Here is a 72,089-nt window from a genome sequence, read left to right on the forward strand (position 1 = left end):
TTGAAATCGATTCCTCACTTCCAAGCATATTCTGATGGAATTTGATCCAGATCATGCCTTAAAGGCCTTGTAGTTTTCTGCGTTTTCCTCAATCGAAGATTAAATTTGGTAACAAGAAGCTGATGATCGGTGCCACAATCGGCCCCAGGCCTTGTTTTTACTGCTTGTATAGGGCTTCTCCATCTCTGCCAGCAAAGAATATACTCAATCTGATTCCTGTACAGACCGTCCGGTGAAGTCCATGTGTACAGGGGGCTCTTGTGCTGTTGAAAATGAGTATTCGCTATGGTCAGGTTGTTTTTTTGACAAAACTCTACTAGCGTCTGCCCAGCTTCATTTGGCTCACCAAGACCAAACTTGCCTGTAATTCTGGATATTTCGTCACTCCCCACCATAGCATTCCAGTCTCCTATGAGAAAAGGGACGTCTGATGATGAAGTGCCGTCTAAAAGGCATTGAAGGTCAGCATAAAATCTCTCAACGTCAGCTTTTTCAGCAGTAGTGGTTGGTGCACATACTTGGATAACTGTTATGTTGAAAGGATGACCTTGGATCCGAAGTGAAATCACTAGGTCGTTTGTGGGGTTATACCCTAGCACTTCTTTGCCCATTCTTCTGTTTACTATGAGAGCGACCCCATTCCTTCTCCTGGATTCGTGCCCACAATAAAAGACATAATGGTCGCCGGAATTAAACTCTCCAACCCGGTTCACTTGAGCTCGCTGATACCCAAAATATCGATGCTCAATCTGTTCATTTCTCGCTTGACGACATCCAGTTTACCTTGCGTCATAGATCTTACATTCTATGGTGCTATGTGGCATATTTCCTTGGAATTGAAACATTTAACACTGTCTGCATTTCAGTCTTTCGTGCCTCGTACTTCACGCGAATGGAACAACCTTCCCGCTGAAATCACCGACATCACTGATAACCAACACTTCCGCAACGCTTTAGCTAACATTGTATGATTAGCAGAATAATTTTGTAACACTCACTGTTCTTGTTTTTGTATTTTTTCTATGTTATAGTTTGTAACCACTCCCCTCCTTAATGCCTCCGGCCCTGAGGGTTCAATAAATAAATAATAAAAGAAACATCGAACTTTCCTGTCGCTTACCGACACATCTACAGCTGAGCGTCCTTTTGGCTTTAGCCCAGCCGCTTCATTCGTCTTGGAGCTACTAGGAATCGGCCTTTGTTCATCCCCAGTAACATGTGGGACGCCTTCCAAACTGGGGGGTTCATATTCCGGCGCCCTATCATTAATGCTATTTTGACTGTCTATAGGGAGTTTCTTGGCAGGAAATACTGGAGTGGGTTGCCATTACCTTCTCCAGTGAATCACATTTTGTCAGAACTCTTTGCCCTGACCTGTCTATCTTGGGTGGCCCTACACAGCAGAGCTCACGACTTCATCGAGTTTCGCAAGCCCCTCCGCCGCGACAAGGCAGTGATCCATGAAGGGGACATACATAATTATTCACATGCAAAATAAAGTCACCATGTAGTATTTTTACTTTCACAATCGAGTATCGTTCAGTAGGAAATATTCAAATAGTTTTTTGTAGGAGGTATTTTCAAGTAGGCTATTATTGAAATGAAGGGAAATCAGGAGACGTGGAAGCATATTTTCCAGTGTTTGACAGCCTTATGTTGTTATCTATGTTTTAATATGCCACTTATCGATGTTTCGTGTTTCGTAGACTTTGTCGCTGAGTTCAGCGTTAGCCAGTTTATGAAAAAAGACGTGCAATTAGTAATCTCACGTATTAAAGCGCGGCATAAACGAAGGTTATACAGTTTAGTGATCGAAAGTATTTCATGCTTAATAAAACATTGTAGTGTGGGGTATGTTCTAGGGACATTTTAGAATACCCTTAAATTTTTTTTGTATGATATGTAACTTTTTAAAGTTTTCTTCTGATGTTTTACCCCAAACTAATTTGCAGTAGCTGAGGCGAGAATTAAATAATGAATGATAAACTGCGAGCATTGCTTTTGAAGGCAAGATGTGACGGTGGCGATATAGATGTTCAATTATCTGCAAGAGTTTGCTTACAATAAAATAGATTTGATCATTCCAGGTCATTTTTTCATTGAATACGATGCCCAGCGTTTTAAACGTTGGTGCTATATCTAAAGGAACACTATTAAAGTATATATTTTTGTTAGTTTAACTTTCTTATTTTTTACTTTAAAGATGACTACTTTAGTGTTTCAGGCATTAACTTGTAATCCGTTTTTTTTTTCTGTCCAATCGTATGAATAGAAGAGTGTAGAATTTACTATATCTATTAGGTCATCTACGTCCGTTCCTGAACAAAATATGCTCGTATCATCAGCATATACTATATATTTTAAAGGAGCAAAGTCCCTGCACAATATCATCGATAAAGATATTAAAAAAGAAAAAGAATCAATGTGCTACCTTGAGGAACACCACGACAAACAATTCTATTTCTGATACATATTCTATAATACTGACAGCTTGCCTTCGATTTCTTAAATAAGACTATACCTATGAAGCTTTCGGATTACTAGTTCATGATTCAACAAATGAAATGCTTTTGTAAAATATATGAATATGCCAACAACCATTTTATTTTGATCCAACTGTTTTAATATGTACGCTTTAATAGCGCATGGTCAGTTGAACAGAGTTTACAATATTCATATTGTGAATCTGTTAATATGTGTTGTGCCTTTTCAAACTTCGCAGAGCGTTCGAAAAAAACATTTTTCAAGGGGTTTCGAAAACACTAGTAGCACTGAAATAGGCCTGTAATTGCTTAGATCATTTTCGTCACCTTTCTTACATATCACGGATACACGAGCAATCTGCATTTGAGAAGGAATAACAACATCAGCAATACAGAGTATTAAATATGCATGAGGGCGGAAGGAGAATATCTAGGACAAACTTGACAGGTTTTATCGGCGTTCCATCAATGTCTACACGTGGTATTATTAAGCTCTTTAAACACGCTTTGTACCTCATGATCTTCGATGGGGTCCAGAAATATGGTTTTGAGTGCTCAGAGGGATTTCACTGAGGTCATTGTACCCGCAAGGGGGGGGGGGGGGGGGGGGGGGTAGGAATGTTAATGAATTAATGAATGATATTTTTATTAACTCTCACAAGGTTACATGAGTAACAAAGGAGAGAGGACCAAAGGCAAAAAGTTGCATTGTTGCAGCTTGAGAGCCATCCTGCACCCTCTGCCGGCGTATATGGTCCAGCAGCTGATCACAACAGCAGTGGAAGAGCGCACTCGCAAGCACAAAAGAAATTAATCCACAGAATATATACATTAACATTTGCATACTCATGTCTCTATTATCATTCGACATAATTTGACAAAAGAAACTACTCCACATTTTTATGTACAGGAAACGCATTTTTAATCCACCGAGATGCAAACCAAGTACAATGAAGATACACAAAGCTGTACATATATGTTTTAGTCACGATGTGAAAACTATGCACATTCAAACAAAGGTATAGGTGTTACTAATTTATGACGAGAAGTTTTTTCAAGTATGATGTTGTTCTTGTGCAGAATGTTGAGGTAATGGGGTAGATTGTATGTCAGTGAGTGCTTACCGTATGTAGTGCGACAGAAAGGTACAGACCATAACGTTTTGTTCCGTGTATTATATGATGGAATCGAACGAGTCAGGTTGAGACTTGATAGGAAGAACTTATTCTTAGTTAAAACAGCGTTTTTATACATAGGGATTAACTTGAATGGAAATAACTGAGATTTTCATGATATTGAACCTTGCAAAGTAGGAACCCGTATGAGTACACCACGGCACAAGCTATTAATCTAATTGCTCGGTTTTGCGCCACTAGAATTTTCGTTTGGTTTTGCTTGGTGGTTGTCCCCCAAACCATTAGACAATAAGTTATATGTGGCAATATAAATTCCCCATTGTAAATTATTATTTTCACTCTAGGCGGAAGTGCGTGCCTCTTGCGGCATAGGATGCCATTATTCCTGTTTATTTTAGCGCTGATATTCTCAGTATGTTTATCCCAATTAAGTGATTCGGTCCAAACAACACCAAGACATTTTACATCTGGCATGACATCAACTTTTTTGTTTGCTAATCAAAGGTCAAAATTTGCACCTACCATTCGTTTTTGGCTCGAAATATTGCTTTTGTCTTCGTGATGTAGATCTTAAAGGACCATTGACGCAGGAATTCTAAAAACTGATTGCCGTGTTCTAGTAGGTCTGTTTCTGTGTTACCTGAGGAAACCACTGCGAGGTCATCTGCACACGCTATTTTGTTTACAGGAAGGGGAGAAGAAAATATATCATTAATGTATATATTAAATAATAGGGGGCCCAGAATACTGCCTTGTGGTACACCAGAGAGGATAGCTTGCGGGGTTCATATGGTGTGATTAAGGAAGACCATTTGTTTACGATATTTTAGGTATGATTCAATTAAAGATAAGCTGTTACCTCTAATTCCATAGTTATTGAGTTTATGTACCAGTAAATCATGATTAAGCAGGTCAAATGCCTTTGAAAATTCAACAAATATTCGTACAAAGAGTGTTTACTCAAACGCATTTATTATTATTTCTTTTTGCCTAATTATGCCATTTCCGTGGGTCTTTGTTTTCTGAAACCGAACTGACTATCTGACAGAACTGAATGTTTCTCTAGACAATTATTGATTCTCACATAAATCATCTGTTACAGACCTTTGGATAATATGGGAAGAATGAAAATAGGCCTGTAGTTAGCCATATCTGAGGTAGCACCACCTTTGTGAATGACAGTCACTTTTGCTACCTGCATTTCTTTTGGAAACACGCCAGATTCAATAGATTGGTTATGAATATGCATTGGTATTGGAGCTAGTATGTCAACTACAAACTTGAAGGGTTTGAGCTGAAAGCCATCTTTATCTTCAGCTCTGCTGTTTCTTAGATTTTTAAACACTGTCACAATTTCACCTTCATCAGTGGGATACATGAACAGGCGATTCCGGGATGCATGGTGTATTATACGCATAACCCACAGGTGCGTCAGAAGGACAGCATGATGTTTTGGTTATGTTGACAAAGTAATTATTAAATTCATTACACAGTTTCTCCCCACTTATTGGTATACCATCTTTCATTATTGACGTAATAGTCGTTTTTGAGGTGCGATTTAGTAATTTGTTCAGTTGGTCCCACTGGTTGTGAACACTTCTATTGGACCCCTCTGAAAACGCATTACTAAAATAGCTTAGCTTAGCAGTTGGCAATTCTCTATTCAGCTGCTTTCGGTATTTCCTATATTTCTCAAGCTTGGAAGCCTCCCGTGATTTCATGAGTTGCGCAAACATTTTCTCTTTGGTCCTTATTTTGCGCAGCAGTTCTTGCGTAACCAACGGCTTCTTAGGATTGCGTTTGCGCGGACGGACTGGAGGAAATCATTTATCATAGACAGTTTTAACGTTGCACAGAAAAGCATTATACGCCTCATTCACGTATCTTAAAGACAGCACCTTGTCCCAAGTAGTTTCATATAACATTGTACGAAAACGGTCAAGTGTGGTGATATCAACGCGTCGAAAATGTGGAGAGGGCGCTGTAGGGATTCGATAAGGGCGTTCGGCTGGAACGAAGGCAAAAACAGGGAGATGGTCACTTAAATCGGACAGTACAGCGCCAGATTTCGTTTCGCATTTTTCGGCGATCGTGCCCAAGTAGCACAAGGTGGGCTATGACGTGGGGGCCCGCGTTGGGCCCGTGAGGGCAGCCCATACGGGCCCCATGCGGGATTTGCAACACGTACCCAGAGGGGCCCCGCGTGGGCTGCCCAATTTCGCCGCGATCGGTCCCAAGCTGTATCCGTGTGGGCAGCCCAAATGGGGCTGTCCGCATTCAGCCCAAATAAAGCTGCCCGCATTCAGCCCAGGTAGACGAATGTGGGCAGCACACCAGAACCATTAATGGGTCCCACGTTTGTGCAGGCAGTGGCATCCCATTGATCAAGGTTTTAATTTTGAAGCCGATTAATCCCTTTGTACAGGCGCGGAATTTGCGAAAGCCAGTCCGTTTCGGGCTGATCCACGTGCTGCCCTCATGGATTGAATCGGGCATTTTCGGGGCTGCCCAAATTCCAATAATCAAGTGTGAAACAATAAACACTATTTTTTTGTATGCTACACTCAGTAACATGAAAGAAATTTATTCCCAACGCTACAATAATGTGGGCTGGCCCACATCACCCCTACATGTTGGTCTGAATATTTATTTCGGTGCTGCGTGCAGAATAGTAATGCTGTAGGAAACATTTGGAGGTCGTTCAGTACATACTCGTAAAGCGGAACAGTTACTGTTGCATATTTTCTGTCGATACTGCATAATTAACGTAGTTTGTAGAGTAAACATAGATAGTCTTTATTCATTGCATAGATATGCTTAGCACGGTTATGTGAAACCGCCAGAAGAGGGAATTAGGGGCCGGTATAACATGATTTACATAAATAAAATGGTGCCTTAAAAATAAAGTGGAGACGTTTCAGAGCGGTATGCCCGCCTACGGCCAATTTGGGGCCCACTGCGGCCTTTCATGGGCCGTCCCAATTGGGCTGGCCTTATTTTTACTGCATGAACTACGAATATATGTTGCATTTTCCCGCAAGTACCCCAAGAAATACCCGTGTGGGCGGCGTGGTGGTGTGCTCGCTTTTCAGCCCGGCCGCAAACCATGTGGGACCTATTCGGTTTTTGCGTGGGCAGCCCCAATCGGACTAGCCCGTCATCTATTTGCTTTAGGCCCACATTTGCATCGCATCTGCCCTAAATTACCCCGCAAGATACCGATGCGGGCAGAAGCGGGAAGGAGTACTTGCCTGCCCCGCTAACGGCCATGCGGAAATTATCTAGGTTTTTGGTGAGCAGCCCTATTTGGGGCAGCCCAGGAATTTTCTGCATGAATTCCACATTTTCGTCTGACCTTCCCTCAAGTACCCCTCAAGGGTCCCATGTAGGCAAGTTGCGGGCGTACCCGTATTTAGCACCACCGCGGCCCATGCGGGACCTATTCGGCTTCTGATTGGGCAGCCCCGATTAGATTAGCCCAGGCTTTTCCTATACAGAGCCCAAATTTTATTTGCATCGGCCCTAAAACTTCCCAACCGGACCCTTGAGGGCCAGATGTGGGAATATGTAATCAGTTAGCCCTTTCGGCGCCTATATGATGCCCAGATGGAAAAAGCAGGGGCAAGCCCAATTTGGGCTTGCCCGCTTTATCCCTAAAAGGGGCCCTCATGGGTGTTATTGTGGTTACCCAAGCCCAACTTGCCCATACGGGCCCCAGGTGGGTCACGTAATGTGTGCTACTTGGGTGATTACAACATCGATAGAGGAAGTTGTGGAGCACATGATGCGTGTAGGTCCTTCGATAAGATTGAGAAAGCCATAGGCACTTAGTAGGCTCATGAATTCTCGCTGTTCTGCTGAATCACATCGCGTATCAATATTCAAATCACCCGATAAAAATAATACTTGCTGTTTTGTCGTTACGTGATCAAGCAGGCTTTCGAGAACGTGTAGGCACCCTCTCACATTTCCATCAGGAGGACAGTACAGAACAGCAAATACGTCATTCCCACTTTCAACTGTCAGGATTTCAATATCTACGATAGAAACTGTGAATCGTTTGTTTTCTTTTGCAGATTGTGTGTTCAATATCTCTAACGACACACCGCCACCCCAGCCTATTGAGAAGAAAGTGTCTATAGTTACTTAGAACTAATTAGTTTGCGTCATCTTGATACCACGTCTCGGTGAACATAATTACGTCAAAAGAAAATTTACAAGCAGGTAACAAGGCTTCTATTTCATCACCTTTGTTAGTTATCGAACGGCAATTCAAGTGAAAAAGTGTTAAGGAATTTGAGCTAACTAGCTTATTCAACTGTGCTGATAGGAATCCATGATGAAAGATAACTTCCTAGGTCATCTTGGCCACGTCATTGCTATTCATTAGCTTTAGCAGCGTGCTACTCTCAGATTTCCGTGCATAGATCTGGCCTCCGCGCACCCAAACAAACTTCCAATTTGATTCACGCTTCTTACTGACAGCAAGCCCCAGCAAGCGCTTGTGGTCTGGGCACAAGTGCTCGTTCACGTACACAGAGTCCGTTTCCTGGAAACCAAGGTCTGTACATGTCAGCCTCGTTTTTCATGCCTTTTCAAGAAAAGCGTCTCGCTTCCTTAGATGCACAAGTTGTGCGACTAGGTACTTTTCTGTTTTGCCTCCATGAACGGCTACCCTATGACATACGTCAATTTCAGAAAGCGCAACACTTTCGCCCACTTTTTCACCAAGTTTTTGCAGAATTTCAAGCAAATTTTCACCTGTGCTCACAGGTATCCCTTTGATTTCTACATTTGCATTCCGCGAATACTGTTCACAGTGTACCAGCCGCGCCTCACACAATTTGACCTGGTCAGCAAGAGAAACACAGCGATCTCTTAAAATTTCATTTTGTTCGCGCAATTCCTTATTCTCCTCGACTGTGCTCTTCAGGTCATCCTTCATCTCGTCATATTTCTCACTGACGAATGACATACTGGATTTTATTTCTGTGAGCTCATTGCGAACATCGCGTTCAAGGGATTCCCTGAAGGCCTTAAATTCAGCCGATTTCTTTCTTCATTTCATCTCGTGCTATCGCTAGCTGTTTGCTGATTTTGGACATGATAGTGCGAGGCACGCTGTAGCAAAATCACAACGGTAGCAGTTTACAAATGGCATCAGTGGCGTGGCAGCTTTCAACCTACTGAAATATGTAAAGCAAAATTACCAACCTACAGCAAAAGCAAATAGTCGGGTTAGCCTCTGTGCCGGTCGTGCCGCTCACGCCACTGCTTCCATGTGAAGAGCGGTCCACGTCGTCCCACCGAGCTTTTATTGCCGAAGCCCGCCGACGTCACAGTGCTTGGTCCAATCGGCGGCACGCAGATATCCTCTGGTACGATGCTCAGTTGTGGCTTCTCCCGGAAAGATATCGGCGTCTGTCTGCGCGTGGATGGTACCGGCGTGGCTGCAGCAAAAGCAAATATTCGGGTTAGCCTCTGTGTCGGTCGTGCCGCTCACGCCACTGATTCCATGTGCTTGTTGAATCTGTTTACTAACTGTTGATCTGATATTTTAACCCTATTTTGGTTGATAACGATAATTTCGTCATGACTATTGTAGGCAGAAAAAATAATAATTTTTTCCACATAACATCCGTCCAACCTGCAGTAGCTAGCTGGTTTGCACAGTACTCCTTTTTTACTCGATGAAGTTCTTTTTTTAAGTGATTACGGCATGTTCGAAATCTCTGCAAATCACTGCGTTCTTTCTTTTTGATAAATATATGATATAAGTTATGCTTTTCGGTAATTTTACTCATAAGTTCCGTGTAGAGCGGCTGCGCTTTGCTACTTTTATGGGAAAACTTTTTTATATATATAGGTTTAACGATGCCTAAAAATTCATGTGGTTTGTTAGGGTTCGTTTCGTGAAGAGTACTGGCCCAGTCAATATTTTCTAGAGTGCCTTTGTATTTTAGGAAAGTTTCATCTATAATTACCTGAAAGTAGTCTTTTCAACTATGAAGCTTAATTTTTGTGTTTTTAACACAGAGGAAAACAGGTAAGTGGTCACTGATATCATAAGTAATGATTCCAGATGTAAGAAAGTGAGCTTCAAACTTTGTTGAGAAAACATCTAGTATGGACAAACAAAAGCTGTGATGCGTTTTGGCGAATTACTTACATTCGAGAGACCATGCATCAGTAATAGAACGTGTAGATTTTTAGCATGCGTATCTGAGGCTAATAAATTATTGTTTATATCCCCACAGAACGCCAACATTAAACCGTTGTCATTAACATACAAAAACAATTATTCAAGAATATTGTTAAGGGGATGTATTAGGTAGGACTTGCGCTACGAGAGGCAGAACTCGGCGCATAGACTTCAAGAGCCATTGAGCATTCACACCTTCTGCGTCTTCTTCTGGAACAGCCTTTCATCTTTCACGCGCTCATCGGTGGTGGTGGTCATCGTCGTCTGCGATCACACCACTTCGTCGTCCACACGTTCCCCGGTGACATTATCCCCCTCGGCAAAAGGCACCGTCCCGGTGGGTGTTAGGCATGCTGTGTAGAGGGAGAATGATATGGGTTGACGCGGGCCACATGCACTATTTCGGAAGTGTGTGTAGCGGACGATGACTTTGGGCGGAGCGGCGTAATCACATATGTTACGTCAGTTACTGGCCGTAATACACGATACATACATGTGTAATGGCGCAGAAGTTTTTCGCACAACCCCACACGGCGGGACGGGAACCAGAGCAATACCAGAGATCGGGATGAAAATTCACATCACGGTGGTGAGCGTCGTAGTGGCGTATTTGTGCTTATTGGGAGGCCGAGAGCTTGTGACGAGCAATCTGCCCAGCGGCATCGGCTCGGACGAGAGTATCGCGGGCGTAAGTAGTGACGGGTCCAGCTGCAGAGAAGTGTCGAAGGGCAGTAAAGGGTCTCTTCCAAAGACTAGATAGAATGGCGAGTACCCAGCAGTGTCACGGCGCGACGAGCTGCATGCGAAGGTTACAAATGGCAATCTAATGTCCCAGTCGCGGTGACCCTCGGAGACACACGCGGTGAGCATGTCGGTGAGTGTGCGGTTAAGACGTTCTGTAAGGCCGTTCGTCTGAGGTTGATATGCGCTCGTGAATTTGTGAAGAACGGAGCACGAAGTATTACGTCAACACCTCGGTGAAGGAAGCAGCGGCCACGGTCGGTAAGTAGTTGACGGGGAGCGCCATGGTGAAGTATGACGTAATGCAGAAGGAATTCAGCAACGTCAGTGGCGCAGCTGGTTGGAATAGCGCGAGTGATAACGCACCGCGCGGCATAATTGGTGGCCACAGCGATCCATTTGTTTCCTGATGAGGACTCCGGCAAAGAGGAGGTCAAGGCCAACATGAGAAAACGGCTCAGTCGGGATGGAAATCGGCACAAGATGTCCAGGAGGCAGAACAGAGAGTTTCTTCCGGAGTTGACAGAGATCGCAAGCGGCTACATAACGTTGGACGGATCGATAGAGGCCAGGCCAGAAGAAACGCCGGCGCACGCGGTCGTATGTGCGTAAGAGGCCAAGATGACCAGCTGTAGGGGCGTCGTGCATTTGTTCTAGAACAGCAGAGCGTAGGTGTTGGGGAACGACCAGCAAGTGCAGAGGTCGCATCAGGTCGCATGTTGCGGTGGTACAGCGTATTCTCATGAAGCAAGAACATGGTGAGGGAAGAGTCACGGCTGTCTGTGCGGAGGCGGTCGATGATAGAGCGGAGCGGTCCAAGCGCTGTTCGTCGGCGATGTGGAAGACGTCGGATATAGAGAAGACACAGGGGTCCGACTCATGGTCTGTAGGGGAAGGGGGATCGACGGGATAACGTGACAGGCAGTCTGCCTCCTGGTGGAGCCGACCGGATTTGTGCACAACGGAAAAGGTGTACTCCTGCAAGCGTAGTGTCCAGCGGCCGAGGCGGCCAGCAGGATTTTTGAGGGAAGATAACCAACACAAGGCGTGGTGGTCGGTAATAACAGTGAAGTGTCGGCCAAACAAGTAGGGGCGGAATTTTGCAATGGCCCAAACGAGAGCCAGGCACTCCCGTTCCGTAATAGAAGGTTCAGCTGCGCTGAAGAAAGGAGGCGGCTAGCGTACGCAATCACGCAGTGTTGGCCGTGTTGTCGCTGTGCAAGAATGGCACCAATTCCATAGCCGCTGTCGTCGGCGCGCCGTCGGGGCAAACGGGTTGAAATGGGCGAACACCGGAGGGTTGCTGAGAACAGCGATGAGGCTGGAGAATGCGTTAGCCTGCTCTGGTCCCCAAGAAAAAGGAACGCCTTTCTTCAGCAGGTTTGTGAGAGGGCGAGCGATAGCTGCAAAGTTCGGGATGAACCGGCGAAAATATGAACACAGTCCTAAAAAACTGCGGACATAACGGGGTGAAAGGGAAGAAGGAAAAGAGCGAACAGCTCGAACTTTGTCGGGATCGGGTAGCACGCCGTTGGCATTCACCAAATGACCAAGTACTTTATATTCGCGGCGACCAGAACTATACTTTTTTGAGTTCACTTGAAGTCCGGCACGGCGGAAAAGTGCCAAGATGGATGAAAAGCGACGGAGGTGCCTTTCAAACGAGGGCGAGAAAACAATCACGTCATCCCAATAACATAAACAAGTCGTCCACTTGAAGCCGCGGAGTAAGGAATCCATCATCCGTTCAACGTTGCAGGGGCGTTGCAAAGTCCGAACGGCATGACCTTAAATTGATAAAGTCTATCTGGTGTGACGAACACTGTCTCCTCGTGGTCTTGTTCGTCTACAGAGATTTGCCAGTAGCCGCTATGCAGGTCGATGGAGGAAAAGTAGCGGGCTCCATGTAAACAATCCAAGGCGTCCTCTATTCGTGGAAGCGGGTAGACATCCTTCTTTGTGATCTTGTTCAGATGTCGGTAGTCGACGCGAAAGCGCCAACTGCCGTCTTTCTTTTTAGCGAGCACGGCAGGAGATGCCCAGGGGCTGTTCGAAAGTTCGATTATATCGTTGGCCAACATCGTGTCGACCTCCCGCTGGATGACTTGGCGCTCAGAAAGGGACACACGATAAGGAACTCCGATGTACAGGTGTCAATGCGTAGAATCACAACTGATGTTTGACCCAAAGGACCGGTGGCAAAGTCAAAAATGTCGGTGAAGGACAACAAAAGGTTCTGAAGGTCCTCAGAGTTCTCGGGGCTGAGGTCGGAAGCAATCATCGCGGTAACAGGGTCTGTAATGCTGGTGGACAATGTGGGTGTTTTGAGGAAGCTTGAAGGTGGGCCAGGCGTCAGAGCAGAGATGGTGCAGTCTGTGAGAGGGGACAAAGTAGCAAGGGATATCCCTTGGGGGAGAAGTTGGGGTGACCGACTGAGGTTCAGGACAAGAAGGTAGGCGTTATTCTGGCTAACGCGTACCATGAGGTGGGGAAGAACGAAATTGCGGTTGAGAAAGACCTCGGTGATGGGGCAAGCAACATAGTCACCGTCCGGAACAGGGGGAAAGGTGACAGAGGTAGGTAAACCGCAGTGTCGGGGGCAGGCGAGCGAACTCGGTGGAGCGAAGGCGGGGTGTAGATTGAGGATCTTCTAAGCAGACAGGAAGGGCCGAAAGAAGGCCACTGGAGCAGTCGACAAGGGCAAGGGCAGAGTGTGCCGTTATAAAGTCAAGACTGAGGATCACATTCCGGGAACACTGGTTGAGAACGGTGTTGACCGGCAAGCGTGACTCGGGCAGTGTACACGCCAGTGTCAGGAGCTGTACTGCCATCGGCAACACGAACGGTGTGCGAAGCGGTGAGGGTCTGCACTTTTTTCAGGCGGCGGCAAAATGATGAGCTCATGATCGATACTTGGGTGCCAGTGACAATGAGGGCAGATACAGGAACACCATCCACGAACAGGGAAAGGAGGTTACAGGGCGAAGAAATGGCCAGTAGAGGATTTCCAGGTCGCGGTATTAATGCAGCATCACCTCCGGGAGCTGCATTAGCTAGTTTCCCGTGAAGCGACCGGCGGAGGACGGTGAAGAACTTCGGCGAGAAAGAAGTGAACGGGATCGGCAGGCTGGCGGAGAAAGGGAGCGACTGGATACAGGAGGAGGTGAAGTAGTCTCGGTGCGGGGCGGCTCATAACGAGGCGAGAAACGGCGGTGCTCGTAGTCGGAGTAGCGGTCAACGTAAGTGAAGCGTCGAGGTGGGAAAGACCAGCGGCTGCGGCAGTGGCAAGAGATGTGGCCAATACGCGAGCACGCGAAACAGATCGGCCTATTGTCAGGAGTGAGCCACCCATCAGGATTCCGGTATCGGTAGCGTGGCGTGTAGGTGTTACAGGGCGTATCGGTTGTATATTACCTGTACTCACCTATGGAAAGGAAACGTGGAAGATAAAAAGGGTTTTACTTAAGATGAGGACAACGGAGAGGGCTAAGGAGTGAAAAATGGTAGGGGCAACGTTAAGATATAGGAAGCGTGCAGAATGGGTCAGAGAAATAACTCAAGTTACTGATTTTCAGTGGAAATCAAGAGGAAGAAATTGGCATGGGCAGGACATGTAGTGCGAAGAGAGGATAACCGATGGTCTCTTAGGGTAACAAACTGGATTCTAGGGGAAGGAAAGCGTAGAAAGGGGCGGCAGAAAGTTAGGAAGAGCACATGAGGTTAAGTTCGTAGTGGTCAAGTGGATGCAGCTAGCACAGAACCGGGTTAATTGGGGAAATATCGGAGAGGCCTTCGCCCTGCAGTGGGTATAGTCAGGCTGATGACAATGATGACAAAATCCACTGTGGCCGGGGAATTTCGCAAATTTGTATCATCCCGAAATTCGTATCACCGAGATTTTTGTGTACCTTGTGCAGGGTGTTGAGGGGCAGCTGCAGAGGCCTGCTCAGGTTACTGCGGCGCCACACATTGCATGGCTGCTTAGAGGGCAGGCCGAGGTTCCTTCGGCTAAAACGATGAATCGGTGTCTCAACAAGCACAGAGGTAGAGTCCAGGTCGAGAGGAGGACTGCGGGACATAGGTATTGCACCGCTACCCAGCTAACCAGCCTATCACCTGGTTGATGGTATGGAAATGATCGATAGTAGAGTACCGTTTCCGAAAACCTGCTTGATGCTTTGCTTGATTGCAGTCTAAGGTTGTCCTTTAAGGACATAGCTTTCAGCGCAAAGGCACGTGGCCAAAGGAAAGAAGAAGAAGGAAGACTATAGGGACGAACACAGCGCTGACTCACAACTGTTTATTTTTCGACGCACACAAGAGTTATATACAACCAGACGCGCAGGCGCATACCGTGCCAGGGAAAAAAGTAAATAAAACGAAACGCATCACAACTTTATCTCAAGAACTTAGACAGGAAACTTTTTTCTGCGTTGGACAAAACAACTGAGGTATCGCTAACACAACCTGACCAAGCCCTCTGAATATAATATGCTTCTATCCTTGCACGGGTGGTTTTTAATTTGCTTTTGCTTAAAATCCTGACTCCAGAAAACAGCGATGTACAATCCTTGCAAGTAGCGCAGTGCGCGACAAGGTTAGCACCTTCCTTATTCTTTAGATCTCTTGCGTGCTCCCTGAGCCGGTCTTTTATGCAACGCTTTGTTTGCCCGATGTACGATCTGCCATACGTCAGGGGAATTTCGTACACTACGCCAGTGGCACATTCCGCGAAGCGGTTCCCATGCCTCTTTTTGCACCCGGGCTTTTTATTATCCCCGGTGATGCGTCGGGCCAATTGGCCAAGCTTCCTAGGGGCTGAAAAGACCAACGGCATGTTGTGCCGGTTTGCCACCTTCTTGAGGCCATGGGATATTTTATGCACGTATGGCATCACTTCAGACCTTATTTAGCCTGCGGAGGGATTATTGCCTCCTTCTCAGCTCTGGGCTTCAACTTCTTCAAGAGCGTTTCTGCAACAGAGACAACCGACCCAGGGAATCCAGCAGCATCAAGCCTTTCCAATTGACACTTGAAGCAATCTTGCATATCATGTACACATGATTTTCGGAGCGCAGACTCTAAGCAGAGTTTAGTGATCCCTCTCTTGACAATTTTTGAATGGGATGGCCGTATATGGCGAAAGCTCTTTTTGTGCTCTAGGTGAGTACGCCCAGCAAACATGATTATCCAAGAACCTGATTCTTAAATCCAAGAATTGCAGGCAGGCATCAACTGGGAGTTCGTACGTGAAAGTGAGCCCCCTGCCATGCTTTCGAAAATTATTTAGAGGGATTATTACCTCCTTCTCAGCTCTGGGCTTCAACTTCTTCAAGAGCGTTTCTGCAACAGAGACAACAACCGTTGGTCTTTTCAGCCCCTAGGAAGCTTGGCCAATTGGCCCGACGCATCACCGGGAATAATAAAAAGCCCGGGTGCAAAAAGAGGCATGGGAACCGCTTCGCGGAATGTGCCACTGGCGTAGTGTACAAAATTCCCCTGACGTGTGGCAGATCGTACATCGGGCAAACAAAGCGTTGCATCAACGACCGTCTCAGGGAGCACGCAAGAGATCTAAAGAATAAGGGATGTGCTAACCTTGTTGTGCACTGCGCTACTTGCAAGGGTTGTACACCGCTGTTTTCTGGAGTCAGGATTTTAAGCAAAAGCAAATTAAAAACCACCCGTGAAACGATAGAAGCATATTATATTCAGAGGGCTGGGTCAGGTTGTGTTAGCGATACCTAAGTTGTTTTGTACAACGCTGAAAAAGTTTCCTTTCTAAGTTCTTGAGATAAAGTTGTGATGCGTTTCGTTTTGTTTACTTTTTTCCCTGGCACGGTATGCGCCTGCGCGTCTGGTTGTATATAACTCTTGTGTGCGTCGAAAAATAAACAGTTGTGAGTCAGCGCTGTGTTTGTCCCTATAGTCTTCCTTCTTCATCTTTCCTTTCGCCGCGTGCCTTTGCGCTGAAAACTATGTCCTTAAATCTAGAGTACCAACTAGCCCAACAACTAACTCTACTCAACTACACAGACATATGCCCTTTGTGCAACGACCAGCCCACCGCATACCACATCACATGGGGGTGCAAGGGCCCAAACCTGCAGACATAAACACACACCATTCGGAAGCGCAGTGGGAGGCAACTCTGCTATGCTCTGATCTAGAGACCCAGCGCAGGCTGGTACCTCAGGCAAGAGTGGCAGCCCAGGCCACTGGGGTCTTGAAATGAATACTTCACTCAATGCGCCCCCCCCCCCCCCACTTTCTTTTCTCTTTGTTTTTTGAAATAACGTTTTCTCTCTCTCAGCCTGTTTAAAGTGGATAGGAAACCGATTCCTTTGCGGAAACTGTTGGAGGCTGAGAAGGCAGAGATACACAGTACCAAGCGGCCTGTAAAATAGCTGGCAAGACAACAGCAACAGTGACTTTGCATGTATTTATTTATTTATTTATTTAAAGATGCTCCTAATCCCATTCGGGATTGTTGCAGGTAGGCATATGTTAGTACAAGAGAAGTGTATATAGAGCACATAAGGCACACACAGTAACATGATCATCTGTACGAAGCAAATCGAGAACATAAAATGCATAGGGTACGAAATTGGTGAAAAATATTATAGAAATAAAAACAAATATGAAGCAAATATAAACGAGAATTATACATGTATTACGACACTACTTTAAAATATCAAAAAAAAAATTTTGGAGGACGCTTAAGCTTCGCCTTTAAGAATGGAATGCGATAGCGTTATCGCGCCCCGTTCGCACAGTCTACTCATTTGCTTGTCCCGTTTTTGAGGGAAACAAAGACGTAGTTCACATGATACGTTAACTTGTCCAAAGCATGACTGTTTGGTAATTGTTCTAAAACGTGATTCTGGGACGTGGAAGCGCTGCCAGCCACCTTGCCGAAACGCGCGGGCCTCAAGTTGCAGTCGCAGTTCGTAGGCAACATCGTTGCCGATCCGAGCCGGCGCGATGAAGATCTCGGAGGCCATGCCCTGTCTATCTTATTCCGTAATTTACATGCTCATAATTATTAATATACGCCACAATACACTTCTTTAAGGGACATTTCTGAGACAACACCGTAATCAATAGACGCGCCTTTGTCCATTTCAAACTATCTAGCTGGCGTGGCCGAGTGGTTAGCGTGCTCGTCTCGCACCCCGGAGGCCCACGTTCGACAAAGAAAGATTTACCTATTAATCCTTACGGAATACGGTACTTACCCATGCAAAATGAGGAGGGCGTTCCATATGATTCAATCATGCTAATGGGCCTCCAAAGTATATGGCGTTCACGAATGGCAGGATATCACTGTGGTCCTGATGCGCGTCCTGCACGAATTTTGTTCCGCGAGGCTCTCCATTGATTTATCGAGATTGTGAAATTTGTCGACGATAATCCTGAGTGGTTGCCAAAGGTCGAACCTTTGATGGATCTAAATGAATTTTAGAACGACGAAGCTAGCCCCTGGCAGGCTTCAATGTCTTGTGTGTGTTTGTGTTGTCTTGCAAAATCAGGCAATAAAGAAGAAAAAAGCCCACGTTCGATTCCTCAGGTCGGCTATTTTTCCTACTCGTTTTTATATATTAATGCTTCTGGGATTTTTCGCTCACTGCCAACGCCGGACGACATCGACTTTTCTGCGACACGGGGCCCTTAACGCTACCGCGTTAAAACATAAACGTACTGGTTTCATATGTGAAGGCGTAAGTCACAAGGAACCGAACAAGAACAGAATCTGACGGGCGGCAAACCGAGAATATGAGCATTAACTGCTTTAAATACTCGTCCCTTCCGCGAACTATTTCCGATTGGAGTAACCTAACTAACAATGAAGTGCTGCAGCCATCACTGACGTTGTTCTCGCAAAATATAACCTAGTTTCTTTTTATTGCTTTTGTTATTTCACTGCTGTGTTGTATATGTTTGGTTTTATTAATTGTTCAGAAGAGCTTCAACTTGCACTGTAATTATTGTTTATTTTTGCCTGTTTTGTTAAACTACATAGTTTGTATTCCCACCCTGCTAAAATCCCAACACTGGGATTGCAGTATCAATAAATAAATAAATAAAAGAACCCTTCGCGAATAATTTCAATATCTTTCCATTGAGATTGTAAACTTGTAAGCGCGCAGCTCTTTCGTGTGGAGTGAACAGTGCAACACTGCCTAAAGCACGCCCTCACATTAGATCCCATTCTTGGCCACTTCAGCGACAGCGCTCCTTCCATCCTGTACACTGATTCCAGTGGTCACGGTCTTGGCGCTGTCCTGCAGCGCGATGCAACTTCGCGTGAGAAAGTCATTGCCTTCGCCAGTCGGACCTTGACTCCAGCTGAGAAAAACTACACCATTACCGAGCAGGAATGTCTCGCCGTCGTCTGGGCTGTTCAAAAGTTGCGCCCTTACCTATATGGTCGGCATTTCACAGTTGTGACCGATCACCATGTTCTTTGCTGGTTGTCTCCACTGAAAAATTTGACAGGTACGACTTAGCCGCTGGATTTTACGCTTGCAATAATAAAATTTCGACGTCGTTTATAAATCGGGTCGCCAACACCAAGACGCGGAGGCTCTTTCTCGCTGTCCACTTACGAAATCAGCCTGCTGTTTTTCTTCACAACTCATTTCCACCTCTGACCACAGCCGACCATCTCTTCCTCCGACGCATATCACAACAGTTTCTTTTGACGATTATGAGGACAAACACGCACTCCGCTCGCAGCAATTAGATGATGCCTACTGTCGGCCCATCATCGACCGCCTTATCGGCGCTTCGAACCCGCCCAATGCCAGGCTTCGCCGACAGCTTCGCAATTTCAAGCTGATGCAACTCGTTGGCTCCCAGTCGTGCCGCGTGCGCTTCGCCCACCTATACTGGCGGCTTTCCACGATGACGCTACTGCAGGTAACCTTGGTTTTGACAAAACATATGAGCGCGTGAAAAGACGATTCTTTTGGCCTGGCCTATCTTCTATCGTAGCTAAATACGTCGCTTCCTGCCATCTTCTTCGCCCGCTGGCCTCCTACAGCCCCTTCCATGTCCCGCCATGCCATTCGACGTAGTCGGCATCGACGTATATGATCCCCTACCTCTCTCCTATGGGGGTAACCATTGGATTATAACAGCTGTCGACCAGCTTACACGCTACGCTGAGACAGCCCCTGTACCGACTGGTTCCGCCGAAGAGGTAGCTAATTTTTTTTTTTGTGATCAATTGTCCTGAGTCATGGCGCTCCTCGGGTGCTTCTAGGTGACCGCGGTACAGCCTTTTTATCGACAGTCGTTGCCGAAGTTCTTCATTCGTCATCCACTCTTCATAAGACAACCTCAAGCTACCATCCCCAGAGTAACGGTCTGACTGAGCGATTTCATCGCACTCTATCCGATATGATATCCATGTACAGTCGTGAGCAAAAATGGTATACAACACAGAGCCGGTGGTGGAGCTTAGGAAAACTGCATTGCGACTTCATCTAGCAACAGCCATCTGGGATCTAAATAATCGTGGCGGTGCCCCATTTTATCCAGATCTACGTGTCACTGTCGCTGTCCCTGTCGCTAACGCTATATGGCATTTCTATGCAGATTTCCCGAGCTCGGTCACCGGCTGAGTGTTGTATACCACTTTTTCTCACGACTGTACATCACATCGGATTACCAAAATTGGGACACTCTTCTACCATTCGTCACGTTCGCCTATAATACAGCAGTACAGCGGACTATCGGTTACTCTCCATTTTTCTTCGTTTTGGGCCGTCCTCCCACTTCAATGCTCGACACTTCCTTCTCTACGCCCGACTACTCATCATCAGTACCAGCCCAGTTCTTATCCTGTGTAGCCAGATGCCGTCATCTTGCCCGCCTCAACACAGAAGCGTGCCAGGAATACCGCAAGAGTCGCTACGATTCTACGCATCATGCGGTCTCTTTTCTTCCTGGTGACGAAGTCCTGCTTTACACACCACTGCGCGTCCCTTGCTTTAATGATAAATTTCAGCGCCGCTATCTTGGTCCCTACAAGGTCATCAACCATGGATGGAAAAACTTTATTTTCGTCAGAGAGCATGTGTGGACGATTCCGTGTTAGATGGCCATCAACCCATGGCTGACGGCGACCTGGGTTGCCCATTCCACGGCCTTGGTTTGGACGACCGGGTCTGAGCTGGCCAACACGGCCTCGCACTGCTCGAGGGAAGGATCACGCATAATATCCGCCGGTGGCGGTGCTATGCTGCAGATTCATAATATGTGGTCATGGGTTGCCAATTCCGAACACCATTTACACTCGGGCTGAATGCCCGGTTAGATTTACAAACTTCCCCTGTGAACTACCAAGTAACACCTGTTAATCCCCCAGCCGATCGACGCCAACGTGTAACTAAAATTGTTCATGTCTCTCGCTTGAAGCCGTTTCTGCGCCGCGGTACATCGGTTGGTTAGGAGCGGCCAGGCTGGCCGCTTCCGACTCCCCGGGAAGATTGTGTGAGCCTTCTACAGATCTTCTTTCATTTGTACATGCCATAATCTTCCTATTTCTTTTGTACATACCATCGTCATCGTCCCGCGGCGCCGGCTCCAGCATGCGCCTGGGTTCACCATCAGATTAAAACGCTGACACGGCTACCTTACCTTGCCGTCACGACTTTGGCGTCTCGACCTGGCCTTCTTTCACAATATATACAAAAAGATGTTTGCCAGCCCCGTTATCTGCTATCTGATATCTGAAGAACCTGAACTACGGCGGTGGAAATAAAAGGATAGAGAAGAAGGGTTAGAGGAAATCAAAGAGGTGAGCTATAGGGTGAAAGGACAGGGCAGGAAATAATAAAAAGAAATATAACTAAAATAAAAAAAATAAAATAAAATATAAAATAAAAATAAATAAAAAGAATATACAGTAGTTTACTAGAGGTTCATTTTGGTTTTCGCTTGTGCCGAACATTTCCGCAGCCGTCCCTGACTACAACGCTGCTTGTTGGTGTTGCGACTGAAGGAAGAAGGAAAAGAAAATGCCCGAGCCTGCCCTAGTGAAAGATCCCGTATCGCGGCAATGGGTTTTTATCGGTCCTGTGTTATTCTGTATAAATTTCATACCGGTGTGACCAGTCCTATATGGAGCTTAAATCGGTTTATATCGGGCTGCTCATGTCCGATATGAATCTCAGTCCGAACAGTCCGGTCCGGTATGTAGCTAATATATACAGTACAATATAGATCTCCGACAGGAGGTCCCATTACGGTGTGGATATGAAACAGGGCGGACCACACCTTAATGGAGCTCATATACAGGACAGGTCATGGCCAGTTTAACTGGAACTGGACAAGCCCGTCATGATTGGAACTGATACGGGACTGAGTATTTCCGATTCTCAACACATGCCGGGCGTATCGTGAATTCAACCAGAATGACCACATCGAAACATGCCTGAGCGCTAAAAAAACATGAAACCAATATATTATACCTTACAACTTTTCTTCATATGTGGAGTACCCGATGTTTCACAAATACCTAGAAGATATGAAGCCGTGGATTTGTGCGCTAGCAATTACCAAGTACATACGCGCATCGCGTTGCTTTTCCTGCATGCAACAGTCGCTGCAGCTTGTAGAATCTTGCAGTGCATCTTGATATCTGCGACTTAAGATCTGCCACCTTCAATGCGAAAATGCAAGCAAGAACGTAGCGTTTCGTTAGCGAGGATAAAAATTCGCTCGATATTAAATTAAACATATCGCTGACCATCGAAATATGCACAGATCAGCCGGATATCGGGCGTTGCTTCGTCGAGTATTTATGTATGCAAACCACTTGATCGGAAGTGACTTCATTGACGTCGCTTCTCCGCTGGCAGCAGGTGGAGCTAAAACAAGCAGTATTACAAGTTTTGGTGCACTGCATATCTCTGTATGTAGCAGAAATTGCATGCCTTCGAAGACGAGAACAAAACACATAAACACTAGTAAATTACGCCATTCTGAAGTTTGAATGAAACAAAGCAATGCATTGTAAAAATGCAGGACACGGATAACTCTTCATGATAGCCAGGAAAAGGATTCAGCGTGTAAAGGGCGATCGGTGAATTACAATCACAAATGCTACATCCCACAAAAATACGCAAAGCACGAAAGAGCAATTTCGACTACATAAAAAGAATTATAACCTTCATAACCATAATCCCGTCGTTGCTGCAAATGCCTGATATGTAATGGATCACGCAGCCCAAATGGAGTGGTTTTGATCAATGCGGTTCTTTATGTGCAAAATCTGCTAATAAATTTGGCAGTAAAGAAAAAAAAGGTGTCGAGTGGTTAGGTTGTGTGCTTGTTGATCGTGAAGACCGCAACTCGAATCACGACTTGTGAATTTTTCGCTTTTGCTTCGTTTTGTTTTCAAATGTATCGTTTTATTTTATAGCTCTGCATTCTTTATCCAGCCTTGCGCCGAGTTTTCTTTTTTTTTTTCAGAACAACGGCCCCGGACCATACAGCTTCACGCGGTTTCATGGCGGTTCAGCCTCTATCACATAACAAGAAATCGGACGAACCCGTCATTTCTGGAACTGATACCGGGCAGAGTATTTCCGCTTTTAAACAAATGCCGAGCCGATTGATGAAGCTCAACCCGATTGACCATGCCTGAGCACGCCAGCGCGCTACATTAGCATGAAGCTAAACCTCAACAGTATCTCTTGCTGGGCTAGTTGGTCTGAAATTGCGTTTAACCAAAGGAAAAAACAGCGCTAAATATTCGCTAAATAGTCTGTCCCGTTAGTCTTTTTGTGTGTTCTGTCTAATATTTAGCGCTGTTTTTTCCTCTGGTTAAACACAAAGCTAAACCTATAAAACTATTTTGTATCTAAAGAGCACACGTCGTTTCACAAACACCTCGAAAATATGAAGCCGTTGAAGTGTGCGCTAGCAAGTATATACGCGCATCATGTCGCTTTTGCGCGTGTAACAGTCGCTGCAGCTCGTATGATCTTTCGGTGCATCTTCATATCTGCGACTGAAGATCTGCCGTCCTCAACGCAAAAGTGCAAGCACGAACGTACCATTTCGCTAGCGAGGACAAAACTATCATCATCATCATCATCGGCCTGGCTATACCCACTGCAGGGCGAAGGCCTCTCCCATATTTCTCCACTTAACCCGGTTCTGTGCTAGCTGCATCCACTTGACCCCTGCGAACTTCTTAACCTCATCCGCCCACCTAACTTTCTACCGCCTCCTGCTACGCTTTCCTTCCCTTGGAATCCAGTTTGTTACCCTAAGCGATCACCGATTATCCTCTCTTCGTACTACATGTCCTGCCCACGCCCATTTCTCCTTCTTAATTTCCACTAGAATGCTATGCTAGAGAAAAAATGAACGTCTCTGATCATTGAAAGATGCACAGATAGCCGCATACCGGGTGACGCTTTCTCTAATGTTGACATATAGACACCACTTAGCCTGAAGTGTATTTATTGACGTCGGTGCTCAGATGGCAGCACGTGAAGCTAAAACGCACAGTATACAAGTATTAGTGCACCGGATATCTCTGTGTGTAGGAAAACTTACAAGTGTTCGAAGACGATGACTAAACACGTAGCACTTGTAAATATGATATCTTGAGGTTTGCCTGCAACAATTAAAGAGCATTGCAGAATCTGCGTTGGAGTAATGCGAAAGCACGGATGCTGTTGTTGGTTGCTTCTAGTTGCTTAATTCACTTTTTATTTACCCATTTTAGTCTTGGTACTTTCAAATTGCGCGCCAATCCCTTCCTACGTCCTTTTTCGTCTCTACTTCCGTTTACGTGATTTCACATCCTCTACATCACATTATTTCACTCCTTGTTTATTCATTTTAGTCTTTCGTACTTTCATATTGCGCGCCAATTCCTTCCTATGCCCTTTTTCGGCTCTGCTTTCGGTTGCGGGACGTCACGTCCTCTACGTCACATTAATTCATTTCTTGTTTAATCTTTTTAGTCTTTGGTACTTTCAAATTGCAAGCCGATCCCTTCCTATGCCCTTTTTCGGCTCTACTTCCGGTTGCGTGACGTCACATTCTTGACGTCACATTAATTCACTTCTTGTTTACCCATTTTAGTCTGGTACTTTCGAATTGCGCGACAGTCCTTTCCTGTGCCCTTTTTCCGCTCTACTTCCAGTTGCGGGACATCACGTCCTTGACGTCAAACATTATTGACTGCCTTGATTAACTACTTTAGTCCTTGGCACTTTCAAATTACGCGGACGTCACATCTTTGATGCCACCCTATTTGACTAATTAAATAGTTTGGTATTCGATACATTCAAATATGTCGCCAAGCCATTCGCTAATGAAACCATTTCCGCCTTTACTTTTTCATTTTCCCTCTAAAAATTACCTAATTAACCTAATGGCTCAACTGTTTTTTGCACACATTACACAACCCTCCATCGATTGACACCGCTCATTACCCTCTACGACTTCTCAATTACTCACAACTGCTGCAGACACGATTTTGCGTGTTTTGCCTGTAATTAATAAACTAATTAACCGATTGGCCTAATTATCTTTTTGAACAAAACAATACATAGCCCTCTATCAATTGACATTGTTCATCAACCTCTACGACTTCTCAATTACAACTGCTGCAAACACGATGTTATGTGTTTTGCCTCTAAATAATGACGTAATTAACCTATTGGCCTAATTATTTTTCTGCACATAAGATTACCTAACCCTCTATCGATTGACACCGCTCAATAACCTCTACGACTTCTCAATTACTCACAACTGCTGCAGACACAATTTTGCATGTTTTGTCTCTAAATAATTTCATAATTACGTTATTGGCCTAATTGTTATTTCGGACACAACGTTACGTCACCTTCTATCGGTTGACACCACTTCTCAATTACTCACAACTGCTGCGGACAACTTTTAAATTTTTTTCGTGTAAAGTATTATCTAATTAACTTATTGGCCTAATTATTTTTTTTCTGCACCAACATTACGTCAGCCTCTATCAATTGACACCACTCAACTTTTATCACTTCTCAATTACCCGCAACTGCTGCGGACACAATTTTTCGGACGAGGTCCGCGGACACGGTCTGCGGACAGAAATCTGTGAACATAGCGAAGTAACGCTTTCGCGTTAATAAAGGGACGCATTATAAAGATACGGGACATTGGTGAACCCTCGTGATAGGCTGACAAAAGATTCAGCGTGTTTGAAGTGTGATTGGCGAATTACGGCCACAAATTCTGCAGCCAAGAAAAATATGCAAAGTACGAAAGAGCAAAATTAGCTGCATATATAAAAATATAACCACTAAAACCATAAGCCGCCGTGGAATAGACTCGGGGAGTGGCGTTCGTTCGGGACGGCCACGTTTCACAATGCTCTTTGCTGGAAACAGCGCATCGGCCGTTGGCCGAGGTTTTGCGTCTTCTGAAGACATCATGGACACCTACAAGATTGTCCTGCCTCGTCTGTCGTCCGGTAATGTAGTGCTCAATACTGTATTTTTGCATGGTGACCTTAATTGCCGTCCGTACAGAGCGCCTGACTTCAGGGACGCCTTTGCCCGTGTCATGGACCTTCGAAATATCGTCTATATTGGACAATATCAAATGAGCCATGTTTAGATGGTGACTTGTGAGAATAGCGTTTCAAAACAAACTTGTGGACTTGGCGGAGCTACGCGTAAAAGGGCTGAAATGCATGATATTTGACCCGGAAACAATAAATAATAAGTTGAAGCCGCTTTGGCTCCCACGCCACGTGTAACATCGGCGGATTGTGGAAGCTTTGAAGCCGTATGGCACTGTTCAGACCGTGCAGCGAGAAAAGTGGTGCTGTCCAGGGATGAAACACATGAAGACAGCAAACCGGGAAGTGTCTATCACGCTGAAAGATGGTGTTAAATCTTCCAGTATTTCTCATAACCTGAGTGTGTTTGGGATTCAGGCGTCGGTAATCATTCCGGGCAGGCCTCCACTGTGTCTTCGGTGCATCAGATTTGGACATGTCCGGCGGCAGGACCGGACGCCTCGATGCACCCAGCTTTGTCGTTTCGGTCACACAGTGGATGTCTGTGTCTTGACCTATGCGGATTTCATCTATGGCACTACCACACGGTGATGAGGTTCTATTGCTGTTGTGTAGGATGGCTGTTGTTCCGATTTCTGTGTAATTCATTTTTGTTTTGTTTGTGCGTGCATTCAGAGAAAATTTTTGATTGACTATTGATTTTCATCGTGTTCTATATTGCTCATTTTTCGTTTTGTATTTTCCACTCCTGTTACAGCCCCTTATGGTGGCTGACAGTATTAATAAATGAAATGAAATAGGTTGCGTCAGGGCTCCTTGTCTAAAGAAGATGATGGAGTGTCAGAGCGCATCATGGACATATCGGATGTTGTGGATGCTTCTGGAGAGCTCAACACCGCGGTTCAGCATGAAGCAGCGGCCATTAATAATCCACAAGGCATCAAGCCTCAACCTAGTAAACCTCCCGACCCCAAGCTTCCGGACTCTGCCCAGTTTGAGCAAGGTGCATCTAATATTGAGCTGTTTAAAAAGTTGCGTTCTGCTGCAGATGCATCTCGATACTGCCACTATGGTTTGTCGAGAACCCAGCGGATGTGCGTCCACACTGCTCCGTCGGTGGTGTGTCGCTGGAGTGGAGTGCGCCGCGTCTGGAGTCAACTACCGGCGTCTGCAAGGAGCTGCCGACTGATCTTCGAGCTGTTTCGATGCTTCCGACAACATGGGCGGAAGCCTCAGCAACATCAGAGGTCTTCATGAACTGCAGCGCGCCTTTGAACCGTCCCGCGGAGAAGGAGCTTGGTGTCAACGGAGATCCAAGAAAGGTATCAGGATGAAGCAAGAGGACGATTGGCTTTAAAAAAAAAAGGCAGTTACAGCTCAAAACGTCGCCTATTTGCCGGCGACTCTCCCCACATCAGCGGATGGAGTTGAATAATGCACGCAGAAAAAATGGCGGGGACCACAGCTTTTCAGATCGCTACCCTTAAAGGGCGACTGTCTAGGGAAGGCCCTTTTAAGCAAAGGAGCCCAGTGTTTCGATCAGGTACCGGAGATAGTCTGTGCAAAATGCTACAGTGACACGCGCGCCGCAAAGCATCGAAAAAACAATTCAAAGCTCTCTCATGCTCTCCTTTGGGAAGCTAGCTTCCCCGTTTCCTGCGCTGGCCCGACGGGCCACAGTAATGACGTACGTACGGCGAACGACGTCCATTGGTCCGTCTCGCTGACTGAAGGGAGAATGATGGGTGTCTACCGCTTTCTGCGCGCTTTCCCCTCGCCACAGCCAGACTGAATCCAGCGGCGCGCGCTCACTCGGCCGTTTTTTTTTTTTTCGCGCTCGCGGAGTGCCACGCCCCACCTCCCGCCAAACGCGGAGGAGGAAGGGGAATTTGTGTTGCGGAGGCTGGACGACCTCGGGCAGGAGAGTGAAAAACCTTTGCGAGGGAACGGAAGGAGAGAAGCATGACAGAATCGGGTGATTGCGGTGGCTGTAACTGCGCTATTAGTTACTCTTTTCAAAAACATTTTGCGGCCTTGCACTCTAGGGGCGAAGTCTCACAGTCACCTGGGAAGAAAATATTTTAGACTGGAGGGTGGACAGTGGGCCCTTAATGTTAGAGGCTTGCGGAATCGACGGCGCCAGCGCCAGTTAAAGGAACTGTTTGAAAACAGTCGTGTGAGTGTGGCTGCAATTCAGAGAACTAAATTGCCTACGGATGAGGATATTGAAACTGCTCTTGAGATGTTTTTATCTCATTATAATATGATTCTCAGCCATTCGAAAGGATTGTTCGGAGGGTATATGCCGCTTTTGAGCAATACACTAGACATGACCGACTTCTCATATTGACACATGCCATTCAAAGAAGACGACAGAGAATTGAACGGGCGATTGGGAAACGACGACGAAGTGGGACTGTTCCGTCTTGTGCTGACCTAACTGGTTGTCGGTGTTCCTCGGTGCCAGAGTGCCTTCTGTTTAACGTTACGTTGCCAGTCTGGTGGAGGTGCGGGGTGTCGATCCAGTTCAGCATAAGCAACCCGTCACTACGGAGCTTACCCCGGTACATCAGCGCCTCGGCCGCCGCCTACATGGAGAGCCCCCTGAATTCAGACCCCTTCCGGCCGCTACCATGACGACGCAGCATAACACTGCCGTAGAACCTGCTGCAATGACATCTGAGAGCAGGCTTCCCACGCACATCCTCTATCATCAGCCGCGAACACCTCCGTCTTTTCATGGCGACGTGCTCGAGGACACCGAGGATTGGCTTGAGACCTATAGAGCGAGTCGCTCGTTAATACGGGTGGACCGATAAGCGTTAGCTCCACAATGTGCACTTCGCTCTTGAAGTCTGCACGGACGTGGTTCAAAAACCATGAAGCTTCTTTTCCATCCTGGGAAGCCTTCGGTCGTGACCTGAAAGCCACTTTTCCTTGTGCCGACCGCCAGAAGCGAGTAGAAGCTGCGCTGCACTCGCGAAGTCAGCGCCAAAACGAGAGTGTGCGTATGTTCTTTGAGGACATGACACACCTCCAGCGCATAGACCCGCACATGCCGGAAGAGAAGAAGCTGCGCCACCTGATGCGGGGCGTTAAGCAAGAACTCTTGCGGGAATATTGCTCAGCCCACTATGCACTGTGGTGTTTTTTCCCAGTGAGGCTGCAACCATGGAGACAACGCTGCAACACTTGGCCCATCAATACAACCGTGGCGTGAACACCACTGGGTCCGACGCACTCCCTCTGCATGTCAGCAGCGACATGGATGCATTACGCAACCTCATCCGTTCGTGTTGAAAGGCATCCCTTCGGATGCCTTTCAACACATCTTTTTTTTCACTGGCTGAAATTGTTTCTGAACGAGGTGCGTATGGCAGCTGAGCAAGTGCTTGACGTTTCCCACCAGTTTGACGCAAGACCCACCTATGCGTCCGTCCTAACCAAGGACCATGGCATCAACGCCGGACTGGTCCTACGCCGGACCATGGCATCAACGCCGCAGCTCTAGCAATGGAGCCACCGCAGGGTCCTCGCATGGAGCCGCATGGAGCCTCGCTACTCCCCTCCGCTAACCTACCAGCGACCACGTAGAGGTCAGGCATGGTGGACCCGGGACCGTCGACCCCTCTGCTCTTATTGCGGTGAAGCCAGTCACCTACCGGGCGTGCCCGTACCGCCGCGTCAACATGCGGGGTTTTGTCCCAGGCGACCCCTGCCCTCGGAATGACGAATGGCCTATTGAGGTCGCAAGCAACGTTGCTCCGTGACAGTATCCCAACACGTCCGTTTACCAAGAGCGTGGGTCTGCGTCTACGACAAGCTACCGCTCGCGAAGTCCCAACAATTCCGACGCTGCTCTCCCAGCCCTCGCCGGGAAACTAATACCAGCGGCCTTCGGAAGCAGGGTCGCTGATGTCGCGAAATGTGAAGATCCTTCGTCATCGTCAGGCCGACTCGACGAGATTTCGCTTGTGACAGGTAGCGACAGTATCCGATTCGTGCGTAACGATTGATGGAGTGGATGTCACCGCATTACTCGACCCCGGTGCTGATTATTCTTGTAATGAGCCATGGTCTCGCTCGAGAATTGAAAAGCGTATTGGCGCATTGGTCCGGCCCGAAAATTCGCACTGCGGGAGTTCACTTGATTCCCCTTGCAAGCAAGTGCACAGCGCGAGTCGGCATCTGTGGTTTTGTGTATGCCGGAGAATTAGTCGTACTTCCTGAGTGTTCGAAAGACTTGATTCTTAGCTTAGACTTGCTGCAGACCAACGGCGCTGTCATTGACCTGAAGGAAGCGCGTGTGACCTTTTCGGCAAAATGGGCCGTGGCACGCATTGAAAACGAGGATCCGGGACTGAAAGTTCTGCGTATAGTTGACGATGACGTGAGGGTGCCAGCGCGGTCTAGTGAGCTGGGTCTTGTGAGGCATGACTTGTTTCACGATTACGAGGGCGTCGCAGACGGGCACCTCCCGGTACTACTCGAGAAGGATATATCCGTTACTCGAGAACTCGTGCAACTCCAGAACGGTTGTGCTACTGTCCTCCTGACAAATTCTGCTAAGGAGACGCGGCATCTCACCAAGGACACGGCTGTTGCCTTCCTTCACGATGTTACTGCCATGCATCATTTATGCACTACCAGGGCAAACCCTGAAGAAGAGGCCGCACCTTGTCGCGCTCTTCAAACAGTTAAATTTAGCCCGGACTTGATGCCCGATCAGAAGGGTCTTCTCTCCGCTCTTCTGACCGATTTCGAAAACTGCTCCGTCATGGGCTCCAAGGTCGGTCGTACTCCTGTCGCTAAGCACCGCATCATCACCGATGAGACCATGTTACCTGTATGCCAGCGCCCGTACCGGGTTTCTCCTAAGGAATGGGAAGCTATTAAAACGCAAGTACATGAATTGCTTGCGGACGACATGATCCAGCCTTCGACGAGCCCATGGGCGTCGCCAGTGGTCCTTGTCAAAACGAAAGATGGCACCTTGAGATTCTGTGTCGATTACCGAAAGTTAAATAACGTGACTAAAAAGGACGTCTATCCTTTGCCAAGGATTGATGATGCCCTCGACCGACTACGCGACGCCAGGTACTGCTCCTCATTAGACCTCAAAAGCGGATACTGGCAAATCGAGGTGGATCAGAGAGATCGAGAGAAGACTGCATTTGTGACGCCCGACGGCCTATACGAGTTTAAGGTGCTTCTGTTTGGTCTTTGCTCTGCACCGGCCACGTTCCAACGTATGATGGACACGGTTTTGTCAGGTCTGAAGTGGAAGTCGTGCTCGGTGTGCTTAGATGATGATATTTTCTCGCCTATTTTCGAGCAACATCTGGACCGGTTGCGCATCATGCTTCAAGCACTCAAAGGCGCGCAACTAACGATCAAGCCTGAGGAATGCCACTTGGCATTCAAGGCTCTATGCTTTCTCGGCCATGTTGTTAGTACGCAGGGCGTCCTCCCTGATACCGACAAGACTACGGCAGTGTCAAGTCTTCCATGCCCCAACGACAAAAAGGCACTTCGGCGATTTCTGGGTCTTTCTTCTTACTACCAACCCTTCGTCCAAGATTTTTCCAAGATAGGTGAACAGCACACAGCCGTAACCACAGAAGGCATACCCTTCCTGTGGGGAGGCGACCAGGAATAAGCCTTCCAAGAGCTCCGAAGTCGCCTACACAGACACCTAATACTGGCATTTCGATGAAGACGTCGCAACCGCCGTACATACTGATGCCAGCAATGTTGGCCTCGGGGCGGTACTCATCCAGTGGCAAGACGGAGTAGAACAGGTTATCGCTTATGCGAGCCGAACACTGCCACAATCGGAGGTAAACTATTAGACCACAGAGTTGGAGTGCATTGCGGTAATCTGCGCCATCAGCAAGTTTCGACCATATTTGTATGGACGATCCTTCCGTATTGTCAGCGACCATCATTCGTTGTGCTGGCTAGCAAGTCCGTTTGGACGCTTGGCTCGATGAAGCCTCCGTCTTCAAGAGTATGGCATTACTGTTGTTTATAGGTCGGCACATAAACCCAAAGATGCGGATTGCTTGTCACGCGCTCCCTTGGACTCCACAGCAGTGGAAAACGCCGATTATATTTTCCCTTTATTGGGGCCATTACCCAATCCCATATGGCTGACCTTGAACGCAAGGACCCGGAACTGGCGCCGCTCATCGAGTATCTTGAAGGATGCGGTGGTAGGGTACCACTTGTTTTTCGTCGTGGCTTGCAGTCATAAGCTTCACGAAGTGAAGTTCTCTACAAGCGCAATTTTTGAAAGATCACCACAGATTTATATTCGTAGTACCTACCACCTACGGCCTGACATCTTGAGTGCTTGCCACGACGAACCGTCCGCCGGCTACTTGGGAGTTAGTTGTACGCTTGCAAGAATTTGAGGGAAGTACTATTGGCCGAAATTATAACCTTCAGTACGATCTTACGTCAAAACCTGCCGTGACTGTCAACGCGTAACACTGCACCCGTGAAACCAGCCTGATTTATTCAACTCATCGCTCCACCGAAAACTCATTTCTAAACAAGTGGGGATGGATCTTCTTGGTCCTTTATCGAAGTCAACTAATGGAGAACGTTGGATTGCTGTCGCGACAGACTGCTTGACCCGATATGCTAAGACCGCGTCGCTTACAAATAGAACTGCCACGAAGGTAACAGAGTTTTTTGTCCACGACATCGCATTGCGCCATGGCGCTCCGGCTATTATCATCACCGACCATGGGGTATCTTTTACGGCCCGCCTGACTAAGGCTGTACTGAACCTTACACACACTAGCCATAGACGGGCCACGGCATACCACCCGCAAACTAATGGCTTGGTGGAACGGCTAAACAGAACTCTGGCCGACATGCTGTCTATGTACGTGGATATAGAGCATAAGACCTGAGATCAAGTCCTCCCATATGCCACGTTCGCATATAATATGGCAGTTCAGGAGACGACGCGGCTCACACCCTTCGAGCTTGTCTTCGGCCGTCAAGTGACCACTCCACTGGATACAATGCTGCCCGTATACACCGACGACGAAGATGAGCTTGACCTGGACATCGCTAGTTTTACCCAGCGTGCGGAAGAAGCGCGGCAGCTGGCAAGGCAGCGCATATACCTACAACAGCAACTAGACGATGACCATTACAACAGAGGACGGCGCTTCGCTGCCTACGAGCCTGGAGATTATGTCTTGATTTGGACGCCCGTTCGTCATCGTGGGCTCTCTGAAAAATTGCTGCGCCGGTACTTCGGCCCATATCGTGTCCTCCGCCGCCTCAGCGACGTTACTTACGAAGTTGAATCCGCGACCCAAGATCCCTCAAGCCGCAGACGACGCAAGTTCACTGATGTTGTACACGTCGTCCGGATGAAACCCTATCACGATCGCCCCGCTGACTATTCTTGAGACTGATGGTGCCCCGTTTTGTGTTGTGGTCTTCTCATATCAACCTGGCACACCATCTGTCAGCTCATCGCATTTGCAGCATCGAGGCTATGCTGCCAAGAAGGGGGACAAGACACATGCCATTCAAAGAAGACGACAAAGAATTGAACGGGCGATTAGGAAACGACGACGTAGTGGGACTGTTCCGTCTTGCGCTGACCTAACTGGTTGTCGGTGTCCCTCGGCGCCAGAGTGCCTTCTGTTTAACGTTACGTTACAATATTGCGTTGATGATGAGGGGCGGCTCATATGTTGCGACCTCGCCATTTCGTGTCAGCAGTGGCGAATTAAAAGTTTTTGTCTATACACCTGTTTAGCAGCAAGCAACAAAAGTGTTTTTCTTGTCATTGCAAAATTTGCCAAATTTGCAGCGCACAGATCGGAATATTTTATTGCTGGAAGATTTCAATTTAGTATGACAATCAGGATCGATTAGTATATCGCGGACGTTGTGACCCCAGTGCTGCTGTTCTCACTGACTTAGTTTGTGAGCATAACCTTGTGGACATTGGCCAACTAAAAGCGATAGTATGCGTTTCACGCACTTCCAATCGTCTTCGAATGCCCGACTTGACATGATCTACGTTTCGGCTGGCACATTACCTACTGTGCATTGGTATTGGGTGAGACAAATATTTTTTAGGGACCACTGCATGATATCTATTCAGATAGGAAAGAATACTAGACGTCTACTCCAACCGCCATGGGAGCTCTGGAAGCTAAATAATTCCCTTCTTCCGGATGAAATTTTTCAGCGGTCTGTACTTGCGTGCTTCAGAAACGTGGGCTCGTACCGATCTATTAGACTTTCAAAAGTGGAATTTTTTTAAGCAGGAGGTTAACAGTCTTACAATTGAAGCATCATCAAGGATTACATTCTTGAAGCGCCTTCACATTCGTAAATTGTAGCACACCTTGAACTATATGAGTTCGAAAGAATTTTTCCGGGGTCGTATCTTGATGACATCAACAATATTAAAGCACAGTTACAACAGTTTAGTGCAGGAAAATATCAGGGTGTCTTGATTACGTCACGAACGCGGAGGTTCGCTAATGAACAACCATCTCGCCGTGCTTTTAGTGATGAAAGGTAAGCTGCTCTTTCTTAGCCGGTTTTAGAAATTCGTTGCGGAAATGATACGTACACTGACACGCCTGGTATTCTCAGTGCCTTCTTTAAATATTATGCGTGTATCTTTAGTGGTGGTAATAACTCGAGCAGTGGGTCTGACTTCAGTCATTTAAAAGATTTTGCTCGTCTTGAGAATGCTCAGCGAACAACCATTGAGGGATCCATTACTTTAGAGGAGGTCACGTCGGCCATTTGTTCACTATAGGGCCAGGATTCTTTTGGCCTGGATGGTCTAAATAGCAAATTCTATACAACGTTTATGCCTACCTTAGCACCTGCCTTATTGGAAGTTTTCAGTGCAGCTTATGACAAAGGCTTTTTGCCTCCCAAGTTCTATACTGGTCGCACCATACTAATCCCGAAAACCACAGACGCACGTCGGTTGAAAAGTGTTGAAGGGTACCGTCCGATACCCTTATGCAACGTGGATTATAGATAATTGCGAAGGTTCTTTCTCCACGTCTGCAGCTTGTGGCATTAAATTTATAAGGGCCACACCAAGTATGTGGAATCAAAGGCTGCAGCATTCAAAACCACATCCATATTGCATGTTCTGTGATAGAAACAGTGTCAGATAAGGTCAGTCAAGTGGCCCTAATCCAGATTGATATGGCAAAAGTTTTTGATAATGTGTGTCATGAATTTTTGTTTGCTGTATTGGAGAATGGAAACATTGGTGATGTCTTGCTTAAAGGCACAGAACTATGTTATAAAGCGGTCACTGCAAGACTGATTGTTAATCAAAACTTAACCAAACAGATTCCCCTCAAATCATATGTTCGACAGGGCTGTCCTCTATCGCCTTTGTTATTCACATTATATCCTGAGCCTTTGTGTCGTAGTATCATCAAAAAGAAAGCAGTTCATGGCTTCTCCCTATCGCATTGTGAAATTAGTTTTTGGCTAATGCTGATGACATTGCCCTTTTCTGTACTGATAAAAGGAGAGTGACCGAGGTTTTGCGCGTAATTGAGCGTTTTTCTGATAGTTCGAGGGCATCTCTTAACCTTGACAAATCAAAGGGGTTCTGGTTAGGCGACTGGGGTACAAAGCCTACATTTTTTGCCGGCATCAGATGGGATTCCGAAAACGTACGATATCTGGGGGTTCCTTTGCATCAATATCACACTAGTGGGCCTCACTGGGATTCTCAGATCTCATCAGTTAGGCGACAAATCCAGGCATGAATGGGTAAGGAGCTGTCTCTATTTGCACGAGCAGAAGTCTGCAATGTATTCCTATTTCTAAGCTTATCTATGTATTGCAGGCGCGAGAAACAAAGTACACTCCCTGCATAGAATTTTTGCTACTTTTGTGTGGCGCGCTCAAAGGCTTATACAAGCGTTCGTGGTGAGTCGAGTGGTGTGCTCTCTTCCATATTTGTTTCTTTCCACGGTGGAGGAAGAAAAAGTAAATTCACTAATCAGGCAAGCCTACAAAACGGCCCTAAATCTACCCAGACACACGTCGAATGCCCGTCTGCTTCTTATGGGGTTTCACAATACCCTAGATGAGCTTAGCGAAGCCGCTCGCACAGCACAAGTTGAACGCCTATCGTCCACCACAACAGGGAGGCATATTCTCTCGTCCTTAGGCCTCAACCTTATAAGCTCCCTCAGACCCATGCACTCAACCCCGAGAGAAATTCTATCTCTTTTAACAATCCATCCACTCCCGAAAAACGCCCACCCGGTCCATCACCTAGCTCGGCGAAGACGCTAGAGCCGCGGCGCTGCACAAACAATACCACGCTGATACCAGTGCAGTCTATGTGGACGCTGCAGAATATGCTACTCATCAAGCCTATGCCTTGAGCGTGGTTTCCAACACACTTCACCCTACAGTTTCTAGTTCGGTTAAAGCTGCATCCTCGTTGGAGGCAGAAGAAGCTGCAATTCCAGTGGCAATCTCCTCAACCACTGCCACACTAATATTTAGTGACTCAAAAACAGCAATCCGCAATTTCGCACGAGGCAGGATTCACACGCCTGCTTTCGAAATTCTCAATTCTATTCGACCTCTGATCAGATCAGTTGAACTCCTATGGGTACCTGCTCATGCGGGCAACCCTGAGAATGAAGCTGCCTACAACACAGCTCGAGCGCACGTCAACCGAGCACGGACAGCTACAGACCCAGACAGTGCACGCGAACGCCCTGTTACCTATAACGAAATTACTCTCCACTACAGGGAGCAACGACTCCAGTATCCACCCCCACACCAATCACTATCTAAACTCGAGCAGGTGAACTGGCGCTAGCTCCAGGCCCGTACCTTCCTATCTCCAGCACACCTTGCCCATATCCACCCCGGCCTTTTCTCCCCTGTATGCCCCCTCTGCGGGGCACCCAAGCCAGACTTTCATCACATCCTCTACATGCGCTCTGAGCTCCAGCCACCCCGCAGTTTGCAACTAACACACATAGAGCGATGGGAGATCGCGGTGTCCAGCTCGGACCCGGCTACACAAAAAGCTGGTGGGCTGGGCTCTAAGAGTCGCTGAGAGCCACAAGCGCCCGGCCACCCTATAAGATATCGAGCCGACCTACCAAAACGATCAATAAGGTTCAAGATTCAATAAACGTTTTCACCACCACCACCTCAATGGGAGTCTATGCGTCGAGATAATTTGGTTCTCCCTTTTGAGGCTGGTAGAGCTGGTCTTCAGCACTTGTTTGTACATCAGCTTGCTTCAAGGTTTTTCTTTTTTTAAACAAAAAGCCACACCTTCCCTCTAGCTATGTTTAATAGACTATTAAGTGCCCATTTGCATAAATTGTTTTCGCCCACTGGTGATAGAAGTTAGGGTCCTTCCTGGGGTTTTCTTAAGGAAGTTGCCGAAACATTCAATTTCCTCACTGTACGGTTTTCCTTGGAATACCTACACAGTATATTCAAGGTCAATGTACAACTGGTCGCGCAACTCGGAAGAAAACGCGTGCAGCTGCCTACTGCCAGCGGCATCAACTCGATGATGAGGGCTCCTGCGAACTGTGAGGCGAATTACTAGCTTACAGAAAATAAGATCTGCCAGAACTCGAAAGAACTAGAAAGTAAACATAATATTCGCGCTCAAGAATGAATGCAGTTTTTGTTTCTTGCGTAAGAAAAAACGTGTCACATTTTTAATAATATTTTAACTTGTTTCTAACGGCCTCTCTCGGCCACTTATTATCCGCTGCGTAGTTGCCCAAAGCTCAGATATGGCTCAGACCAAAGCGTTTTCAATCCGCGGAATGGGTGCGTCGTCGGCCCCGGTTCAACGTTCATCGTTGCGTGCTGCGTACAGAGTGGGTTATCTGTAACAAACAGTCAGTATTTCATTCTGCTGGTTGTAATAGAGCTTTACAGCAAGGCGAAGACTGTGTGTGCTCGATGAGAAACTGATTGCCGCTGCATGTGCGCATTTCCGGACGATGGGACAATGCTGCGTCACAGCTCGGCGGCTCGGCTCGGCCTCCCAGGCACGTCGCAAAAGTGGTGGCTTGTTTTACGGATACACGTCTGAATGAGCGGCGTATCGCTGCATGTTTTAATTGAACGGTGAAGGTGAGATTTTATTGCCCCCAAGACGCGTGCCGCATTGATCTAAGCCTTCCGTTCCGCTCCCTTTGCTGCGTGTTTTGCTTACTGTGTCGTATTACCGCACCAACGTTCGCTGAACGTGCTTTAGCTGTTATTACAGTGATGTTCCTATTGTCAATGGGATGCTTAGCATGTTAAATGCTTAAGTTGTAAATTTGTAACCTCACATTGACTCCTTTTAGTGGCAAATGAAGCGCGAGTAAAATATGGGAATCATGAACAGGGCGAGATTTATTGGAGCGAAGCTATATCTAGATATTTTCACTTCTGAGACGCATTAACTTGTTAACACTAGCAATCCCAATTTGAATTGCTTACCTAAGCTCTTACAGGTTGGCGTTCTAGCGCTAGCGTTAGTTATTCCGTTCGTTAGTTTTTGTTGTTCTTTGACGCTGATATGTACTTTGTTAGCAAGATCTTTCACCCTTTTATAATCTCACCGCGTCTCGTTTGGAGACCTACGCTCAGGAAATTTTATCACGACGATTTCATGAAGACCGTGACGAATGAGCGGTGGTCGCTCTCCTACACTTAAAGATTTCATTGTCGTGAAGCGTCTATGTAAGTAATCGTGAATTAATAAAGCCTGGCTTTCTATGCAGCACAGCTTCACTCATTTATGCCCTTAGTGAAATGCCTCAAGCCATGTGGTTCTATCCATGTGCTTGCCGAATTCACTTGAAGGCCCTTGTTCACAAACGTGCCCGAAGAAATAAGCCTCAGAATGCGTTTACATGACGCGCGACGAAAGACTAGGCTAACGACGACGGAGGCAGAACGATGCTATGACAAGGTGGTTAAAGATGCCGTAACATTTCAGTTAACGTAAAACTTGACAGTAGAAATCCATGTCAAGTAAAGTTGGCTGAACAGTTACGGTGTCCATTTTTCTGCCTTATCCGAGCATCGTTCTGCCTCCGTCGTTGTTGGCCTTGTTTTTCGTTCATAAGTAGAAAGACAATCAAATTCCCCGCCAAAAGTATGTTACTGTGACGTCACAAGCAACGTCACGTGTTTGTTGTGCCTCACAGTTCGCAGGGGGCACTGGGAAACTAAAGCCTCGCTCAGAGTCGACACGCAGGCTTCTATGGGAGTTACGCTACCATTTGTTCTTCTACCATGATATATTGTCTATACAGAAGACAGATGACAAACGTTCTTATTGAGTAATATTTTCTGTACCGATGTATTGGCAGCCTTACCTCCACTTTCTCGACAATAGTGTATTAAAGCGGGTTCAACGATTGTATATACAATCAGCCGCAAAGACTTTCTTTTTTAAACTTTACGCATCAACCTTACCTGTCAAAACGTGCCTTCGTGCAAAATGGACTTCTGTGCCATGCTGAGTAGACTGGCGCCTGTGTCAGCAGCCAGAAACTATAGATCATTGCTTTGTGTATTGCCGTGATGCAGTGTTTTATTGCGAAAGCAATACTACTTTCACTTTTCAGCCCTTCGCGTAGCGAGGCGGTAGCTACCATTGACCTTTAGCGTGACATTTGCACGCCGCCAAGCACAGCTGAGCAAAAACAGGGGTCCCAACTCGCGCCGTCAACTCGCGAGGCGGTAGCTACCAACCGCGGCCTAACTCCCGCTCCCTCCGTGAGGGAGCGCTACAGCCGGAGTGACGTCATCCCATCTGCCGCAAAAACAGGGGCCCCAACTCGCGCCGTCAACTTGCGAGGCGGTAGCTGCCAACCGCGGCCTAACTGCCGCTCCTACCGCAGCTACCGGCGGGGGTGCAACGTTGGATGCTATAGGAGGTGGCCTAGCTACAGGTGGAACCAACGCAGTCTCCAGGGATGCTTTCATTTCTGCTGGCGTAAAGAATACCGTTGCGGCCGGTGCCGGAGCGGCAGTTGTACATTCTGCCTTAACCTCACCCACAACCAAGTACAGTCGTGCCCCGTTAATATTGGACGACCCGAATTATGGACAGTTTTTCTGAGGACGAAACTTTTTCAATGTATTTATGCCTCGTTAATATGGAAACTCGCTGTCTGGACAATCGACAGGGAAGAATGCACGCTGCCCCCTTGCGCCATGTGTTTTTTTCTTCAGTTAATATGGACAGTGCTTGAAAAAAGCAGAGGATTCCGAACGCAAGTTAAAGACGGACGCACCGCCCGCGAACCTACGCGATAGCCGATACGGCCAGATGCCTGAACGAGTAGTGTGGGGTTGGAAAGAACCAAAGCGGGGGTGTCGCCGTTTTAGAGGAAGGGGGGGGGGGGGGGGAGGAGCAGGAGCGCAAGAGCGCAGAGGAACGTCCACAGCAAATTGAAGGGCAGCTATGTAAGAAAGACCCCGAAAGGGGGGAACCAGGGAGATTACTGGGCGCAGCGGAAATGCCGCAACCAGAGGGAGCAGTCGGGAAAACAGCAACATGTGGTTGCAATAAATTCTGCTGAACGTGAACAGAGAGGCTGGTAAACGCGTAAAAAGAAATGACAGGAAGAAAGACAAGTGCCTAAAGTGGCGGCAGGAACAGATCTTTTCTTTCCCAAAGCACACGAAACCGTTACCGCGTTTCGGTAAGAGTTAAGGCACACTCTAAAAGTAGAGCGACAAAAGAAAGGCGACGAGCACGCAACCAGAACCGGGCGTCCCGTCCTGGACGCCCTTCCTTCTCATGCTCCTAGGTTCCGTCCCTGTTGCGCCACCGAACTGCCACAGTTTGCGCCCCAGGCGGTCCGCATGTTGGCTTCGCTTTGAGTCGGCGATGCGGCCTTGACAAGGTCTGAGCTCTTCGTAGTCGGCTAGCTGTCGTTCCAAACTGTACTTCAGCTTGCCGTGTTTGTTTCATAGGAACACATAGAAACGGCACCAGGAAAATGGGATTTCGATAGCCTTCTATATAGCAGCTTGCCAACTCGACTCTCTCGCTTCCTTATGGAAACAGTACAAGGCAAAAAAGAGAGATTTTGAAGAACGGAAAGGCAGAAAGGCTAACTAAGCAAAAAAGTGGAAAGGATAAGGAGCCTGTAACCCTCAACTTGAGTCTGGCTTTTTGCATGGCGAGAGCTAAAACGCAAAAGAACAGAGCTGAACGTAGGCGAAGCAAGCAATTTGTGAATACAAGCGACAAAAGCCAAAGCATCGATACTACAGGACTCCGATAACTGACTCAACGCCGGCATCATAGTGTCAGCCACAGTCTGACAGCGCCCAGCGCAGTTCGAAAAAAAGAAGTCAACCTTTTAATGTGGTTTGGGAATGTGCGCGCGAATGATGCGGTCGTGAGCGACGAAATGCTTCAAGAGAAGGCTCGTTGTTTCGGCGACGTTAATGGGTATGTACCGTTCCTTATTCTCCGTCTTGATAGCTTTCAGCTATGATTACTTACGGAATGTTTTGATCAGTAAAACAGAGTGATGTTTACTGAGAAAAATTATTCTACGCTCTGCCTAGGCGTGACTACTCAAGAGGATGGCTGACAAGTTTTAAGAACAGACATGACATCTCGAGTCGACGGATTCATAGAGAAGGGGGTAGTATCGAATGCTCGGCTGTTTCCTCGTCTCAGGATAATTTCAAGCAGCTACTTGACGGCTACTTTACTCAGTGACGAGGCCATTTTAGAAGTAGCGATGAGTAGAGAATCGGACGCTGATTTATCGGCCAGTGAGGAGTTCGTGCTGGAAAGTTTGACGAACACAAAGCTCACCATCACGCGTGTGATGGTGCACAATTTTCGAATACAGCAATGACATGGATAATGCACTCAAAATTGCCGGTGTTCCGCCAAATTTTGAGTCCAGTGCACACCGTTATGTGCAAAAGCAGTGATTAATTACAAGTTTTTTTTCTGAATAAAATCCTTTTCGTTTTTATTCATGGCTCGTTATTATGGATGACTCGTTTTATGGACAGTTTTGGTCAGAAACTAAAGTGTCCATAATAAAGAGGCACGACTGTATATCGTTGCAGCCACGGCACTCCTTGCCCCGCTACTAGTTATACACAGAATAACCAGGTAACACCCCGCAATAAACAATAGTTGAACCATATGCCGTGGCCAGAGTGAATCACTGCATAACCATAAGCATAACCACAAGCACCACACCCAGCTATACCACCAGCTGAACCTAGGCGTAGCCATAGCTATTGCTTTCGCAATTACCGGGCTTAACCAAGCTAAGCCACTGCTAATTTTGTTTGGAGATTCTTCAACGGACACTCAAAAAGGACATTGATATTGCGCCCTATACTGTAAGATTTTTGCCCACAATGGAAACTTCTGAGGCGCCATGTGAACTTTTTTGTGCTCATGGGACTTTTTAGCGTGTGCGAGAGCCGCATAACAGATCGCCACGCAGAGCCACCGCGTTCATCGAAGTCTCTGTTCAGAGAACAATGTGCTATGGTGCGGGAGGTATATGCTGCGCAGAATCGACCTCCTGCCTGGGTACCTTTACTTGATGCATGTATGTCTCCCGGAATTTTGATGTGTGGTCAAAGTGAGAGCTCGATGCTGGTGTAAAGTGTATTGACAGGTTGCGGAATGCGACCTGCTTAAATGGCTCGAAATACTTCCATGCAATAAAGAAAAAAAAAGCCGTCGTGGAGTTTTGGTTAATGCATCCTTCTCAAGAGCGTTAAGACCGAAGTTCGAATCCAGATTGTCGTCGTTATTTTTGTTTGTTTATTTTTTAAATGTTGTCGTGTTATTTTATATTGTTGCATGCTTTTCCAGCCTGGCGACGCGTTTTTTTTTCGGAAACGAGGGCCATTAACCATGCAGAACATTTCGGTATCAGAGCTCAGCGTGGTTTCATTCCGGACTTTCTTCTGCAGTACAGTAATTCCCTTTAATAGCCCACAATCCTGTATCCCAGATCCTGTACAATAGACCTGTATACGATTTCATGTATAGATTTTATACAGGATTTTTCAGTAGGGCTACTGGCTCTGTAACTGAGCCACCTCCACTGCCTCGTGCGGACGGAAGAAAAAATAGAGAAGAAATAATAAGAAAAGGAGGAGAAAGACGCGCGTCACAACACTCGTCGTCCACAACCGAAACGGTAGCGGGTGCAATGATGGCCTACATCAGATATAAATATGGAAGTAGGCTAGCCTCCGCCGCAAGCGGCAGTGACCTACCATATCCCAACCCCCTAAGGCCAGGAGCAACCACCAACCATCTACCCTGCTCAAGTATCAGGATGCTATTCCAGTAATATGCGTTGTGGGGCTAGTTGGTTCATACTCCGATTGGTTTTATGCGCACAAAAAGACGACACAAAAAGACAAGGGAGACGGGACGGAGCGGACGCTCCGTCCTGTTTCCCTCGTCTTTTTGTGTCGTCTTTTTGTGCGCATAAAACCAATCTGAGTACCAGAATGCTCCAGCGCTGCTATGTTATTGCTACTGCAGGAAGAATGTACAGATAATCACGGGCCTGCAACTGGCTCTGTAGTTGAGCCACCTCCGCAGCTTAATAACAGTAAAGAGCAATGCAGAATCTGCATTGGGGTAATGCGAAAGCACGGATGCTGATGTTGGTTGCTTCTGGTTGCTTCTAGTTGCTTAATTCCCTTCTTGATTACCTATTTTAGTCTTTGCTAATTTCAAATTACGCGTCAATTCCTTCGTATAACGTTCTTCGGCTCTACTTCCAGTTGCGTGACGTCATATTGCCTCGAAACCTTCAAAACTCTATTTGTTGTTGTTTTTTTAACCGCCGCCGGCATGCGGGCTTATCACTGTGATCCTGTCACGCGTATCAATTCTGTATCCCGTGTTTGTCCATGCTCGTTGTCGCGATACGATGCGTTATCATTTTCTTTGTCGCGAAAGATGCGCGGAGATCTGTCTCGAAGATTCCAATCACTTGCGTATGTTTCTAAAATGTTCCAGGTTGTGCTAGTAGCAGTTTGCGACGTTATCTAGATTCTTCTGAGCAGCATTTAAATTGAGCTTTGACGAGTGTGACGGGCATTCTTTTTTCGACGATCGATGAGCACGTTTGTTGCCATCGCCGGCGCCGAGTTCCTTAGTTCTTTTGCGGGCGCAAGTCAGCCCAATAAAGTTTCTTCAGTGCAATTACCGACTCTTCATTTGTGTCATTGACATTGTCACCACCACGTGACAATATCATCTACCTCACATTATTTCACTCCTTGTTTACGCATCTTAGTCTTTGGTACTTTCAAATTGCGCGGCCCTCGCTATGCCTTTTTTTCGGCTCTACTTCCGGTCATATCCACTACCAAAACACCCCTTTCCACTTTTACTCCCAACTTCCTTCCTTCCCTTACGCGCGACTCAGCTGTCCACAGAACAAGTGTGCCAGATACTGCGCCTTCCCTTTCCTGTGAACCAGCTATTGTAGTTAATTAGCTGATTAATTTTATTTTAATAATTAATACGATATTTATTTTTTTCGCAATAACAGTACGTCACCCTCTATCGAGTGACACTACTCATTAACCTCTACCACTTTTTAATCACAACTGCTGCGGACACGACGTCGTTGTTGTTGTGGCCGTAGGAAGAAGGAAAAGAAAATGCACGGGCCTGCTACTGGCTCTGTAGCTGAGCCACCTCCGCTGCCTCGTGCAGACAGAAGAGAATATAGAGAAGAAAGAAAAGCAAGAGGGAAAGAAAGACACGCGCCGCAACAACAGCCGTCGTCCACCACCAGCGGTGGCGTGTGCAATGACGGCCTACAACAGATAAAAATTCTGTGCCAGGCCAGCCCCCGCCGCAAGCAGCGGTGACCCACTCAGGGCAGAGCACCCCAACGTTACGATTATGCGGACACGTTCTGCGGACATGGTCTGCGGACAGAAATCTGTGAACATTGCGAAGTAATGCTTTCGCACTAATGAATTAAAATAATAAATTGGTTCGTAGAAAGGGAAAGGCGACGTATCTGTCAAACTTTTTTCCTGTGGACACCGTACCGCACCGTAAGAAAAGAGAGGAAGGTGTTAGTGAATGTGGAAAGAGAGAATAAGGAGCCGTAGTGGAGAGCTACGGAGTAATTTCGACCACCCGGGGGTCTTTACGGTGCGCTGACATCCCACAGTACACGGACGCCTCTTCGTTTCATCTCCACTGCCTAGCGCGGACAGAAGAGAAATTTGAGAAGAAAAAAAAGAGGGAGAGAAAGACGCGTGTGGCAACAGCCATCGCCCACCACCAAAGCGGTGGCGGATGCAATGACGGCCTACAACCGATAAAAGTTCAGTGTCAATCTAGACCTCGCCGCAAGCGGCGTTGACCAACCCATCCTAGCCTGGTAGGGTCAGGAACAGCCACCCTTCACCACCCCCCAACGCTGCTGATTGTTGTGGTGTGGCTGTAAGAACAAGCAAAACGAAATACACGGGCCTGCTGCTGGCTCTGTAGCTGAGCCACCTCCGCTGCCTCGTGCGGCCAAAAGAGAAAATAAGAAGAAAGAAAAAGTGATGGTTGTTGTTGTTGCGGCTGTAGGAAGGAAAAGAAAATGCACGGGCCTGCTGCTGGCTCTGTGGCTGACGGGTAGATCGCCGCCGCTTGCGGTGGGGGTTAGCCTGTCACATGTTGTAGGCCGTCATTGCACCCGCCACCACTTCGGTGGTGGACGACGGCTGTTGTTGCGGCACGCGTCTTTCTCTCCCTCTTCCTTTTCTTTCTTCTCTATTTTCTCTTCTGTCTGCCCCGCCCGGGTGGTGCAGTGGTAAGACGCCCGACTACTCTGCCGGAGTACCCGGGTTCGAACCCGACCTCGGCGGCTACGTTTCGATGGAGGCGAAACGAAGAGGCGTCCGTGTGCTGTGCGATGTCAGCGCACGTTAAAGATCCCCAGGTGGTCGAATTTACTCCGTAGCCCTCCATTACGGCTCCTCTTTCTCTCTTTCCACTTTCACTCCCACCTTCCTCCCTTCCCTTACGACGCGGTTGCGGTGTCCACAGAAAACAAGTGAGACAGTTACCGCGCCTTCCCCTTCCTATAAATCAATCAATCAGGCAGCGGAGGTGGCTCAGCTACAGTGCCAGTAGCAGGCCCGCGCATTTTCTTTTCCTTTTTTCTACAGCCACAACAACACAATAGTCGTCATCCACCACCGAAACAGTGGCGGGTTCAATGACGGCCAACAACAAATAAAATTCGGTGGATGTCTAGCCCCGCCGCAAGCTGCGTTGATCTACCGTCGCAGCCCCATAGGGACAGGAACTTCCACCCTTCACCACCTCCCCCGAAAAAAAAGCGATAACTTTAGTGCAGTTGTGCCTAACTGAAACACGCTACTTAGCCGGTGTGGCCATGTATGCTTTTGAACGTTATACCTGCGCCATGTTTAATACAGTCAAGTTATTATAATTTGAGGATACGTTTTTTGGAATTATTAAAAAATTCTAGAGGGCACTTCGCACCACTAAAGTACGAGGAGACGAAAGCCATTATGGCGCTGGGGATCGTAGCCCTCCACTACGGCAACTCTATCTCCCTCTCTTCTTTCATTCCTCCCTTCCTTTACGGCATGGTAGATGTGTCCGCGGAGAATCGTGACAGATACTACGCCTTTTCTATCCTGCAAATCAATTTCAGACGCCGCTGATGCCTGCTGTACTAACGCCTCCTAGACATCTGGGTCTGCTTCTGTTTGCTGTGTGCTGCGGAGTTCGAGGAAGCGGCAAATGAAAGGCACCGCACGGACGCCTGGATCGGACGTCCGGTGGGGTCAGCTTCAAATATGCAGGAATCGCCTGGTGACGACAACCAGCATTTCATTGAACGCATCAAAGTTCACCGCCGTTCTATAATTGGTTTACAGGAGAAGGAAAGGCTCAGTATCTGCAACTCCATGAATGCCGTTATCATCCTCAAGGTAGAAAAGGGGAATTATGAAGAGCGTTTCATAATCCTGGGTGTGTGGCACAGTTGGTAAAGCACTCGGCTGAAGATTCAAGGGTTGAAGGTTTGATTCCCGGAGGAGAGAAGGTTTATTAATTTATTAAGGCGAAAGCCTTTAATGGCTCATGCTTTCGTGAACAAAATGTGTCCCGCTTTTGCGCCGGCTCTGATTGGCCGAGACGGGATGACGTCATAGAGGCCTCGACCAGTGACAGAGCACCACCACAATATGCGCGAATGCGTGCTTTATATGGCCGTTTGTCAATCAATGACCAATTACTAATTTTAACTACCTAATTACTAATTGATGACGAATTAAGTAATCCACAAATTAACTAAATAATAATAAATATTACCTGCTTAATGAATAATCAATTATAAACTAATGACTTAATAAATAATTACTAATTAGTGCGCGTACAAGAAGAGAGTGAGAAGTTTGGGCTTAAACTGAACATTAAAAAGACGAAGATCATGGCGTCTTGCCCTATCAAGACCTGGAGCATCAATGGACAAGAAGTGGAAGCTGTGACAGATTTTCTGTTCTTGGGCGCCAAGATTACCTCGGAAGGAGACTGCAGCCATGAAATTAGGAGACGCCTGCTTCTGGGAAAGAGAGCAATGGTTAGTCTTGACCGCCTAGTAAAGAGCAGAGACATTAGTCTGCCAACCAAGATCCGTATAACCCGTGCAATGGTCTTTCCAGTTGTAATGTATGGATGCGAGAGTTGGACTGTGAAAAAGGCTGACCGCCGAAGAATTGACGCGTTTGAATTGTGGTGCTGGCGAAGACTCTTAAGAGTTCCTTGGACTGCCAGAAGATCAAATCAGTCGATATTGTCGACCATAAACCCTGACTGCTCATTGGAGGGTCAAATTCTAAAGTTAAAGCTCAGCTACTTTGGTCATCTGATGAGAAGAGAGGAGTCGCTGGAGAAAGATTTGATGTTGGGAAAGGTTGAGGGTCGCCGGAGAAGGGGTAGGCAGCGAACGCGATGGTTAGATGGCATTCTCGAGGCATTGCAGATGAAGCTATGTGATGTTAAGAAGATAGTGAGAGACCGGAAAGCGTGGCGTGACATGTTGCATAGGGTCACGAAGAGTCGGACACGACTGAACGCCTGAACTGAACTGAATTAGTGCCAGTTGCGCAGCAGAATGGGGCACTCAGGCTTTCGCCTTTCACTACTTCAGTCGCTAAAGTCCCTCGTAATTTTTTTTACTCTCGCTGACAGCCTCTGCCGACAGCTCCTGCTAACAACGATAAGAGCTTAAAGGCTTTCGACTTAAATTTCTATTACTACAGATATTTATGTTGCCACACAGGCACGCGGAAAAGATAGTCAGATATGGATAGATAGATAGATAGATAGATATGGAAAAGATAGTCAAAGTAGCCGAGGAGTTCTATACAGATCTCTACAGTAGCCAAAGTAGTCAGGACCGTAATGAGATTGGCGGTAGGGAAAAACAGTCAGACGTTCCACCAGTGACGAAGGACGAGGTCAAGAAAGCACTAGAAACTATGAAAAGGGGGAAATCAGCTAGAGAGGATCAGATAACTACAGATTTGCTGAACGACGGGGGGGATATCGTGCTAGAAAACCTGGCCACCCTGTATACGCAGTGCCTGGTGTCATCGACATTACCGGAACCATGGAAGAATGCAAACATTATCCTCATTCACAAGAAAGGGGACTCTAAGGACCTTAAAAATTACAGACCAATCAGCTTACTGTCTGTTACGTATAAGGTATTTACTAAGGTAATCGCTAATAGAATCAGGACAACCTTAGACTGCAATCAAGCAAAGGATCAAGCAGGGTTTCGGAAACTACTCTACTATCGATCATATCCATACCATCAATCAGGTGATAGAAAAATGCTCGGAATATAACCAGCCCTTATACATAGCATTCATTGATTACGAAAAAGCATTTGACTCAGTTGAAACCTCGGCGGTGATGCAGGCATTGCGAAATCAGGGGGTAGACGAGCCATACGTGAAAGTGCTGGAAGATATATATAGCGGCTGCACAGCAACCATAGTTCTGCATAAAGAAAGTAACAAAATTCCCATAAAGAGAGGTGTTAGGCAAGGAGACACAATCTCCCCAGTACTATTCACAGCTTGTTTAGAGGAAGTATTCAGAGACTTGGAATGGGAGCAGTTAGGGATAAGCGTAGATGGAGAATACCTCAGTAATCTGCGATTTGCTGATGACATTGCCTTGCTAAGCAACTCGGGGGATGAACTGCAAATAATGATTGATGACCTAGACAGGAAAAGTAGAAAGGTAGGCTTGAAAATCAATATGCAGAAGACTAAGATAATGTTGAACAGCCTCGGGAAGGAACAGCAGTTTACATTAGGTAGCGAAATACTGGAAGTAGTAGGCGAATATGTCTACTTAGGACAGGTAGTAACCGCAGACCCGGACCACGAAAAGGAAATAACAAGAAGAATACGATTGGGATGGAGCGCATTTGGCAAGCACTCGCAGATTATGACTAGCAGCTTACCGGTATCGCTCAAGAGGAAAGTATACAACAGTTCCATCTTGCCTGTACTCACCTATGGGGCTGAAACGTGGAGGCTAACCAAGAGAGTTCTACTTAAGTTGAGGACAACCCAGAGGGCTATGGAACGAAAAATGGTAGGGGTAACATTAAGAGATAGAAAGCGTGCAGAGTGGGTCAGAGAAATAACTCAAGTTACCGACATTCTAGTAGAAATTAAGAAGAAGAAATGGACATGGGCAGGACATGTAGTGCGAAGAGAGGATAACCAATGGTCGCTGAGGGTAACAAACTGGATTCCAAGGGAAGGAAAGCGTAGCAGGGGGCGGCAGAAAGTTAGGTGGGCGGATGAGATTAAGAAGTTCGCAGGGGTCAAGTGGATGCAGCTAGCACAGAACCGGGTTAACTGGAGAAATATGGGAGAGGCCTTCGCCCTGCAGTAGGTATAATCAGGCTGATGATGATGATGATGATGATGATGATGACAGGCACGCGGTCAAAAACAACCAAATGTACGTAGTCAGAAAAGGGAATTTTCTGTAGTTTTTTTTCGAGCTGGTGGGATTTACTTATCGAATGTAAAGGGGAATGTTTAGAGAAAGGCTTCCTTCACATTAGTGCGTAACTTCTACTTGCTAGTACTTCATGATCTGGTGCCATTTCTTCTGTGGTGACTTGCTGATTGTTCTGTTGTTTGTGGGGAAGCGTAGAAAATTGAAAATGTTCGCTTGAACCTTGATTCGGATATTCCCAGTTAGTGAAGGGATCTTGTTTTGCTGGCATGTCTCAGGTCTGTCAAGTGTCGCCACAGGAAATTAATTAGACGAGACAACTGTACAGACAATTTGATTCAAGACACATTGCCACAAACATGTTTACATATGGCTGTGAAGGTGAGAGCTGCAAAAGGATGGTGACATGGCTCAAACTCAGAAGCTACTTTCCTGGTTCGTCTTAGACGACATGACATCATACCTCAAGTAAGTAGTGAATCTTCGCTAGCCTGGTGATATATTAGGCTTCCAGGAAACCCCATAAATCCGAGTTGTTTGCTTGAACCTTGTTTTTGATGTTCCCATTTAGTGCTATGACCTTAATTTGGCTGTCATCGTTCACATGTTTCAGTTCTGTCAACAGTGCTGCCCAACTGGCTGCCTCAGGCAAAGAAAATATGAAAGAGTGTGCATAAAATTTGGTTACATTTGTGTTGTGTGAAATCACATCTCAGGAGACAGTGAAGTTGAGCTGACCTGATAATATATTTAGCTTTAATCGAACACGTCCCCCCCTCCCCACGTTACCAAACCAGATTATTGCGGCTCTTTTACATTGCATGTTCAGCTCAATTCCTTCTCTTCAAGTACATAAGCTGAAATATGATTTTGAAAAGAAAGAAATGAGAATAAACTGCTTGAACAGGACGATTGTGCAGTGTTTTACTATAGAGAGCATGTTAGTCTAATCCGCGGTGGAAAAATATTACCGTTCTTCCACCGTGGTCATAAGGCTCGAATGAATAATGTGCAGGGGTGCAGCGGTGGCGTAGCGGTAGAACATACGCCTCGCATGCAAGAGGACCGGGGTTCAAATCCCGGTGCCACGCAATTCTCCACCGGATGAAAAAAAAAACTCCGCATGTCGATGGAATTGCATAAACAGGCTTTGGGGTGTGACCTGATGCCGGTGAACACCTCCGGCAACGCACTCCATCACCAGAACAGGAGTTGGCCACCCTGGTGCAGTAATTGGCAGCAACCTCCTATGATAAGCTCCATAAAACCCCGGCCCTCAGTCACCAGCGGCTGCGGAACAACTGACCACGGCGGCGGTCAGACCTGTGACGCAGCAGGGGGTGCTAAGAAAGGCTGGCTCCGCTGGACAGGCCGGCATTGGAAACTGACCCTGGCTACGTTTAATGCTAGACCCCTAGCTAGTGAAGCTAGTTTAGCAGTGCTGTTAGAGGAACTAGAGGGCATGAAATGGGATGTCATAGGGCTTAGTGAGGTTAGGAGGCCGAATGAGGCATATACTGTACTGAAGGATGGGCATATGTACTGTGTTATCGAGGTTTACCAGAGAGGCGACAACTAGGAACAGGTTTCCTTGTCAATAAGTATACAGCGGGTAATATAGATGAACTCTATAGTATTAATGAGAGGGTGGCAGGCATCGCAATTAGGCCTAATAAGCGGTATAAACCAAAGGTTGTACAGGCCTATGCACCTACATGTAGTTATGATGACCAGGCAGTTGAAAGCTTCTATGAAGATGTAGAATCGGCAATGCGAAAAATAAAGACGCAGTATACTGTACTAATGGGCGACTTCAATGCCAAGGTAGGGAAAAAACAGGCAGGAGACAAGGCAGTAGGTGACTATGGCATTGGTTCTAGGAATAGCAGCGGGGAGTTACTAGTTGAGTTTGCAGAGCGCAATAACTTACTAATCATGAATACCTTCTTCAGCAAACAGAAGAACCAGAAATGGACATGGAAAAGTCCTAACGGAGAGACTAAAAATGAAATCGACTTCATAATGTGTTCAACCCCCGCCATTATGCAAGATGTAGAGGTAATCGGGAAAGTGCGATGCAGTGACCACAGGATGGTGAGGTCCCGAATTAGTCTAAATCTCAAGAAGGAGCGCAACAGATTAGTAAGAAAGAAACCCATCAACGAATTAGCGGTGAGGGGGAGGGCAGAAGAGTTCAGGATCTCGCTACAGAATAGGTATTCAGCTCTAACTGGGAATGGCAACATTACCCTAGAGGCAAGGAACAATAATTTCAGAGATATCATTACTGAGTGCGCGGTAGAAATAGGCGGTAGGATAGTTAGAGAGGATACCGGTAAGCTGTCTAAGGAGACGAAAGATTTGATTAAGAAACGCCAGAGTATGAAAGCTTCCAATCCAACAGACCTAATCGAATTGGCCCAGATATCAAAGCTAATCAATAAGCGCAAGGTGGCCGATATAAGGAAGTATAACATGGAGAAAATTGAGCATGGTGTAAGAGCATCACTAATATGGAAAAGATAGTCGAAGTAGCCGAGGAGTTCTATACAGATCTCTACAGTAGCCAAAGTAGTCAGGACCGTAATGAGATTGGCGGTAGGGAAAAACAGTCAGACGTTCCACCAGTGACGAAGGACGAGGTCAAGAAAGCACTAGACACTATGAAAAGTGGGAAATCAGCTGTAAAGGATCAGATAACTACAGATTTGCTGAAGGACGGGGGGGATATCGTGCTAGAAAAACTGGCCACCCTGTATACGCAGTGGCTGGTGTCATCGACGGTACCGGAACCATGGAAGAATGCAAACATTATCCTCATTCAGAAGAAAGGGGACTCTAAGGACATTAAAAATTACAGACCGATCAGCTTACTGTCCAGCTGTTACGTATAAGGTATTTACTAAGGTAATCGCTAATAAAATCAGGACAACCTTAGACTGCAATCAAGCAAAGGATCAAGCAGGGTTTCGGAAACGGTACTCTACTATCGATCATATCCATACCATCAATGAGGTGATAGAAAAATACTCGGAATATAACCAGCCCTTATACATAGCATTCATTGATTACGAAAAAGCATTTGACTCAGTTGAAACCTCGGCGGTGATGCAGGCATTACGAAGTCAGGGGGTAGACGAGCCGTACGTGAAGGTGCTGGAAGATATATATAGTGGCTGCACAGCAACCATAGTTCTGCATAAAGAAAGTTACAAAGTTCCCATAAAGAAAGGTGTTAGGCAAGGAGACACAATCTTCCCAGTACTATTCACAGCTTGCTTAGAGGAAGTATTCAGAGACTTTGAATGGGAGCAGTTAGGGATGAGAGTAGATGGAGAATACCTCAGTAATCTGTGATTTGCTGATGACATTGCCTTGCTAAGCAACTCGGGGGATGAACTGCAAATAATGATTGATGACCTAGACAGGAAAAGTAGAAAGGTAGGCTTGAAAATCAATATGCAGAAGACTAAGCTATTGTTCAACAGCCTCAGGAAGGAACAGCAGTTTACATTAGGTAGCGAAATACTGGAAGTAGTAGGCGAATATATCTACTTATTACAGGTAGTAGCCGCAGATCCGGACCATGAAAAGGAAATAACAAGAAGAATAAGATCGGGATGGAGCTCATTTGGCAAGCACTCGCAGATTATGACTAGCAGTTTACCGGTATCGCTCAAGAGGAAAGTATACAACAGTTGCATCTTGCCTGTACACACCTATGGGGCTGAAACGTGGAGGCTAACCAAGAGAGTTCTACTTAAGTTGAGGACAACCCAGAGGGCTATGGAAAGAAAAATGATAGGGGTAACATTAAGAGATAGAAAGCGTGCAGAGTGGGTCAGAGAAATAACTCAAGTTAGCGACATTCTACAGGTTTTCCCTCTGAATTTAATCCTAGCGCCAGCTGAAATAATATGAGCGCCGACTGATATAATCTGAGTGCCATGCAATATAATTCGAGTGCCAAGCATTTAATCATAGCGCCAGCATAATTAATCCAAGCGCCACCTCGAATAATGTCCGCACCAACTAATTTAATCCGAGTGCCAACGCAATTAATACAAGCGGCAGCGAATTTAATCCGGGTGCCAACCAATTTAATCCACATGTGAAAAATGAATGTGGTACGTGGAGGGCTCCAAAGCACGAAACATGAATTCCAGAAATAAATAGTAATTGAGATCACATTCCAGACCATGCGACGAGTAAGCGTCGCATGCACTATTTCGCTTTGTTCTTATATCTTTGCAACAACCAAGAACCATAGGTGCAGCTGAAAAAAAAATGCCGTTTGTGACACGTGTCTTGTAGCTTTTAGCTTAGACGCATGGCAAGTGAATAAATATATCTGTCATCTTCTTATTGTTTGGTTAAGCACTGCTTATCATGGGTTGTCTTATGCACTGAATCTGCATGATGATGGCAAGTGCGGTCTTCACACAACAGCCGGCTGTTTTTAGAAATTGCAACCGGTGCAGAAACGTATTTGGGTTTCTAATCATGATTTAACACCACTAGCAGAAAAGGATCAGTGTAACTCACAGTTGGTTTCGGCGTGAAGACTTACAGTAACGCTACCACGGAAAGAGAGAGCGCGCCCCTGCTTTCAGTCTGGCCGCGACACGGTAGAGTGAATGAAACTATGTACAGCGGAGCTTACAACCGAGGCCAGGAATAGCTACTGGCTTCTCACTATGGTCACCTTAGCAGCAGTACTTAATTTGCCTGGGCGGCAATCCTAGCAGCGTAGGTTGCCAACAAACTATAAGCACGTACAAGCACAGAAGTAGCCGACTGAAATGCAATTTTATTTTCTAGGAGACATTAGGCAGGTCTAAGTGTAACTCAGAACGTTTTACATATCGTCTTCATGCAAAGCTGCCAGTATAAAAGAAAAGTTATGGCGGTCAAAAGCAGCACACTCTACCCTTTGTATTTGCTGCATAGAGTGTCGGGCAGCGTCGAGCAACATACTGCGCCGATGGTCCTTTTTAGTCATTCCGGGAGGAGTGATCAGCACCAGGTCTCTCCGCTCGCTGAGGAAAGTTTTGACTTCCGACTTGAACTTCGAAAAGACTTCCTCTATAGGGTTGAAAAATGGACTGTAAGGAGGCAGCCGCTTGATCGAGTGCGTCTGACTGGCCAGGCTTGCCTGTTCCGCACGGCTGAGAGCTGGAGCGTTGTCAAAAATAAAAACCGCTTCAGAACCAGGTTCTTCACTTTCAACGCGGGCTGATATGTCGCTCAAAAATTCATTGAAAACGACCCAGTGAACCTTGTCTACGGCCGTCCAGTGAATGACACCATTTGCGGACATGCAGGCGAGGATGTTAAGGTTTGCTCCTTTGGTGCCAGTCGTCGTCTGCACCGCAGGCTGTCCCTTCACTGCACGGCCGAAGCTCCTTGAACACCATATGTAATAGTTGGTGTCATCGATGTAACACCTGCACAAGCGAGGTCCTTCAGACTGCAACCATTGCGCGTATGTTTTGCGGCTGCGTTTCACGTCGTCTCTGTTGCGGTCAATCGGCCTCTGAGTCATCTTCATAGCGTAACCGTGCGAATCCAGTAGGCGATCAATGCTACTTGTGCTGATGGCGATTCCAGGCAATTCTTCTTCCACTGCTTGCTTTATTTGCTTTAGCGTGAAAGCAGGGTTGTTATCCACAATATTCTTTAGAGCCGTTACTACCTCATTTCCGAATTTCTTCGATGTTCCGCCTTTCTTTAACGCTTCTCTATCGCTCGCTGCAATGAATCTCGCAGTCTTTCAATTGATGCCAGCGTGTCTGCCAATTTTTTCACATCTCCACGCCTCGACACTTCGAGAATTCTGTCCCTGTCATGCTCGGAGACTTTGCTGTTCTTTCTTTTTGGTGCACCTGGAGCTTGAACGGCGGTCCCCGTTTTCGGTGCCCGATTAGGATGTCAGGGCTCTGCTCATCAGCTTCCATGGAAGAAAATAATGTGCGTTAAAGTTCATTCAAAATTAATGAAAACACGCTGACTACCACCTGCCTATAATATACGAGTACGCACCACCACCGTCCGGCTCTACTCCGTCGTGCAAATGCAGACAACGCGGCACATACAACGAAGGCGCGAAGATTGTCGCCTGCTTTGAAATCTCTTGTCTTCTGCATTTCTAGCAGTTCTTGTTTTATGCTCTTGAGAAAACATTTCTATTGCTTGCAAAAGAAAGTACACCTATTTCTAATAGTGAATTCACGTGTCTGTGCTTTCATCCATTCTCCTAGCATAGCGCAAAAACAGACGACAATTCGGCACCGAGTAAACGGAGGCGGAAAACTTGCCGTCTGCTTTGGAACTTTTTGGCATTGGCTGTGTAATGTTTGGCTGATGAAATTACATATAGCTAAATTAGATACGGTTGATTAAAACGTTTTTTAATTGTGTGATAAAATTTTTGTGTTTCATCGAAGACATTTTAATTCTGTAGATATTCTGTAATCAGCAGGGCGCACATTTGTGGGATATATTGTCCTCTTGGAATATAGAGCCAGTAAGCCAGAGCTCTGGGACCGTTCAGTATTTCAGTGCCGAAATTGTGCGTTTGTCATAATATTGACGAAAGTCATCCCATAAGCTAACGCTTAGCTTACTCGTCGCATGGTCTGGAATGTGACCTCGATTTCTATTTATTTCTGGAATTCATGTTTTATGCTTTGGAATCCTCCACCACATTCATTTTTCACATGTGGACTAAATTGGTTGGCACCCGGATTAAATTCGCTGCCGCTTGTATTAATTGCGTTGGCGCTCGGATTAAATTGATTGGCGCGGACATTATTCGAGTTGGCGCTTGGATTAAATATGCTGGCGCTATGATTAGATGCTTGGCATTCGAATTAAACTACATGGCACTTAGATTATATCAGTCGGTGCTCAGATTATTTCCGCTGGCGCTAGGATTAAATTCAGAGGGAAAACCTGTAGTAGAAATTAAGAAGAAATGGACATGGGCAGGACATGCAGTGCGAAGAGAGGATAACCGATGGTCGCTGAGGGTAACAAAACTGGATTTCAAGGGAAGGAAAGCGTAGCAGGGGGCGGCAGAAAGTTAGGTGGGCGGATGAGATTAAGAAGTTCGCAGGGGTCAAATGGATGCAGCTAGCACAGAACCGGGTTAAGTGGAGAAATATGGGAGAGGCCTTCGCCCTGCAGTGGGTATAATCAGGCTGATGATGGTGATGATGAATAATGTGCACTATGAATTTTTTAGAATTTGCACACTGGGTTTATTGAATCAAATGCTAGGTTCAGTGTCATTATTAGTGCGAAAACAAGTTAATGAGTGAATAAAATAAAACCATCGGCAATAAGAAACATTGCAGAAAGCAGTGAGGACTAATGAAAAGGTTTATTGCCCACGATTATTCCTACCCAACTAGCGTAAACAGTATCAAGCAACGATTTAATTTATTGCCCCTTGAGACTAGACGACGAAATGCCCGCATGCACAAACTATTATCATGGTTCATCAGACTTTCGAAAAACGTTCCTTCGCCCTGCCACCCACATATCTGCTCACGTAGACCATTCATTTAAAATCAACCCCGTACATGCGCGTACAAATCTGTTTAAATATTCACCACTGCTACTTGCTATTTCACAATGGAACTGTTTGCCAACAGATGTCGCTACCCTACCTGACCATAGTTCATTCCTCAAGGCTTTGGAGGGAATTGAACGTTAAACTGACTTAACTTTCTTAATATTTTGCAATGCTCATTACTTTTTTTCCTTGATGTGTAGTGCTGTGTTATTTCTTGTTCATTTCAGCCTACTGCTTGGTATTAAGCGCGCGCATACCTCGTTTCTTCAGTGCATGTAAAATTGCTTAGGTCATATAACTACTGTATAAAAAAAAAAACAAAAAAAGGGAAAAATAGCGTCCTGAATGACTTTTTTTTTCTCCTCTCTGATCCTTCAGTGCAATTGTTACTTATGTGCCTGTTATAACCAACTTTGTTCATGTGACTCCTCCCCCCCTATGTAATGCCTGAAAGGGCCTTTAGGGTATATAAATAAATAAATAAATAAATATATCCAGGCCTTAGGCATGCAGCTGTATGCAGATTGAATATGGCCTATGTCACCTACACCATGCAACTTCCTTACATTTTATGCCATATGTGGAGTTATATGTTCTTAGATTGGTGATTTATATTTTAGCATTATGTAAGTTACAACTTGTACTCTATTGCCAACGACTGTTAACTTTCACAGTAAAATATCTTGCATTTAAAATGGCAGTGCTAGTCTGTTGAACTTGGAGTAGGCTTCCTGGTATTTCTCTTGAATGAACATGATTAGGAACCTTAGAAAAAACATACCCCAGGCTGCACAGAAGGAAAAGGGTAAATAGGGGCGCTGATAGTAAACAAGCATGAAATCTCAATTTGCCGAGGGGATATCCTAACGTGAAAATTTTCGGATGATTCAGAGGCTCCTGATCTTTCATTATTCTATAACCTAAATTTTCTGTCCGATTTCCAAACTGCCTTAGACAATAACGTGTTCAGTGCCTGGGACCTGTTGCACGACACATCGGTGTCCATGCAGATACAGGCATCCTGCAGCTCTTGTTGCACCATTGAAGACTTTACGGAGCTGCATGAAAATTATTTTGATTCTAAACAGCAGTAGTATTTGCCTGAATGTACGTTTTTTATTAAATTACTGCCTAATTGTTGTGTTTCTAGCATTGGACAGAATATAGAACATACCACATAATCTGTTGCGCCCTGGAGTCTTCAGTTTCAGCTGGAGGTACAAGCACGTTTGAAATGCATCCTGTTTTTGTTGCTGAAACTCTCAACATCACAAAAAGAACGAAAGAAAGCAGCCCTTCATATAAAAATCTTTAAAGACCCCAAATCGACACCATGGGCAGGAGAGCGCCAGCAAAAAAAGTCTTCGAAGTTAGGAAAATGTGAATGATTTTTCAGACCTGCATCACACTTTGAGGGTTGGAAAAGAAGTTGGTCTTTCAATCCTGAAGTTCTTCAATTTTCTGTACAGTATTGCAACTCATCATCATCATCGTCATCATCAGCCTGATTATAGCCTCTGCAGGGCGAAGGCCTATGTCATATTCCTCAAATTAACCTGGTCCTGTGCTATCTGCATCCACTTGACCCCTGCGAACTTCTTAACATCATTCGCCCACCTAACTTTCTGCCGCCCCCTGCTATGCTTCCCTTCCCTTGGAATCTAGTTTGTTACCATACGTGACCATCATTTTTACTCTCTTCGCACTACATGTACTTCCCAGGCCCATGTTTTCTTGACTTATACTAAAATGTCTGTAACATGAGTCATTTCTCTGACCCACTCTGCACGCTTCCTTTCTCTTAAAGTTACCCCAACCATTTTTCGCTCCATAGCCCTCTGTGTAGCCCATAGCTCAACTTAAGTAGAACTCTCTTGGTTAGCCTCCACGTTTCAGCCCCATAGGTGAGTACAGGCAAGATGCAACTGTTGAAAACTTTCCTTTTGAGCGTCACCGGTAAGCTGCTAGCCATAATCTGCCACTGCTTGTCAAATGAGCTCCATCCCGATATTATTTTCCTTGTTATTTCCCTTTCATGGTCCGGATCGGCTGTAACTACCTGTCCTCAGTAAACATATTCGCCTACTACTTCATGTGCTTCGCTACGTAGCGTAAACTGCTATTCCTTCCCGAGGCAGGCTATTAAACATTAAATTAGTCTTCTGCATATTGATTTTCAAGCCTACCTTTCTGCTTTACCTATCTAGGTCATCAATCATTCTTTGCAACTCATCCCCACAGTTGCTTAGCAAGGCAATGTCATCAGCAAATCGTAGCTTTCTGAGGTATTCTGCCTCTACCCTTATACCTAACTGCTCACATTCCAAGTCTCTGAATACTTTCTCTAAGCAGAATGTGAGTAGTACTGGGGTGATTGTGTCTACTTGCCTAACACGTTTCGTTACAGGAATTTTGTTATTTTCTTTATGCAGAACTCTGGTTGCTGTGCAGCCAGTATATATATATATATATATATATATATATATATATATATATATATATATGAAGGAAAGAAGCCAATAGTCGGCGAGGCCAAGGAAAGCGTTGGGGATGGTACTTTGTCTTCTTTTAATGGTTACTTGGATATCACAGATATTAGTAAGTAATCTGTTTAGGAGAAAGATAATTAAACACAAAGTAGAAGAAAAAACGACGTGCCGATGGTGAGAACCGAACCCACGACCTCCGAATAACGCGTCCGGTGCTCTTCCAACTGAGCTACATCGGCCGCTGTCCCCCCTGCTACTTTCTTGGGTATTTATGTTGTCTGTATACGAACATTGAGAGTGTTCACCAGCGCCACCCTCAGCGAAGGCGGCGGACGTGAAACGTCCTTTGTTACCGCGAGCGTCACGTAGAACGTGATCAAGAGCGAGGGCGAAAGCTGTTCTAGAATCCTCTTACGCTACATATGGCTTCAAGACTGCCAGAACCGAGACACCCGTAAGCTACAACTTGACTGCAGATAAAGCGCGCGGGAAGACACACACAAGAGAAGAAGACACAGGACACGCGCTTACTCACATCTGGTTTATTGCAGCAATAACAGCAAATATATGCTGAAAAGGGGTCATGCGCGGTACATAACAATCACATAAAGACAAATAAAAAAAGTGTAAGGAATATTACAAAACGTTATCAAGGAATATCGCAAAAACCCGATCAAGAAAACTGATCTCTGCTTTCCAGAGCCGCACCGACGTATCGCTGACACACCTATCTCTCCTATTCCTGATATGGAATGCCTCCAAAAGCTCACGCGCTGTCTTATCACGGCCTCTGCCCAGAATCTTTATGTCAGCCAGTCGCGGCTCGCACGCAGTGCAGTTCGCGCAATGCGCTGCCAAATTTGTCCCTCCACTCCTTAAAGCCCGCAAATGAACGCCTCTGTAGGCATTCCATATCGGGAACAGGGGAGATAGGTGTGTCAGCGATACGTCGGTGCGGCTCTGGAAGGCAGAGATCAGTTTTCTTGATCGGGTTTTGTGATATTCCTTGATAACGTTTCGTAATATTCCTTATATTTTTTTCTCTGTTTTTATGTGATTGTTATGTACTGCGCATGACCCCTTATCAGCATATATTTGCTGTTATTGCTGCAATAAACCGGATGTGAGTTAGCGCGTGTCCTGTGTCTTTTTGTCTTGTGTGTGTCTTCCCGTGCGCTTTATCTTCAGTCAAGTTACAATGCACCATCTAGCCCAACTTCAAGTTTTGGTAAGCTACAAGCAGATCAATTAAGGGGAAATGAGGGTGCTCGTTATAATACATGAAGGAAAGAAGCGAACAGCCGGCGAGGCCAAGGAAAGCGTTGGGGATGGTACTTTGTCTTTTTTTTAATGTTTACTTGGATATCACAGAGATTAGTAATGTAATCTGTTTAGGGGAAAGATAATTAAACACAAAGTAGAAGAACAAACAACGTGCCGATGGTGGGAACCGAACCCACGACCTCCGAATAACGCGTCCGGTGCTCTTCCAACTGAGCTACATCGGCCGCTGTCACCCCTGCTACTTTCTTGGGTATTTATGCTGTCTGTATACGAACTTTCAGAGTGTACACCAGCGCCACCCTCAGCAAGGCGGCGGACCGCCAGCGTCACGTAGAACGTGATCAAGAGCAAGGGCGAAAGCTGTACTAGAACCCTCTTACGCTACCTATGGCTTCAAGACTGCTGGAACCGAGACCCCCGTGTAAGGCCGCGGTGGTCCATTCTCTAATGTTTCAGCGCGCGCGCCGCAGAAAACGACGATGGAATGTTCTCCAAGCTACGAGAAAGCGACGCGACCGATTACGTCATCTCGCGCTGCGCCTCCTCGCCCTCGTCGCCATGCGCGGAGTCAAGCGTGCATTACCCCGCACTGTCCCGGCCCTCCTCCTCGCTTCGCGTGGGAGGGCCGCGCGTGCTGACCATGTTCGAGAAAATTCGAGGCCTCTCCAGAAGGCCAAGGGGGGAAGGCATAGCTTTGGCAGCGCTAAGCTGTTTTCCGTTCCTCCTCCGCGCCTAGAAGGTTCTGCGCTGGCTATTCAGGAGCGCGCCGCGCAGCCATCGACGGTTCTGGTTCTGAGTTTGGTTTGATTCTCGCTCGGAGAAGACAGCGTAGCAGGCAGGCCTTGACTGAGAAGTCGTAAAAAGAGCAATGCGCTCGTTTTGCCGTTAGTTATTTGCTCAGTCTCTTTGTAAAGTGTGTCGCCTCTCTGACGTGTAGATAAGTTTTCTGTACCCTGTGCTTCGTGTTCTTGTTATATAAAATAATGTTCGTTTTGTTACGGCAAGTTCGTCGTCCCGCGTCTCAGTGTGTTTGTGTGTGAACTGCACGTCACCTGCCGAATCGAGGAGCACCTTGGAGAGGTGCGGAAGATTGGAAGAGACAAGAAGAGCATCTGACGTTTTACTGGCGCAGCCGAGAGTACGATTCGGCAACCGCAGCACTCCGTAAGCCCAGCCCCTTACTCGAGCCGTCGCAACGTTATCGGCGCTCACCGAAGTCTACCGGCCGTTCAAATGTGGAAGAGCTTCGCCGCGTGCAAGGACCTAGGGACCCCAAGAGGAGACGGTCAGAGGCAGCGGCGAATAGGAGTGCCCACCAGAGAGGAGCGGCGCAGCAAGGAGGGAGCAACCGTTGCAGAGGTGCCGAGATCTCCCGGTCGTTCGGGGTAGGAACTTCATCGACGCGTGCAAGGACCCAGGGACCCCCAGCGGTGACGGTCAGAGGCAGCGACGATCGGAAGTGCCCCACAGCGAGGAGCGACGCGGAGAGAAAGGCGCAATCGTTGCTCAGGTGAGCTGGATTTCTTGCGTCCGTTGGTGTGCGTGGCTCAGGCATTAGGAGCGGGAGGTGCGCGTTGTCGACGTGTAGTTAGTTCGATTATTAAACATGAACACCAGAAAGTCAGTGTTTTCCGGGTGGACCAGAGTGTCCGTAAGAGTCCCCGTAGCCTCACTGAGACGGAAGGATTGCGTAGCAAATACGAAAAGTAAGGACGTAGCGAAGCGTCGAGAGACAGCGGCGAAAGCAGAGACTGAATTAGAAATTAGAAAGATGGAGATAGAATTGAGAAAGATGGAGGCAGAACTGAGAAAGAAAGAACTGGAAACTCAAAAAGTGATAGCTATGGCAGAAGCCAAGAAGGCTGAAGCTGAAGGTAGGAGGGTAGAAGTAGGGCGGACCCCGCAAAACGGCTCGCTAGGCCGGGCGGATTGTGGGCAAACCTCTTCGATTGCGGCACTGCGGTCAGGCTTAGATCTCATCACTGAGTGTGCTAAAGTTCTGTCAGGTCTAAAAATGCCGAGCGACCCGGACGTCCCAGTATGGTTTGAGATAGTCAAACGTACATTCATCTCATATAATATACCAGAGGACCAACGAGTACATCTGATTTTGCCGGCTCTCACGAAAGGAGTTAAATATCTCCTACACGGACTAGAGCCCGAGGAATGTAACAATTATGAAACAGTAAAAGCCGCAGTGCTTAACGAGCTGAAGCTGACTCCGCTACGGTGCCTCGAGCGCTTCGAAAGGGCACGTAAGACGAATGACGAATCGTGGTCACAATTCGCCTCACGTACGCAGGCGTATTTTGATTACTACTTGCGGGCTAGGAAGGTGGAAACAAAGGAGGAAATTATTTCACTAATGGTAGCCGATAGCATGAAAGCTGGCCTCAGTCCCGAAGGACTAGAATATATACGCCTGCACGAGGGCTCCAAGTGGCTTACACCTAAAGAGCTTGCCAGTGAGTTAGATACGTTCGAAGACGCTAAGGGCAAAGGTAAAGCAGTACGGCAACCAACGGCACCACTTCAGCGCCCAAACGTACGTGAACATAGACCTACTCTCAAAAGAAGTTCCGGATGTTTCACGTGTAATGAGGAAGGTCACGTCGCCAGAGACTGCCCGCACGCCGGCCGAAACAACAATGAACTCAATGTTACCACCCGAGGAGCGCGAACACACACAGTGGCGGTAGCGCTTAAAGACAACAACGAGATCTCGGAGCAGACTGGTGGCGAGAAGACGCTTGTAGCCGATATAAAACCCGCAGGAAATGTCGACGCCGTGCGGACTTCAGAACTACAGAAGGTCGCAATAGACTGCGCGGGTGTACCTGTCGCTGCAATTCTCGACACCGGTACCGAGATCACGGTGATCAGAGAAGATAAAGTGCCAGTCAAGGAACGCCAACCATCTGGCAGAATCAAACTGGTCTCTGCTTTTGGCGAGAAAATCGACGCTGGTCTAGTTACCCTACCAGTCAGTTTAAAACAAGAAATGTCGACAACAGAAACCCCGCAGAGGGCACAACTAGTGTGTGCTCTTACCAACAAACTTGCAGAGGGTGTGGACTGCTTAATATCCAGAGAGGATTGGGAGCTACTACGAAAGCTCAACGATGACAGTGAAACACTGGGCGTAAACCAACTCGCAGGGGCTGAGCCTGCAAATGGTAAGGCGGCCGCGGGGCCAGGCGAACTAAGTCCGACCGGGGACAGGACGAACTCAAGAATGCCCTGTGATGGAGACGCGGTCGCAATTACCGATGTCAGTCAGCGCCCACAACAACGCACCCCTGAGAAGGATTCAGAACAAGAGAAGGCAGAAACAAGCGTGACAAACTCCGGAACGCCTCGCAATGCGACAGACGTAGGCGATTGCATCGCATGCGCGGATAAGATTCAGCGCGCAATTTGGCGTACCCGCACCTGCGAAACAAATATTAAAGCAGAAGAAACTAAAAAGAGCGTTTCGAATGAGCGGCCCCGAATAGTACTCGAAAGGAGCGTGTCAGGTGACGAAGCGGCCTTGTCGGCCGACACTGCCGCGAGCCCTAAGCCAGCGGAGACGACCTTCTGCGAGGAGAGCGATTCTGTATGCGTGCGCGGTGCGTTGCCGATCAGCGAAGTAAACAACGCCAAAACATCGGCTGAAGTATTCCGAATAGAAGCGCCCGCGTGCGATCAGATTACAGAGGGTGTCAGCGTTCAGCCAGGTGCACCGGAAGGCGCGCGGCAGCAGGAGACCGAACTCAAACCCGCTGTATACGATGTAATTGAAGTGCGTAAAGCTGCCGCGTGTTTACAAACTGATCCTGACGCGTTAAATGCAGCAAATGCGGGTAAAACAGCGACAACAGGCGCGAGCGCTTATCAAGAACAGGGCGCCACAGTTGATTCAGTGACAGCGGGCGCGAGCGATGGGATAGGCGAGATCCGCGATCTTACGTTGACCGCTGCTGATGCTGCTTGTAGGGCAGAAGTCCCAGCAGCTGTCCCGAACATCAAAGTCAGCACCGCAACAGCCGCGGAAATGGCCGCCACTAGCACTCGTGAACCCGAGACGCTCAGTAAAGCGACGAGTCTCCCATTCGAAGGCGAGTGTTTAGCATGCTGCATTGTTGCAGACCTACACGAGCCGCATGATGCCGCGCCCCTCCTTAGCTCTAACGAGTGCCGAGACGAAACAAATTCTCCACTTGAGCCTGAGCAGCGTTGCGCCGGCGGGCGCGAGCGGTCCTGCTCAACTGTGCATGAAAGTGCGTGCGCTCGCGAGCATGGAGTGGCAAGCGAAGCGTGCAAAGACTACTTGCCGGACTTGACCACATGTGATGTGTGCGTAACTACAGGATCTGCGACTTGCTGTGAACGTTTTGCATGCTGTGCAGTGACTGTGCGCGAGAGAAGTGCTTTTGAACTTCGTGCTTGTGAACTTTGTGCGCCAGGAACTGCGACTGGCTTTGAACGTTATCCATGCCACGAAGCGACGGCGAAAAGGAACTGGGCATATAGATCGTGTTCTTGTGAACGGAAAGTCGCGGCCTTTTATACTTGTTCGGTTTGGCTTGGCAAAAAAGCCCAGCAATCCTCTTATGGTGGGGTGTGTAAGGCCGCGGTGGTCCATTCTCTAATGTTTCGGCGCGCGCGCCGCAGAAAACGACGATGGAATGTTCTCCAAGCTACGAGAAAGCGACGCGACCGATTACGTCATCTCGCGCTGCGCCTCCTTGCCCTCGTCGCCATGCGCGGAGTCAAGCGTGCATTACCCCGCACGGTCCCGGCCCTCCTCCTCGCATCGCCAGGAGGGCCGCGCGTGCTGACCATGTTCGAGAAAATTCGAGGCCTCTCCAGAAGGCCAAGGGGGGAAGGCATAGCTTTGGCAGCGCTAAGCTGTTTTCAGTTCCTCCTCCGCGCCTAGAAGGTTCTGCGCTGGCAATTATTTAAGAGCGCGCCGCGCAGCCATCGATGGTTCTGGTTCTGATTCTGAGTTTGGTTTGATTCTCGCTCGGAGAAGACAGCGTAGCAGGCAGGCCCCGACTGAGAAGTCGTAAAAAGAGCCACGCGCTCGTTTTGCGGTTAGTTATTTGCTCAGTCTCTTTGTAAAGTATGTCGCCTCTCTGTCGTGTAGATAAGTTTTCTGTACCCTGTGCTTAAGTGTTCTTGTTATATAAAGTTAATGTTCGTTTTGTTACGGCAAGTTCGTCGTCCCGCGTCTCAGTGTGTTTGTGTGTGAACTGCATCTCGCCTGCCGAATCGATGAGCACCTTGGAGAGGTGCGGGAGATTGGAAGAGACAAGAAGAACATTTCACGTTTTACTCCCCGTAAGCTACAAGCAGATCAATTACAGGGAAATGAGGATGCTCGTTATAATACATGAAGGAAAGAAGCCAACAGTCAGCGAGGCCAAGGAAAGCGTTGGGGATGGTACTTTGTCTTTTTTTAAATGTTTACTTGGATATCACAGAGATTAGTAATGTAATCTGTTTAGGGGAAAGATAATTAAACACAGAGTGGAAGAAAAAACAACGTGCCGATGGTGGGAACCGAACCCACGACCTCCGAATAACGCGTCCGGTGGTCTTCCAACTGAGCTACATCGGCCGCTGTCCCCCCTGCTACTTTCTTGGGTATTTATGTTGTCTGTATACGAACCTTGAGAGTGTTCACGAACGCCACCCTCAGCCAAGGCGGCGGACGTGGAACGTCCTTTGTTACCGCCAGCGTCACGTAGAACGTGATCTAGAGCGAGGGCGAAGGCTTTGCTAGACCCCTCCTACGCTACCTATGGCTTCAAGACTGCCAGAACCCAGACCACCGTAAGCTACAAGCAGATCAATTAAGGGGAAATGAGGGTGCTCGTTATAATACATGAAGGAAAGAAGCCAACAGTCGGCCAGGCCAAGGAAAGCGTTGGGGATGGTACTTTATGTCTGTTTTTTTTAATGCTTACTTGGATATCACAGAGATTAGTAATGTAATCTGTTTATACATTAATATATATAATTATTAATGTATAAACAGTTTACATTACTAATCTCTGTGATATCCAAGTAAGCATATATATATATATATATATATATATATATATATATATATATATATATATATATATATATATATATATTGTCACGTCTCGACAGAACGCCAAGGAGGGTCGAAATATAAGACGGTTTGATTAGTGGCCTAGAACAAGTCTTGCGATCAAGCTTCCTCCTTTTTTAAGCTCGCGCTTGTGTTCCCGTAGTCGTCATCTTTTGCGTCGTCTTCTATGCGGCATTTGCCCCCCTCCTTAGGAAGCATCGTCCCGATGAGAACAAAAGGAAGTAGGAGGTTAAGGTCAGACTGAGTGGTATGGCTTCATACGCACGACGTGGACGACGTCAGCTTGGTGCTGGCGTCGCTTTGATGTCGACACCCCGTCTAGCATCACCTCATAAGTGACGTCGGTTAATCGTCGCTGAACAACATAGGATCCAAAGTATCGCCGCAATAGTTTTTCGCAGAGTCCACGGCGGCGAATAGGCGTCCAGACCCACACTTTGTCGCCAGGTTCGTACATTACATGTCGGTGTCTGATTTTAGCGTCGTGCATCATGCTCCTGCTGATTTTTGATCCGCACACGCGCTAGTTGGCGAGCTTCCTCTGCCCGCTGAGCGAATTCCTCGGCGCCCTGATCGAGATCATCGGTGTCGGCATTCGGGAGCAACATTGCATCCAGCATAGTTGTTACTGGTCGCCCGTGAAGGAGGCTGAAGGGTGTCATGCGAGTGGTGTCTTGGCGGGCCGTATTGTAGGCGAACGTGACGTAGGGAAGTATCGTCCCAATTCTTGTGGTTCACGTCGACGTACATGCAAAGCATGCTGCGAGGGTCTTATCGAGGCGTTCCGTCAACCCATTGGTTTGAGGGTGATAGGCAGTAGTTTTACGGTGACTGGTACCACTGAGGCGAAGAACGATTTCCAAAAGTTCGGCTGTAAATGGAGTTCCTCGGTCAGTTATAATAAGTGCCGGAGCGCCATGCCTCAAGACAATGTTCTCAACGAAGAACCTAGCTGCTTCGGCGGCGGTACCCCTTGGTAGAGCCTTGGTCTCCGCGTAGCGGGTCAGATAATCAGTGGCGACAATTATCCATTTATTCCCGGCTGTAGACGTCGGAAATGGTCGCAGTAGGTCCATGCCGATTTGCTTAAAAGGTGTCACTGGCACTTGAAGAGGGTGGAGTAGGCCAGCTGGTTTTACAGGGGGTGATTTACGGCGCTGGCAGTCAATGCACATACGTACATAGCGTTTCACTGTCGCCGGCAGTTTTGGCCAGTAGTATCCGTGCTGTACTCTAGCCAACGTGCGGGTGTAGCCTAGGTGACCAGCGGTTGGCTCGTCGTGGCACGCTTGCAAACCTTCAGTGCGGAGAACCGATGGGACGACGACCAGATGACTGTTTCCCCCAGGACGGAAGTTCTTCTTGTAAAGTACGTTGTTGCGAATAAAGAATGAAGGGATTACTCGGGCGAAAATCTTCGGAACAACCGTAGTTCGCTTCTTCAAGAAATCAATAAGAGGGAGCAATTCCTGATCCTCTCGCTGAAGTTGGGAAAGCGTTGCGTCATCTATGACACCTAAAAACGCAGTGTCTTCATCGGTCATAGTGGAAGGTTCGACCGGCGCTCGCGAAAGGCAATCTGCATCTGTGTGCTTCTTTCCAGATTTGTAAATAACTCCCATGTCAAATTCTTATAATCGAAGGCTCCAACGCGCGAGTCTCCCTGAAGGGTCCTTTAAGTTCGTCAGCCAACAGAGAGAGTGATGGTCGCTGACGACTTGAAAGGGGCGAGCGTACAAATAAGGGCGGAATTTCATAACCGCCCATACCACTGCAAGGCATTCTTTTTCGGTTGCCGAGTAGTTCGCTTCTGCTTTAGATAGGGTCCTGCTGGCGTAAGCAATTACCTTTTCCACACCATCCTGGCGCTGCACCAACACAGCACCTAAGCCCACGTTGCTGGCATCCGTATGAAGCAGTGTAGGGGCGTCGTCATCAAAGTGCGCCAGGACAGGTGGTGTCTGTAGACGCCTCCTCAGCTCATTGAAAGCTTGTTGCTGTTCTTCACCCCAGCGAAAGACAGCGTTGTCACGCGTCAGTGAAGTTAATGGCCAGGCTATTCGTGAGAAGCCAGCAATAAACCGACGGTAATAGGCGCAAAGACCCAAGAAGCGCCGCAATGTCTTTTTGTCCGTAGGTGTTGGGAACTTGGCGACTGCGGAGAGCTTTTCAGGATCCGGCCGAACACCTTCTTGGCTGACGACGTGGCCTAAGAACTGCAGCTCCTCGTAACCGAAGTGGCACTTCTCGGATTTTAGTGTGAGGCCCGCAGATCGTATGGCCTGAAACACAGCTAGCAAACGGAGTAGATGATCTTCAAATGTAGCCGAAAACACGATCACGTCGTCAAAATACACCAAGCATGTTTGCCACTTAAGTCCCGAAAGCACAGTGTCCATCAGTCTGAAATGTTGCTGGCACCGAGCATAAACCGAACGGAAGGACTTTAAACTCATACAATCCGTCGGGAGTGATGAATGCTGTCTTCTCCCGATCCCTCTCATCCACTTCGATTCGCCAATATCCACTTTTCAAGTCCATCGACGAGAAGTAACGTGCATTTCGTAGGCGATCCAAGGAGTCGTCGATGCGAGGGAGAGGGTACACGTCTTTTTTGGTCACTTGGTTGAGCTTGCGATAGTCTATGCAAAATCGCAAGCTGCCGTCTTTCTTTTTAACAAGTACCACGGGGGAAGCCCAGGGACTCTGTGACGGCTGGATAACGTCGTCTCTAAGCATTTCGGCCACCTGGCACTGAATGGCTTCACGTTCTTTCGGAGCCACACGGTAAGGATTTTGTCGAATCGGGCGAATCGAGTCATCCGTGATAATCCGATGTTTTGTCAAAGGCGTTTGGCCGATCCGCGATTCTGAAGCAAAACAGTCTCGAAATTGATCTATGAGATCCAAAAGGCGGTCCCGCTCTGAAGAAGACAAATTTGGGCTCACATCAACGATGGTTACGGGTGTCTTGCACACTGATCCTCTCTGTTGCAGTAAGCAGCAGTGCTGCGCATTTGGGAGGCTGTCGAAAAAGGCCACAGTTGTGCCTTTCGGAATTTGCTGACGCTCGTCAATGAAGTTTGTCAGCAGCAGTTCGGTATGCCCATTGGTCAAGTTGACCAGCCCTCGAGCTATAGAAACACCTCGGCTGAGTACCAGGGTAACTGCCCGTTCGGCGACGCCATCGCCTGTATGCGCCACGTCGCATTTCACTTCAACAGGAGAGCATGATCGCGGAGGTAATGTCACCGTCTCATTGGCGACGCGTAAGGGCAATAGTGGTACTTGCGCATAACCAAGGTCTTCATGGTTATTGGTGAAGGCAACGATGCTGTCACGGATGCTGATTACAGCCCCATGAAGACGCAGAAAGTCCATGCCCAAGATGAGGTCTTTGCAGCAGTCAGGGAGAATAACGAAGCTGCCAACAAACACCGCGTTTCCTATTCCTATCCGGGCAGTGCATTTCCCTGTCGGTGCCAGTAGCTGACCCCCAGCACTTCTTATTACTGGCCCAGTCCATTCAGTTTTTACTTTGCGCAGCGTGTCGGCCAGTTTCTGGCTAATAATTGAAAAATCTGCCCCGGTATCCACCAGAGCATGTACCGCCAGCCCATCAATGGAAACGGCGAGGTCAGCGCTAACACAATTATCTGGGTTGATCGTCCCTTTCGGCATTTGCGGCGGAAGCGCGGCAAGGTCGGCGCTGTCAGCTTCGTCATCATGGCTGATCATCTGGTACGGCATTTTCGGCGGTAGCGCGGAAATGTCAATGTTAGCGGCGGCGTCAGAAGCACGGGTTGTCGGCAATTGCGGCGGTGGTGAGGGTTTCGACACTTTTAGCCTGGTTGCAACCTCCCCTCGCGAGGTTGCAGCTCTTAGTTTCCCCAGTGAGCGCTAGGGGACCCGCCGTCCGCTAACGTCAGTAGTGTTGCGACGCGTCGGCGAATAACGCTGTGGCGATGGGGAGGAGCGGCGGCGGAAGCCCGGGGATTCGGTTTCCCTGCTGACCGGAGGGTCGTCGTCGATTTGGGCAGAATCAGTGTCGAAGCGGCAGCGAGCAGAAGCAAGCGGAAAGGACTGCCCCTCTTCGCGGTGGCGGCAGTACCGATACACATGGCCAGGTTGTCCGCAGTAGAAACAAAGCGGTCGGCTGTCATAACTGCGCCACCTGTCAGTTCGGCGCAGTTGAGAGCGCCTGGGAGGCGCCCACTGGGCCCCTGGAGGAACCGAATCTAATGACGGCTCGGTGAGCTCGGTGGGGCAGTGGTCTGGAGGTGGGCGACGAAGGACCGCAGCATAGCTCTCGGGCTGCGGCTCGAGGTAAGGTGCAGGAATGTTGGCCGTGCAGCTGATCGGTTTTGGAGCGTGGTATGGTTCGGAAAGGGGTGCCGCGTTGTCGACTGGATAAGACTCGTTGCATGGTGTAGACGGTGATAGGGCGTA

General features: G+C 47.2%; 1 protein-coding gene and 2 pseudogenes across 1 annotated transcript; 1 reads left to right on the forward strand and 2 right to left on the reverse strand.

Moving 5' to 3' along the window:
- Nucleotides 1–7,973: 7,973 nt before the first annotated feature.
- On the reverse strand, nt 7,974–8,885 carry LOC146201272 (uncharacterized; annotated as a pseudogene).
- Nucleotides 8,886–25,955: 17,070 nt separating this feature from the next.
- On the forward strand, nt 25,956–27,443 carry LOC146201273 (uncharacterized; annotated as a pseudogene).
- A 27,377-nt stretch (nt 27,444–54,820) lies between these two features.
- On the reverse strand, nt 54,821–56,817 carry LOC146201274 (uncharacterized). The gene is made up of 2 exons (XM_084592515.1): nt 56,809–56,817; nt 54,821–55,823 (listed from the first exon to the last, which is right to left on the reverse strand). The coding sequence occupies exons 1-2, from the start codon at nt 56,815–56,817 to the stop codon at nt 55,041–55,043; spliced, it is 792 nt and encodes a 263-aa protein (XP_084448641.1). The 3' UTR covers nt 54,821–55,040.
- Between the last annotated feature and the right edge of the window lie 15,272 nt (nt 56,818–72,089).

The sequence above is a fragment of the Amblyomma maculatum genome, chromosome 2 (assembly GCF_055883805.1).
Source record: "Amblyomma maculatum isolate TAMU_Amacu chromosome 2, ASM5588380v1, whole genome shotgun sequence".
NCBI classification, from domain to species: Eukaryota; Metazoa; Arthropoda; class Arachnida; order Ixodida; family Ixodidae; genus Amblyomma; species Amblyomma maculatum.